The sequence below is a fragment of the Phyllostomus discolor genome, chromosome 3, assembly GCF_004126475.2.
Source record: "Phyllostomus discolor isolate MPI-MPIP mPhyDis1 chromosome 3, mPhyDis1.pri.v3, whole genome shotgun sequence".
NCBI lineage: Eukaryota > Metazoa > Chordata > Mammalia > Chiroptera > Phyllostomidae > Phyllostomus > Phyllostomus discolor.
The window spans coordinates 14,990,311-15,062,399 of NC_040905.2; positions in this window are offsets into that span (position 1 = coordinate 14,990,311).

Genomic DNA, 72,089 nt, shown 5'->3' on the forward strand with positions numbered 1-72,089 from the left:
TGTGTACTTATTAATCATAGAATGTTTTAATCCAAACTCTGTCTTTGTACCAGTTAAAATATGGAACTCAGGTTTCTGTGTCAAAATTAGTAGTTCAGCTATTTAGTATGATATTTAGCAGTATCTTCATAAACCTACTTATTCCCTTTGAGAAAAAAAAACTCAGATTAAAATTTATAAATATTTTTTTCAAATATCTCATAAGACTTTACTATCTTAGACTTCAGTGAAATAAAGTCTGGAATGCCACATTATGCAATGATTGGATTGTTAGGGAGTCAGCATTATGTTTGGGGTGCTGTTAGTTCATATTTCAAAACTATATCTCTTATAGTTTGTAATCCTAAAAAGCAGCAGACTGTCATCAATTCTTTCTAATCTTCAATTAAATATTTTACTAAGGCTGCAAAAGTTTCAGTCACACTCAACTTCAATAGGTTACCTACAGTAATACTTGACAATGGATTTATTTTTTCAACTCTAGCTTTAATAAAACTGCACTGTTTCCATGAAAGTATTTTGCATAAGATAAAAGATATATTTGAGCTTCTAAGAAACATTGGAGTTAAATATATTCTTCATAAGTCATCAAAATTTTATTGTAGTGCTCATCTACAGATACTCAGAAACAGTAGGGAAAATAACCTAATCATAGTTGCCATGGTGAGGTATCTAAAGTTGTAATGTAAGAGAAATTGGTGGCAATGGCAGCAAATCGAGAGAAAAGTGCGGCAAATCTTTTCAGCTATGTAAGAGTGAGGGGGGTGTATGTCCGGGATATGCAAATAGTGAAAATATCTGGGTTGAAAGATGAGCAGAGGAAGAAGGTAATTCGGTGATAACATCACTATGTATCTACAGAAGACTTGATGATGAAGCCACAGTGTTCAATAAAGTGTGCTAGTGTACTAAGAACCCAAACCAAAAGGGAGAGACAGTACCTAAAGAGACAAGCAAGTTACATTGAGATTGAAGCAGGTTAAAGGCAAATGCAGATGCTATAAACTGGAAGAGGATTCAAGGACAAGACTAGCAACTCACAATAAACGTTTTCATGTACACTATTGCTCAGATGTTGTAAGCGAAAAGGCAGAGGGAAGATGGGTTTTGGGCATTTCATCACTGTTAGTTTTAGTCTTAAACTGTGCTTTTAAAATAGCCTGGTAACAGCTCCTCAAGAAAGGTTGCATGTTCTAATAACTCTTGAAAACTATAGCATGACAGTAAATAAATGACTTGTATTTTGTTTTGGTCTTTTTTCTCCTCTCCTCTCTCTTTTCCCTTACTTCTCCTATCATATCCTGTCCTCTTTTTTCTCTCTTGCCCTCTCCTCCTCTTCCCTTCTCCTTCCTTCTTTTTCTTTTACATCTCTTCATGTCTCCTTTCTTTCTCCATTCAACCAGTACAGAACACCTGCATGTACATACTGCTTCAGGTACTAGTATTCCTGCTGGCATCATTCATACCCCTCCCTAACCTGCATTTACAATACATCTTGCATAATTTCTTCAGGTTGAATCTCCTAGGACAAAATTCTGGCCTCCTAAATTCATTTTCTAAAATGCATGGTAAAAATAGCTTTTTATTACCTGTTGAAATATTTCCAAGTTTTTGGGCTTGCAGGAACCTTAATAATTTACACTCAGTTGGTATTTCAGACTATCATTCCTAGTTTCTTGCATTTACTATATTTTAATGAAATAAATATTTTATTATTCTTCAACCTCACCTTATGCCAGTGCTCCTAAAATGTTTCCTCAACGTTGCACTACTGTCAGAATTGAGCAAGTACATGTTCTAATTGTCCTGAAGCAAATAAGAAACTTGCTTGAAGACTTATGTTGTTTACATTATGGTTCCATATATATGCATTTTGAACGTAAGAAATTATATTTATTGGTATCAAAGGGAGTCAAATATATCAATGGTTTTCATTGGTAGGAAGAGATGTGAAACTGCAAGGGATTTTGTTTTCTTAAATCTATCAACTTTTGAAAAATTAGACCATTAAGCAGAGTTGACTTTTGATGATCTATACAACGTACAGCTTGTTTATGTTTTTTATTTTTTGTCATAACATTTTGAGAATCATAATTCATTTAAATCTGTGAATATTCCTATGTTATTTTTCCCTGTTTCACAAGTTGATTCAAGATTACCACAGGTACACAAAGTTCAGAAGCCTGACAAACATTTGGTATCATGGAAATTAATCAGGCTAGTAATGGTAGGAATCTCAGGGTGAACCATCTTAATGGGAGGTACATTCTGCTCTTTCTACATAGCAGAATGATGAAATTTCTGACCATTTATCTTTCTTATTCTTTTATGAAAATATCTGTCAAATAATATTTAATTGCAAAAATATGACTATTGACTGTCTCTTTTTAACTACCAGTGCTATGACTTTATAGCTTTCACTCTATGTAATAAAGCCAAGTGTCTTAAATGATACTAATATCCATAATCTATGTTTTCTGTTAACTCTTGGTCTTTATTTTAATAACTTCAATAATGGTCTATATAGTAAAAATATTAAACATTTTCTTGATTCATAATATTCTATGTGAAGTAACATCTAATTAATTAAGTCGGATTTTTGAGCTGTATAGTCATATGCCATCTATAATTAATTCATCTTATGTTCTGATTACTCATTTCAGCATAACAAAGCAGCCCAACACTTCACAATTCAAATCAAAATTTCCTATTATCTGTCACAGTTCTGTGGTTTGACCAGGCTCAGATAAGCAGTTTCTGTTTAAGATATTCATGTAGTTTTAATCAGATATTGGCTTTGAACATCTAGATTCTAGACTCTCCACTGAACTTGAATATGCCCAAGATGGCAAAATTGGATGGCTAAGAGATGATGCTATTGACAGACCCGAGTTATGTTTGGCAAATGAAATGGCTAATAATGACACTTCCTTGTGGCTTGAGTCCCTCAACATATGATGCCTGAGTTCTGAAAGAGTATCCCCAAGTCAGCATTCCAGGAGGCCCAGGTAAAGGCATAGCCTCGAAAGTAAAGCATTATTTCTGCTGTATTCTTATGCTGATAACAATCTGTGGGCCCACCTAGCCTCAATGGTATGGTAATCCAGAATTTTCTTGTTTAAAGAATCACAGAATCATACTGCAGAGTAACATGCATAATAGAAGATTTTACTGAAGTCCTCCTTGCAAAATTCAGTCTGAAGCAGTCTTCCCTCTAATTGTAAAAACTCACATCTTTCCTACACCCAAGATACTTTCATTCCATACTTTAAAATATACTAGTATGTCATTAGTTGAAACCCAGGCATCAGCTAAAAAGTCCAGGTGTAAATTTTGATCCTCCTTAGGATCAAATCTACAAGTATACAACTCCTCTTATCTAAAAACCTTGGAGCTAGAGTGACAAACTATCTACTTTTCCTACATTCAACATGTAATGATGAGGCAGGCATATATTTTAAAATAGGATATCTGGGCTGTGCATTGAAGTCACTGGTCCACGACAGTCCTGAAACTCGGCCAGTTACATGCACCAGTTCCCTGATTAGGGACAAGTTCTTCTTCGCAGTGGTTTTCTATGGTAGTGGTTTTCCCTTCTGACCGTTGGTTCTGACTCCATTATTTTTTTCTTTTTAATTAGAAATGACCTATGTTATAGTTGAGTATATTTCCCAGTCTTCTTCTTATGTATAGAAGGTTGGAGTCTAGATGCCTCCTTTCACTTTGAGTCACCTTTGTCATTTTTATTACAAAATGATGGTGTTCCCCCCAATACCATTCTCTTAAGACAATGCAATGTTTATGTTTGTAGATAATATTGAGAATTACTCCATTGGACGAGAGACACACCCCCAAGTTACTTTGAGATTGGCCCTGTGTAATGTGGACTAAGAGACAAAGTGATATGGGGTAAATTTAGAATTCTGAAAAGACTTTTGGTTTATCAGAGGAAGTCTAAGACATGCTCTTATAAAGCTTAGATACCTTTTGTTTCACTCAAGATTAGCAAGCTATGGCTCATGGACCAAATTTAGCCTATGACTTATATTTTTTGTTTGTTTTTTATAAATACAATTTTATTGGAACACTGCCATATCCATTTATATAGGTATTGTCTATGGTTACTTTCTCTCTATAAAGTCAGAATGAGTTGCTGCATAGATTGTATGACCAACAGATTCTAAAATATTTGGTATTTGGTGTTTATTAAAATGTTTGCTGACCATAATTGAGATGGCTTACAAGGCACTGCTTAAATCTTGTAGATGTCTTAACAGAAGAGTTTGCAGTCACGTCTGTGATAAGAATATTATCCCAATATTATGTTTTTCAGGCAGCAGACTGGATTTTATTTTTGCCTTAATTATTTCACATTTTAAAATATTTTGTTGGATTAAAAGAAATATAGTGAAATATTCTCTAGTCTGAAAAATCATGGCTTCTTTATTTTTTTGGTTAAATTCAAATTAAGGTCAAATGTTTCAAACTTGACCTCATCTCTCTCTATAGTCCTTCCTATCATACACAGCTAAAATTCTGCTTGGAAACCTCCTTAGCCGATGTAAAAGATCTAAAGTAACTTTTCTATTTTCCATGTACCCACAGGCCATACTTCTCCTAAACTTCGGCTACACATGTCATTTTTATTCCAGTTCCTTACAAGAATTTTGTCAGCATCCATCCTGTTCCCACTAACAATCTTCTTAAGGACCTTCCGGACAGTGCCACAAGATTAGTCATGAAGCTGAAGCCCTACCTCATGAATTTATGAATCCATCTAGAATGAGTATCTGTTTTTAGAGTAAATTAAAAAAAATCTTTCTGCCTATACTTTTAAATCTCTTCTTGATATTATTTCAAAAATCCTTACTTATCAAAAATATTGATTTCACAGAGCTTTTTAAATGCATCTTGAAATACAGGTGACATTTTGCACCCTTTCTGTATTGTCATTTTTATTGTTTGTTCTAAAATTATTTCTTAGATACCCATACCAGCATTATATCAACTCTTTGAATTGATTTTTCAAATTTGATTTATAGAGGAGATTTTTCAACTCTTTCAGCTTTCAACTTTATTAATTCCCTTTTCCTATGCATAGTGGCTGACTTGTATGTTTTTTCCTGGTGTCCTAATTTAAATTCTGAATTCATTTATGATTTTATTTTTTTTTTCTAAAATATAACTGCTTTCATTTTATTCTACTACTTCATTCAGCTTCATAAGAGTGCATTTTAAGTGTTGCTCAATAATATTTTAAGTGAATTATGGCTTATTTTTTTAGAATAATAAATAGCAAGGTTTATGCCAGTGTATCTCTCCATGATAATGAAATACATGATGTATTTTGAGGCATTTTTAAAGTTTGTACTGTACTATCTGATTGGAGCTGCTTAAGGCAGATTTGCTGGGCACAGAGTGGAGAGCGGTTTGACCTTACTGTCGTTCCATCAGCGAGAGCCTGCAAGACCACGCTGTTTCTGTCAATTAGCATGATTTCAAGTTGTTGTAATTTTTCTGTCATTTAAAATTATTTGTAAAAAGTAAACAATGAAAATAGTAATTATTAAAATTTGAAGATTGCATGTTTCGATTACTCATTATGGGAGAACTCCACGCTGAGAATAAGACCGCATTTGTGAACTGAGAGTAATTTCAAAAGGAATTTCAATGAATTGTTTATTTGTATTTGTGATGAAAAGTTCGAAAAATACAAGCAATGCAATGTAAAATAATATTCTTTAAAAAGTTATTACATGTGTTAACCTTTTTACCCTATGAGAATTTGTACCTCTACCAATTTGTGCCTATGAGAGTTTGAAAGATACAAACTCTGCCCGAGTTATAAGTGTCAGTATGGTATATATTTCTGTGTGCATGGTATGATTTCACTGCTATCACAATTTTTAATAACACACATAATTTGTATTAATCTTGCTTCTTTAAGGATGAATGTTGTGCTGGTGGTCCCCTTGATTGGGCAGAGTTCTACTGAGCCATGCGCATGTACGATAAAGCTTTTCAAGAGCATAAAACTTTGTTTTTCAAAATTCCTGTCTTCTATTCTAATCTCTTGCCTGAATTCCACTCTCATGAATATGTATCGCCTATTTCATATGTGACTGCCACTGTTCTCACATTTGTGCATATAACATGGAGTGGGGAAAAATACACACCAAACAGATAAAGCCCGTCTGCGTTACTACGAAAGGAACCAGTCAGTAAATGCATGTAGCTCTTAACATTTTGCCAGGGGCAAGCTATGAAAAAAAAATAAAGTGAGTATGAAGTTATGCTTCCAGAAATGGTAGAAAATACCTTTATAACCTACTTTCCTCTTGAGATTAACTGGGAAAAATTTATTTTAAATAAACGTTAAAATAGTGAAAACTTATTTAAAAAAATATCTATTTGAAATACCTAGGAAGTAAGGATTGTGACAGGAAGATCCCAGAGAGTGGAAGCCTAGTCAATGATCCCAATATTCAGAATAGCCTTTCTCATCAAGGCATTTGATGATTCAAAGTCAGAGAACGGATGTCTAAACGAGTGCACAGAACTTTCACCAAAATCCAGGAGATGGCAGATAAAAGATGGTGTTCATTACCCATTAAAGAAATGGGCCCTCATAGTCACCCCTGGCTCTCAGCTGGGACCACAGAAACCTGAACAAAATGATAAAAGTTACTGAGGCATTGGCCAACCCTGACAGACACTGACGCCAATTTCACCTTTGTGCAACCTGTATATGGAGTAAGATGAACTGACTGCCCATAGCCATGTGCTTTATAGAAGAACAAGTATACCCTCTTCGGAGAAAATAATACCTTAGGATTCTTTTACCTGTGTTATCTGAAAACCAAGCAAACAAACTCATATACATGAAAAGACAAGAACTGACTGAAAAACATTTGCAGTAACAGAAGAATAGAGACAAATCCATAATATATCCAGAGATAGCAGGGCATTAAAATAAATATAATTAAATTGCCATGTAATTAAATTACACAGTTAGGAATTTCAGAAAATAATTTAATTGTATAAACAAATTTAGTGAAATATCCAGAAATGGAAGTGATGATAATTGAAAATAAAACCTGTTTGCATAAGGAAGTAGCCAATTAGAAGATAAGCTGATAGAAAATACATACCCTGAAGTGCAGGGAGACGAAATGAGTAAAATGCATATAAAAGCATGAGAGATATTTCGACCAAAGTGGAAAGTTTTAATGTCTGCACTCAGGGCACACAAGAAAGAGAGAATGAGAATGGGTTAAAAACTACATCTGAAGAAATAATGGCTGAGTTCTGAGAGCTCTACAACCCCCCAATAAAGAGACCCAGAAAAAAAGACAAAAAAATCTAGGTACATTTAGCAAATCAAAAAACCAAAAAGCATAGAAAATTATCAAAACAGCTAAAGAATACAGACATATCATCTGCAAAAAATTAAAACTAAGGTAAATAGCTAATTTGTTAAGAGAAAACATGCAAGTCAGAAAACAAGGAATGATATTATAAAATACTAAAAAAACCCTACTTTATTAAAATTCTACTCTTATAGGAAATATTTTTGGAATAAGTAAAAATAATCTAAGATTTTATGTCAGAGATGCAAGAAAAAATAAAAAATGATGAAATGACTAATAATTTACAACTTGTATAAAACAATGGAGTGACATTTTATGATATGTTAAAAATATAGAATGAATCATATGATAGCATAGAAGATAGCATAGAGGATTGTAAAAATGTGAGGAGACTGTAATTTGGATTTATAGTATACTAACACCCTTCTTTATCTGAAAAGTAATATATGTATGTATAATAAAGATTGAACAGCTAGAAATTTAATAGAGGAAACAATGAAATTGAAACAATGAATCCTGAAAATTTTTTTAAATGAGAAGGAAAAGAACAAAGAATATGTGTGAAATAAAGCAAATAACAAGATTCAGTTTAAATTTCAACTTAATATATCATAGAAGGAAAATACAGTTAAATAAATTTTTTCAGGAAACATAAAAAATTAAATAGTGTACTACTTATACTATTTATGTGAGAGATATAAGATAATTAAAGAGTGACAATAAAGAATGAGAGATAAAAATTACCATGGAAACACTAACAAAAAGTAAAATTGAGTTATATTAAATACCAGACAAATTAAACAAGTCAAGAAGCATTACATTAAATAAAAAGAGATATTTTAATATAATAACAATGGCAATTCATGAGGAATATGTGAGAATAACTGTGAAACTGATAGAACAGTTTCAAATGTATACAGCAGAAATATCTAAAACTAAAAAGAAAAATAAATTTGAAATCAGTGGGAGACTTTTAACTATTCTAAGTAATCAATAGAACAGCATAAAATATGTAAATATATTGAGAATTTGTAAAGCATAAAAAACAAAACTGTTTAATTGCCACATGTATAACACTTAAACTCAGCAATTGCAGGGCACACGTTCCTTTTTACGTGCCCGTGCCACAACGATAAAAATTATCCGTATGTTGGGCTGTCAAGGAAGACTCAATACATTTCTAAGCACTGGTAAAATATAGAGTATGTTCTATGACCACGGTAAAATTGAACTAAAAAATAATACAGGAAAATATGCACAAAATCCCCATGTACTTGGGAATTAACCAATACACTTTTAAAATCAGGAGGTAAAAAGAAAAATATCTTCACCATGAAAATAATAATTTTTTGAGCAAATGAAAAACAAAATACTACATATCAAAACTGGAAGAATTTCATTGAAACAGTGCTCAAGAGAAACAAGAGCTCAAAAACATTTATATATAAAGTGCTAAAAATTAAAGTTCTACATATATTTTTTAAAAGATTTATTTATTTATTTTTTTAGAGAGGGGAAGAGAGGGAGAAAGAGAGAGAGAAACATTAATGTGTGGTTGCCTCTCACGTGGCCTGCAACCCAGGCTGTACCCTGACTGGGAATCGAACCTGCGATGCTTTGATTCGCAGCCTGAGCTCAAGCCACTAAGCTACACCAGCCAGGGCTAAAGTTCTATGTATATGTTTTAATGAGCTAGAAAACAAACTGCAAAATGTACTTAAAAGGTGGGAGGAAATAATAAAGATAACAATTACTGTAATAATGAACAAATGTATAATAGAGAAAGGAAATATAAAAATTGTTTGAAAAAAGTAACGCAATTTTGAACTTGAAGGAAGACTGCTTAAAGAAAAGGAGAAACAAAAGAAAAACCAATGCCAGCCATGAACCCTCCATTACATTATAAAAGTCTTCCAGTATTTTCAAATATACCTTATTCTTGTGATACTAACTTTTCTAATCCCAATTAGCATTACCTTTTGACTATTATGGAAATTTTGAAACAGACTTACAAAGTCTTTGACACTCATCACATTAAGAGGTACAGACTTGTGCCCTTTTCCCTAGAAAATGACTGAATTTATGAATACTTTGACCTTTAGACCAGGGCAGAAGTAATGCCATGTTATTTCCAAGGTCAGGCCATAAAGGGTCTTGCAGCTTTCTTGGCTGGGAACAGTCATACTTGGAATCCTAAGGCACCATGTAAGAAGTCCAACTAACATGAGTCTGCTGTCACATAAGGAAGCGAAACCCAGATGAAAAGGTCATTTGTGCTTACTCTGTGCCCAGTCCTTAAGTACTAAATTTATGTCAGGTGTTGGTGAAGAATCTTCCAAATGACTTTGACTCTCAATTCAGGGAGTTATCCTCAGCTATAATTCCTGTCCTCTGTCCAAATTTATGAACCATAGAGTTTGTGAGCTTAAAAACAACTGTTCTTTTACCCTTCTAGGTTTACAGATAGAACACCGACCATCTGAGAGAGGCCACTTAAATGTGCCCCTGTCTTCATGGCTACCCTCCTTAAATTATTTCTCCAAATGGAAACCAGATTCAAACTTTAAAATGACAAATCTTATCATATTTCCACCTTGATTAAAATCTTCTGTTGACTCTTCAGTGCTCTTAACAAAACAGGGTCCAGCCTCCCTTGGGACTCTCCATGTGATGCCACCACTTGCCTAATTCAAATATTAAAATCCATTTAGGTCATCCCGTTACATGCTCTTCTTATACAATGTACATTTTGTCATTATAAGTCCTATAATTACGATTTTGCGTGTATCTGTGAGATTATGAAATTGACGATTTTCTTTCATTAAGCCTTAAAGTCCTTGAAGGCAGGGGTTATGTCTAGCTTTGATTATCATTGTATCCCAAGCTGAAAAAAGCAAGGTTTAAGACGCCTGAGAGAGGGGGACTATAGAAAAATATAGAGATGAAAATTTACAAGTGGGGAGTTCTAAATACACGTTTGTTTGCCTGACTACAGTACCACCCTTTTATGAGATAAAAAACCTTATACTGACATCTTGAGGGAATTTATGGGAGAAGATTGGGTTAGGGCCAGATAAATCAATCAGTGAGGAACCTATAATGGCAGGATCCATAAATGAAAAGAAAGGGAAAACACAATTTGCCAAAAATTGTGCGTGAGAGGTTTTAATATGAAATTCATTACATCTGAGAAGGGAAGCTTTGGCAGCTGCTTCAAATTAACAAAACTCCCAAACAAGAATCATTTCAGTACTGTCATTTATGTGCCTATCACAATTACAACCACATCTAAAGAAGCATGTGTAGCATAATAAAATAAACTTGCAAAATGTTTGAGGAAGTCATATCAATGGAAACACTATTTCTTTCTGTATCAATGGCTGTCTTGGTTTTGAAGGCTAGACTATGGGGTCTAGGAGACTGAAAGACATTTTAATATTAAGCTTGATTCACTTTTTATGATGATAGTATTGATTTTTATCAGGATACAGAAATTATGAATTTTATTTTTTAAAGATTTTATTTATTTTTAGAGAGGGGAAGGGAGGGGGAAAGTGAGGGAAACATCAACGTGTGGTTGCCTCTTGAGCACCACCTACTGGGGGCCTGATCCACAATGCAGGCATGTGCCCTGATTGGGAATTAAACCAGCAACCCTCTGGTTTGCAGTTCGGTGCCCAATCCACTGAGCCAAGTCTGCCAGGGCCTAGGAGATTATGAATTTTAAACACGAGGGAATTTGTTGTTAAAGAATGCCTCCTGATGACATTGAGAACTAATGCCAATATATGAATGTTTAAAGTTGGTACAAATGACAATGGAACTAATAACATAATTTAACATCACATAAATAAGACATTGTATGTATGTTAGATGTTTCTTGGATGGAATCTATTCTGAAACAATAATAAAATAAAAGATAAAGAAACTATGAAAGCAATATAAAGCACTCATATTATGAAGAAGACTATTCTTTTAATTAAAAAATGTTCACAGTGTGATAAAATGTCAGCCAGTGTCTCAAGAGATCAAAGTTCCTATAGCATTAGTCCAGCTTGTGATATTTACCAGTGCTTAGCCGTCTTGGCAAATACACATAGGTAGGGCCTGTGACCGTGATCATTTACACAGATGCAGGGTCTTCCCTTGGCATTTATTATGGATGTGGGCATTAAATCCCATTCTTAAATTATTCTTTTTTTTATTTTCTTCATTTATTGTTTATATTCAATGTACTGGGGTGACATTGATTAATAAGACCTGATAGGTTACAAGTGTACATTTTTTATGATACGTGATCTGTATATTGCATTATTGCAAAGTAAGACAGGTCCTGATGAAAGCACACTAAATTCATTGGAAAGAATATGTGACAGGTGTGACAGACATCACCTGCCAATCACACCTGACACACTTTATTGCCATTGAGGACGTCTCATGTCTTTGTTATCTTCTTGCCTATGATAATTTCCTTACGGCAATTATATCCCCTAACTTATTTGACTGGTTTGCCAGATAAATAAACGTGTGAATCTAATGGGCCAGCCAATTTCTTTTTCCACATTTGAACAAAATGTAAAAACTCTTCTGGGGAATGAACTGTTCTTGTGGGGATGGAAGGCTGGAAGGTAAGTTGAGACCATGTGGTTACTGAAGGAGAAGGAAAATGGGCCTTATTTCCATGGCTGTTGGGCGATATAAGAAGGTAAAAGAAACTAGGAGTGGTGCCCTGAATTTGAAAGCTATAGTGCCAGGGTGCTTTCTTTCATAAAAGGAAATAAGTATAATTTCTACTTTTTAAAATATATTTTTAAAGATTTTATTTATTTATTTTAGAGAGGGAAGGGAGGGAGATAGAGATAGAGATAGAGAGATAGAGATAGAGAGAGAGAGAGAGAGAGAGAGAGAGAGAAACATCAATGTGCAGTTGCTGGGAGTCATGGCCTGCAACCCAGGCATGTACCCTGACTGGGAATCAAACCTGCGACACTTTGGTTCACAGCCCGTGCTCAATCCACTGAGCTACACCAGCCAGGGCTTAATTTGTACTTTTATTATGTCTTCATCACAATGACATTAATATTACTGCTGGTATTACAATACTTCCAGTAATGGTAATAAAGGCAGCAGCAGTGGTAATAGTAACAATAATAGTAATTGAAGTGGTAACAGTACTAGTACTAACAGTTTTTACAGGATCACTGGTTTTCTTTCTTTTTTTTTTAATCCATGTATGGACTTTTATGTGAACAGAAGTCTTTATTTCTTTTTATATACCCAGGAGTGTAAATGCTGAGTTCTATGTTTACCTTTTATTTTTTTCAGATTTTATTTATTTATTTTTAGACAGAGGGGAAGGGAGAAAGAAAGCAAGAGAAACACAGGGGAGAGAGACATTGATGTGTGAGGATTGATTGCCTCTTGCACATCCCCAGCTGGGGAACTGGCAGGCAACCCAAGCATGTGCCCTGATTGGGAATCGAACCAGTGACCTTTTGGTTCGTAGGCTGGCACTTAATCCACTGAGCCACACCAGCCAGGGCAGGATCACTGGTTTTCTAGTAGCTGTGGTAGTGACATGGTGGAGGTGGTGGTTGGTATTATTATGACAGGATTCAGGTTTCTAGCTGGGGAAAGATACAAACACACAAAAGGCTTCATTGAAGAGAGCTGGTGAAGGATTATTTGTAGATCACAGACAGAGTAAATTGAACTAGGAAAAGATAATGAAGAGCCTAGTAACACTGGGAGCATTCCTGACCTTGGATCTGGGAAGGAGTTATGCAAACTCAGTGAGAGTTGTAGCCATAAGCAATGAGCTACCTACAGAACCTGTGACTAAAGGTAACTGATAATAACTGATATCAGGCATTTCATGGAGGCAGTTCCGGTGTTGGGGTAATAAATGCATCCAGCGCTCTCTCCTCCTGCCCCCGATGTTCTACCGTGACTCCTGTGGGCAGCGGCCAACACAAATCTAGAGACACGGGTGCTCTAAGGAGAGATCCCACAGACAGCAATCTGTCAGGGCATGAAAGAGGGCAGAGTGAATACTGCTCCAGGGGGTACAAATGAATTTGGAGGGGCAATAGTGAGTGACCAGCTTAATAATAAGAGCAACGACACACACAAGAATGGTTGTATTTATTTTGCATTTACTATGTACCAGACATTTCTCAAAGTCATTCACATGCATCATCAGATCCTTAATAAAAATTAATACTCCTGATTTATGAATAGTAGCAATTTAATAAAAGTGAGATGATCATACCCTCACTTTATGTACAGGGTGGATAGAGATTTATTCGCACAGGGATTTAAACAACAATATCACCCTCTGTAAGAATTCAAGATTAAAAATATGAAGTTCCTTATTAGAAAAAACACTATTTTATATGAGTTAAGGATGATGCAAAAAAGAGATGGAATTGACAAAATTTTTACTTTGATAAGAGGCTGCATAAAAAATGCAGGGTGGGAGGACAGCACTAAATTGAATGGAAAAACAAAGAAAAGCTTCTTAGAGACAACTTTCGTCACAGCAGGTCTTACTGACTCGAGAACTCTCCTACATAGGAGAAAAGAGCACATTCTCCGAATTGTTTCTCCATCTGCCACCAGTGGGATTTAAAACACTGCTAGTCTAAAAATAACACAGACTATCGGAGGAGTAAGGCATAACTAGCAATAGCAGATCACTGTACACATTTTTCGTGGAAAACTAGGGACATCGGTAGCACAGACTGCCTGTTTTTTCAGAGCTGTGTGCAGTAGTGACAGCGGGGGCCCTGGGAAAGCCACGGCCTTCTGCACTTTGCTATGACCCAGGGATTTATTTGTTCTCTGTTTTCCTTATCATACTTTCCCTTTGGTTGGAGACGCTAGGAAAATGAACTCCAGGGATGTGCAATGGTAACCCTAAGTGGTACTACTCTCCAGACATGATTTGGTAGGTGAGAAACCAGGAGCAAAAGTAGAACATTTAGCAGAATGAGCAGTGACCTCTAGGTCACCAGAGGGCAGGTGACCTAGACCCCAGACGGAAACCGGTAACTAGCTGTGGGATTCGAGAATTATCTTTTATTCTCACCATGCGATAAGAATTTTACCTCCAGGCAGCCCCCACCCTCCGAATGACTTGTATTCCACAAGTTCATTTTGTCAGTGTGCTTCCACAAGCACAATGCATTTTCCCATAGCGACTCTCTTCTCTCAAGGAAGCTCGCAGTGTCATACTGATGGGTATTTCTTCTTGGAGCCACCTGATTGCATTGTGTGTGGCTTTTAGGAGTTTCCTGATATTCTGTGTTATGGCTGCTGGTGGCAAGCAAGTATCAAGCCAGCGAGAATGTAATCAATGTTAGCAATATACACTAATTTACAAGCAACTGTGCACATACAGAGTGGTTTATCTTTTCCCCATTTGAGATCAAGGCAGACTCAGAATTGTCATTAGCAAGTCGATGACACACTTAGGGACATTACCAAGTGCTTTGAATCAGCATAACGTATAACCAAAATAATCTCCCTATAACTATGCAAGGGAATGTGAAAAAGAATAAAGATTATGCTCATTGAGGATAACAAGAGAGAAGCTTTTTACGAAAACGTAGTACATAAAAGTTGTCCTTTTTTTCCCCGAGAACTAAATGCAATGAGAGCTGTCTAAAGTACTTTTTTCACAGTGATGTCAATAACCAGGTGATTTAGTAGATTTTTATAGACTCTCAGGAAGTCAGAAAATATAAAGCCAGCTTAGTGTAAGCCATGGATCCTTTCTACTTCCTCTCCCATGAGGCTCTCCATCTGTGTACCAGCTTTGATTCGGAGTCACAAACAATGACTATGTGTTTATTCAAGAGATCAAATGTTACCTTTGGTGAGGACCCTGGGGAAACTCAGAACAGGGACATAAGCCCTGGGAGTATGTTGATTTTCAGTGTTGATCTGAATAATCCGTGACATATTTAGTTTCTTCAAGTGTTAGAAGACACGTGAAGGTGATGAGCTCACGGGGCTTTGTTCTCTCAGCACAAATCCCCTGTTTCCCTCGGCAGCAGTCTTTTTATATCAATACAGAAACTACTATAAATGGAAAAGCCTGAATTATACATCTTTTGCTACTAATCTGGTAAATGTTCCTAGAGTTTCTCTGGTTTCACCGTTTTAGATTTTTTAAAAACTCGATACATACTCCTTAGATAGCTGCTTATTTGTATATATTGTGCTTTGAGATAATTTTCCTCTGAGTTCTTAATAGAATGCATATATTTTAAAATAGGCTTTAGTTTTTAATAGAAGTTTCAGGTTTATAGAACAATTGATCAGAAAGTCCAGAGTTCCCATAATCCCCCTCTCATCCTCACATGAAGTTTCCTGCTGTTAACATTTTGAATTTTATGTGATACCTTTACTGCAATTGATGTAGCAACGTTGATACTTTTTTTAAAGTCTGTATTTCATGTGAGGGGTAACTCTTTGTATTTCTAAGTTTTGACAAATGCATAATGTATATATCCGTTTTTGCCCTATTATGGAGTCTAGTTTCACTGTAGTAAAAATGCTCTGTATTCCACCTGTTCATCTCCCTCCTTCCTCTCCCTCAAACCCCTGGCAACCACTGGTCTTTTTAACTCTCTCTATAATGTTGCCATTTTCCAGACTGTCATATAACTGAAATCACGCAGTAGGTAGCCTTTCAGACTGGCTCCCTTCACTTAGCCACGTGCATTAAATTTTCTCCATGTCGTTTTGTACTCAATAGATCATTTCTTAAAATTAAAAAAAAATATGTTCATTGATTTGAGAGAGAAAGAGAGAGAGAGAAAGAGAGAGAGAGAGAGAGACATCTATTGGTTGCTTCCCATACATGCCACCAATCAACAATGAATCTGCAACCTATGTATGTGCCCTGACCAGAAATCAAAACTTCAATCTCTTGGTGTACAGGGTGATGCTCTGACCAACCGAGCCTGGTCAGGGCTCATTTCTTTCTTTTTTTTTTTTACATTAAATGTATTGGGATGACATGGGTTAATAAGATCATATAAGTTTCAAGTGTACCTTTCTATGATATATGTATATATCTGTATATCTGTATATTGTATTGTGGGCCCACCAGCCACAGCCCAATCATCTTCCATCGTTTCTTTGTATTTCTAAATATGCTGAATTGTATGGATACACCATAGTTGGCTTAGCCATTCTTCTACATCTTGGTAGCTTCCAATTGGAGGCAATTATGAATAAATCTGCTATAAACAATCTGTGTGCAGGTTTTTCCATGGACATAAGTTTATATCCCATTGGGGTAAATATCTAGGACCACGGTCCCTGGGCTGTATGGTAAGCCTGTTTAGCTTTGTAAAAGCTGCCAAACTCTTCATAAGAGTCTGTGCCACTTTGCATTCCCACCAGGAATGCATAGAAGTTCCTGTTGTCTACATCCTGGCTGACATTGGTGTCCTCGAGGTTTTGGATTTTATCAAAAACGTGTTTCTCAAATTTTCCTCCCAGTCTGAAATTAGCCTTTTTATTCTCTAAATAGTATCATTTGTAGGACAAATTTTTTTTATTTTATTAAAGTACATTTTAATTGTTTTGTTTCATGAATCAGCACCACATACTTAACAGATCATAATCCAACATAAGAGACCTAGATTTTCCCCTATCTTATCTTGTAGACGTTTATAATTCTGTCTTTATATGAGGTGTGCAACTCATTCTGAGTTAAATTTTGTGACAGATGTAAGGTCTGAGTCCAGACTGATTTTATCTTGCATGTGGGTGTCCAGTTGTTGCGGCACCATTGGTTGAAAAGGTTATCATATCTTCATTGAATCGCCTTTACTCCTTTGCCAAAGGTCAGTTGAATAAATGTGTATAAATCTATTTCTGGGATTTGTCTTGTGGCAGTGGAAGATATCACAGGTAGACTCTTTCATAAATTATTTTATTCTAGTGAGGTTGCCAACGTTTAACACTTTATAAAAAACTAATGTTTGCTGAGTGTAGTCTTTGCCATTATTTGAGACAGTCAAATGGGATCCATATTAAAATCTCTACACTCATAGAGATATGTTTAAAGTAAAATTATTAGAGGTAGAAAAAAAGTGAAAAGTTATTGATATTTAGGTGAATACATCTGAGAACTAGAAATGTGGAGGACTTCACACGATCACATGTAAAATTATGCTGTCGAATGTCATAGAAACCCATTTTCTTTACTTATTAACCCATTCACTCCTCACAACACAGTGGCACCCTCAAAGTTGTCATGCTTTCCTGGCACAGGGCTCAGGAGATAATTCAATGCCATTCTAGGCTGCTGGGAAAGCTGTCTCTTGAAAATGGACATCACTCATTCTACAGGACTTTTGGGGTGACTTGTCATATCCCCAGTGACTCTGTTTAAAAAAGTCTATTATTTAAACTTGCATATATAATTTAAAAATACAACAATGTAAATTTAATATGGAGGAAGTAATAAGTAAACATTATGACTAACTGTACCCTCTTTATTTTTGTATCTTCAAAATTACGAGTGGTTGCTCCTTTTTTTTTTAATGGTGAAGATTTCTGTTATTTTTTAAAAGATTTTATTTTTATTTATTTTTAGAGAGGGAAGGGAGGGAGAAAGAGAGAGAGAGAAACATCAATGTGCAGTTGCTGGCGGCCATGGCCTGCAACCCAGGCATGTGCCCTGACTGGGAATCGAACCTGTGACACTTTGATTCACAGCCCGCGCTCAATCCACTGAGCTATGCCAGCCAGGGTGGGTGGTTGCTCCTTTTAATGGACCTGACAACAGTTCATGAGGACGCTGTCATATATCAAACTTGCCTTGCAGAGCTCTCATTTATTCTGTACCATTTGCTTACACTAAATTAATTCGTAGGAGTAACTGATGAGATAAAAAAAACTCAGAACATGTACTTAAACCCAAAATATTGAAATCTTAGCCTCTCTCAGCAAAAACCCAAGTACCTATTATCATGGGAAAGAGGTCCTGGTTTAATTCTAGAGAACTCACACATTAGAATACGCTGAGGATGTCAGTAATATTATTCCAGTAGATCTGTTGTTAGGGAATTGCCCTTTACATGTCTGGCTGCTTATCCATCGCATGCATTGCCAGGCTTTGACATGACTTCTCCATGTGCCTTTCTGGTGTTTTGTAATGTTCTGCTAATATCATACACTATTTTGTCTGCTCAGCTCTGTGTTTCAAGTTTTATTTGATCAGATTCTGGTAGAAATACTGGTGGGAAATCAAGTGTGCATTTCCCAAATAAAGTGCTTACATCTGTACCTGCATACTTCTTAGCCACTTCTTTTCGTATGGCATTGACATGATTCAGAAAAAAAAAGACAGTTGATAGTCTTTTCTTGTGTATTCGATTACACAGTTAGGCATAACAGTTTAGCACAATAAGTTGTAATCAAGACCGCTCAGAAAAGCAGTAGAGGTCTGATCTTGTCAAACGCAGTGTGCACTGAATATATAACCCTCATTCAAAAGAGCTATTCTAGGCAGTATTGAGCAAAAGACAACTATTATTTGTTGTCATTATTTTCTTTTCCAGGCTAGGTTGGTGGAAACAATTTGAACTGTCATAGAACTAATCTTTCAATAATCTGTGTTTGTAAGAGTATAAAGAGGGTGACTTCTGTGGGTGATACTATGAAATAAACTTGATACATACTTGAATGACAATAAAAAATGTAAAAAAAAATAACAAAAAACAAGCAGAAAATCTAGAAGCAATGTTTAAAATACAAATGTTTGTGTTTGGAGCAGGGAGAAGTATTAAAGGCAGCACGAAGAAAGGCAGGGTGGTCATTGAGAGGAAGGCGCCCAAGTCCTTTGCTTCTCAGGTGCCGCCGTGTAAACGACAGGCGGTCCAGCGTTTGACCTCCTAATGGCTGTGCTCTCAGAAGTGGAGCTTATCTCCTTTGAGCTTTGTATAGGATTTTAAGGTCACCCTTATCGGAGAACTCCATCTCCCAATGAAATAATCTGGTTACGATCACAGGTGGCTTTAATATTTTTGCATCAGATTGCCTGTGTTGGTTTCACCTGGGCTCCTTTTTCCTTCTTTTATTTTTTTTCTATTGCTATGCCTTAATGAAGATAGAAGATAGAAAATAAAGTTTTTACAGGGTAGCATATTTATGAAATTGTATGAGTAGTTTCTTGATCAAGAGGCAAATAACAATGTGTTCATAAATTTTTCTTTTCAAACTAAATTATTTTTGGTGATCACACATATTACCAAAAGTGTGGAGAAGCATGAATTCTTACATAATATTAAAAGTTGTGTAGAATATTTAAACTTTATTCAGGACAATTTATCAATATTTATCCAAATTGAAAATGTACAAATCCCTTGTGAAAACATTACATTTACTTGCAAAATATACTTATATTTATTTGATGAATATATGTATAAGGATACTCATTAATACTGCTCATCAGTAATACAAACAATAAGCACTTTTATACAACAAAATTATCAAGTGTGTATGGTTAAGTAAATTATGGTACATTATTATTCTGCTATTTTCAAAATAAACGAGCTAGATTGTAAGAGCTGTTAGGAATAATGTTTAAAATACATTATTCAGTGAAAAACAATTTAGTGTAAAAGTTTGGTAATTTTCATGTAATTATGTAGCTTCTATTTAAGGCTGTCTTAACAATTCTGGATCTGAGTTTTAATCATGTATTTCAACTTTCTCTTGTATCTTTCCAAAATTACAATTTAATGCACTAGACTTAATTTGTTTTATTTTCATAAATATGTAAGTGATTGATTGATAGATGATACATCAATTAATTGACAGGTAGATATACCTTGAAAGACATCAAAATAGCTGAGGATAACCTTGAGCAATGTATAATCTGTAAATTGTTCGATTCACCCCTGGATTATAGAGACAAGTTGTAGGAATTATAAAAATATAATTAGTTTTGATCTATATCAAACCCTAGTATACAGTATATGTCTTATTTCAACTGAGCACATTTAATGTCTGTTAATCAGTGGTAAAATCTTCTAAAGACTTTTTTCTTATTTACCTAGAAGGCTTTTCTTACTGTTAGGATTAATACTGTCAATGATTTTTTATAATAAATCAATGGTATTTTGAGGGAAGTAGATATACAAGGAAGGGTACTCACGTGGGTCCCAAACAAAGACGATACTTCTAGGTAATAGAATAATAATCACATTTAGCAATTTTATCTCAAATTATACTTATTAATAAAAGAGCTTTATCTGCCCCCTCTAAACAGGAAGATTCTCTATGGCAGAACATATGTCTCTTTTCTTTGCAGATGTGACTTTGATTTGAACACTACTGAATAGCCTCAATAAATATTTGGAGAAGAATAGCTTGGTGATTGAAAATAATATCCTGTGCGATTGAAGGGTAAATATCACTCAAAGTAATCAACTATTAATTTGCATTTTAGAAATTCTTCATCTATATGCCACAAGTCTGTTTATTCAAAGAGTTACATTGTGTTAATTGTGTTGCTTACATTGTTGAAAGATTCTCAATTTCCCTTCATCACAGGTGACATTCCCAATTTGACTTTTGGGAGTCAGCTCAGACCTGCTGAATTTAAATGTATTTCATTTTTATCACTTTCCTGGAAAACATCTGTCGCCCTGTGTCTAACAGTATGCAAGTCATTGCACAGCTGAGAGGAGCCTCCACGCGACTTCTGTCTTTATTCTAGACACACACCTGTCCGCCGTATTCTCATGGTGGCAAATGGCATTCTGCTCTCTCTGGCAGAGATGTGCATTCACTGTTTATGCGGAGACTTTCATGGATTCGGCCACATAGTGCCTCAGCTCCCTCCTAACAGAGAGACAGGACTGCATCTCTGGCAAGTAATAATGGAACGTGAACTGTGCTATTCTCTCTCAAAGTCAGCCTCTCAGCGGTAAGCAATTTTTTTGAGAGCAATTGGACTATTTTAGAAGCTGCATAAACTATGTCAGGTGACAAGGGGACCATTTGGTGCATTGAAGTAGTAATTTGCTAGTGGCCTAAAAGAATTAATGAAGCTTTCAAAGGCGCATGACGGACCTGAAAGGAGTACATACCGAAACACTGTTTTGACATAAATAAAAACATCAACTAAAAAAAAGACATATGGTTGTTCAGAGGATCAAAATTTTAAAAAAAATTCCATTGGGTTAGAAAAGACTTGGGGAAGGAATGGAAATGCAAAAAGAAAATTTATAAAACTAAGCAGTATTTACATATAAATTATATATTAATATAATATCATATAATACAATACAATATAAATAATACCATACATATTAAATTCTCATAAATTCATTAACATATGTGAAGAAATAAGAGCATGACATAAATCATTTAAATTTAATATAAGGTTTTAAATCAATTTACTTTAAATTTTAGAAATCATCACGGCAAACTTATTTTTAGTACTGTGTGCACATTGTAGCTATACGCAATGCAGCTAAATTATGACAGATAGAATTATATATGTGACAAGATTCTTTACCTAACTAAATAAATCCACTTGCCAGTAGTCAAGTTAATAATATTTAAAAGGTGTCAAAGCACATAAAAAGTGATACACAGCACAGAAACACTATTGCTAATACATAAAAGTTTATGCCTATTTAAGTCAAAGGAGAATTTTTCGACGTAGTATTTCTTGCAGTATAGACCTGCTCCTTCCCTCTTCTCCCAGATTTGTGCCTCAAAGTGTGATGTGCGTGGATAAACTGCACAGCCGCCTCCACCTTTGCAACCCGGCTGCAGACTGGAGACAGGGAGTGTAAGGGCGAGGTGTTGCACTGGTTTCTCCCTACCTGGGATGTTGGCTCTGAAAGTGTCCTCTATTCAGGGAACACTCTGCACGCATTATTTTGCATTTACAATCCTAATGTGCAGAACCGTGGCTTCAGTTCTTTTGCTCTCACTTTGTCACTTCTCCCACCTTCCATTTCGTTATTTTTACGGTTCCTACTTCTTGGCTGAGATTCCCTTTGTACTCATTAACTAACTATGGCGATACTTAGCCTTTCACTCAGTTTAGACACAGTAGTAGCTGCTTTAAAATGTCTGCTAATTCCACATATGAATTTTCTCATGGTCAGTCTTCTTTGAGTATATTTTCCCTTAGTATGATTCACATTAATTATTTTTTAAAATTTACATGCCTTTTTTAAAAAATATCTTATTTATTTATTTTTAGAGAGGGAAAGGAGAGAGAGAGAGAGAGAGAGAGAGAGAGAGGGAGAGAAACATCAATGTGCGGTTGCTGGGGGTTGTGGCCTGCAACCCAGGAATGTACCCTGGCTGGGAATCGAACCTGGGACACTTTGGTTCCCAGCCCACGCTCAATCCACTGAGCTACACCAGCCAGGGCAAAATTTACATACCTTTTAAATTTGGATTTTAGTTTCAATTTTGTAAACAATATTATGAGGAGAGTCTGGATGTTCTGTCGTTCCTCGGAAAAGTATTCATTGTTTCTCTTGTAGAAAGTTACCTTGGCCAAACTCAAACTACAAACTGTGCCCCTCAGGCAAGGGTGGGCGCTGAATGGTCTCTTCAGACATTTTGGTCGTAGGCAGGCTGCTTATCCTCTGCCCGGGCTTGTCTGCTTTGGGGTTTGGCTGGGACTTTTACTGGATTTATTATATACAAGGGTTCTTGGGTGTAGCAAAATGACCTTTATGAAATATCCTGTTTTAGTTTTCTGTTGCTGTTGTAACAGATTACCATACATTTCTGTGGCTTGAAAGGGTGCCAATTTATTATCTTACAGTTCTGTAGCTCAGAAGTCCAACAAGGGTGTCACTGGGTAAAATTAAGATGTAGCAACCTTTTCCATTTTCTAGAGGATTTTTCATTTTATTTATACATTTATTTTTAGCACTTATAATTCATACTGCTTTAAATTCTTTTTATAAGTTTTCGTGAATTTATTTAAACTGAAAATATTGTCATTCACCCATTTTGCTCATCCCATACCCCACTGATCTCTTGCTCCCTGTTTTTCTTAGTTGCACATATAAGAGAGATCATAGTATCTGTCTTTCTTTGTCTGACTTATTTCACTTAACATAATGTCCTTTAAGTCCATCCATATTGTCCCAAATGGCAATATTTCCTTTTTAAGGATGAATAATATTCCATGAGGCCTGTCTGGAGAAAGCCCAACCATTGTTAATACAAAGAGAACGGTTTGGCTAACATTGATGTCACCTGGCAGCCAAGGAGAGTTGATTGGAATGTACATGTGTGAACAATGGTGACTTCACTTTACTAGTCAGTGGGGTGGCAGACACCACTGAGTGGGCATGTGTACTGTGCGACCATTGCATTCAAAATGACTGAGCGAGACGAGCAATGAATCTGCATCAAATTTTGCGTTAAGCTTGAACATTCCTCCTTGGAAACTATTCACATGATTCAGAAGGCTTTGGGGATGATGCAATGAGTGCAGCACAAATAGAAGTGTGGCACAAATGTTTCAAAGAGGGTCAAGAATCTGTTGAGAGTGATCCATGTTCTGGAAGGCCTATGATAAGCAGAACACCTGAGAATATGGAAAGTGCATGCATTGCAATCAACAAAGATCTGTGTGAGGCCCAAGGTGCCTGCTCTGAAGGGGGCCAAGGCATCATTGTCCCCTGTACAACATTGTAGCTTGTAACTTCTTCAGTAAATGTCTATTTTCACACTATATGGATGGATACTTTCTGGACAGGCCCCGTAATCTCAAAACGGATATTTTTATATTTTTCATTTCCCTCTTTATCATCTTCATGCATTTTTTAAAAATCTTGATTTTACTTTAACACCAGCTTAATTGTATTTGTCTGCTTATTCCACCATTTTGGGGTTTCTTTCTATTCTACAAGTTATTTTCACTCTTTCTATGTCTCAGAATGATCGGTGACATTATTGTTCTTGTTGAACATCTGAACTTTTTAGACTTCGTTTCATAGATGGTTGGCTCTTTTTTTTCTGGTTGGCTGTTATTTCAGTTCTGTGTGAACATTTTGAAGGTTATTTTAATATTTTATTAAGATTTTCAAAAGTAACATTTACTCTCTGAGTAATGTATCTCCATTTCTTAGACGGGACCCTTCTTAGATTTCTACTAAGTGTTGCATTTGATTAATGAAGACTCCCTGATCCGTGGAGGCAGGAATAATTCCCACCCTTTTTACTTCCGGCAATCATTCAGCTGTCAGCCAGTCACCCCACTGCATGGCCTTGTGGAGTTAGTTCCTGTATATTGATATCTTAGTACTGAACAAAGATTCAAGGGATTGCAGGTTTTGAAGCTTTTCTCCCCACTGCCTTCCTCCCATGACCTGTGGCTTTAGCCATGAACCCTGAATGGTGTCTCCTCAATTTAGTAACACTGACACACTGTACTGGTCTTCTTTCCTGCCCCTGATGGAAGTGAGAATGTGCCCCAGGGCATGTAGCCTGGACAAGCTCAGGGTTCACCTCACTTTTCCTTTTCTCCGTATCACAGCTTCCTGTTTGTCAGTAACCTGTGCTTCCTGTTGTCCATCTGCAAATAGTCATTCAATATATTTTGTCCAATTTATGTAGATAGTTAAGACAAGGGGCCAAGTTCAGTCCCTTACACTATCATTGCCAAGATTGGAAGAAGGAAAGGTACACAATGCCTTTAGTCTACTAATAATGTAAGAATGTAGAAATTTTAGTCTTTATCAACTTTATGAATATAATAAATGGTCATGATAAATTTTTGGAAGTAAATAATGCTGCATGTTTTTAAGGCCAAAAATGCATTTTAAAATTAGGATATCTATGAATCTGCATATTTTTACTACTAGATAAATATAACGATACCAGTGTAAATATATGCTTGTTAAATTTATGCTTTATTTCTTTTGTTCTGAACATGCAAGTCAGCTCCAGGCTATTTAGAAAATCATTCAGTGAAATGTACCCAAAAGTTTGATTTCTTCTATCAGGTAGTAATAGAAAATTACATACATTAACTGAAACTTTTCTTATTGTGTAAACACAATCTAAATTATTTAAAGAATGCAGCAAAATGAAACAAAATGTATTTCCATAAAAGCTTCACTTGAGAATTCAACAATTACCATATTTCAGCTATCAAATAAAATATAGCATGTCATTCCCTTTAAAAATTCTTGTGCCTATAAAATAATTAACTGTGAGATTTAAAACAATATTGACCACATAAAAATTAATTTGCTCATTAACACACAAGTGTAATTACTTTTATCTTGTTCTAACAGAGCACGTTTTCAAATATTTAAGCTAAACTCTTGCCACTAAATGATAAAGATAGGTTAATTTTTCTTCATTATTACATAATTGTGATAATTAAAGACCTGTTACTGAAGCTTTCAGATATCTATCACTTTAGAGGGAAAATGTTAAAACCATACATGTAAACTATGTTTAGATTATACAAAATGAGACTATACAAAAACTGTCAAATGTTTAAAGTGAACTATTTGATATGAATTTAATATATAATTCTAATATTCATTTGATGATTAAGAAAGAATATTTTAGCACTTATTTCATTAAGTTCTCTAGTCATTTTGTTGTATTATAAATATAAGATACTACAAGGCCTTTCCCTTTATTTTCCTCTCACTGCTTCAGACTTTTATGGAGGGATTTATCATTTACCCGCACGCCTTATCTTTCCTTGACCCATGTCATCTCATGCCTTATACACTCTTCCACTTTCCTAAGAAATATACCTACTGCTCAATCGTGATTTGTCCTTATTGTAAAGATTTTCTATAGGAGGCATTTTATTGCAAACAATAACCTTCAACTCTCTTGTTTGAACAATAGATTTTTAAATTGAACATAAGAATTCATGGTCCATTAGTAGGCAGAAATTAGAGTTGATTGACTCATCATTTCCTTTTACTTACTACATTAGCTGTTTACTTTTTTCCCACATTGATGAAATATAGCTGCAGCATTTACAAATACAGACACACTTGTAATGCCTTTCTCTTTCAGTGATCTCTTTGGAGGAGATAGGAAACACCCAGAAACTCCTAACATTTGTGTCAAGAGAGTTTACAAGTCTATTGCTTATTCAATCTTTGTCATTATGGCTTGAATTATGGTTGTGTATCCAATCAATCAGATACTATGAAAACGTTCATGGGTGCCACTCTGCCCATCATTAAGTGAAGGGACACAGGAAATCAAAGTGCGCAGAGGCACAAAGGCTAGGAGGATAAAATCATGCATGGGAGAATACTGGAGAGAAAGCAAGACGGGGTGCGGGGAGGGGAATGCGGAGAGAGACATAAAGAGAGAAAGATTTGAAAAGTATTTTGGCTGAGTTTGTTAGGTTGGAGTTGCTCAAGAAACCAGAGGGATGCAGCGAGCTAAGGAGAGCAGGGTTTATTAGCAGGGAATAAGAGGGAAGTGGAGCCAACTGAGGGACGTTAAGAGGAAAGTGGGTCCGACAAGGGAGGTTGGGACTCACTTGGTTGTTCTTAGATTGGGATTTTTAAACGCAAAAACCTGCAGTTGGGGCATTAGAGTCTGATTGGCTAGAGCTGGTTGCTGGGTGAAAGCTGCATCCTGTTATGCCAGACTAGCTGACCCCAGGCCCTAATCTTCCTGGGTAGGGTCTGCAGGCAGCTTCCACGGTGCCATCTTCTCGTCTGGTGATTTTCATTCCTCCTAGGCCTGCCTACATCTAACAGAGTAGACTGGAGTACTTTTTGTAACTTGGAAGAAGAGAATATTATTGAGCAGGTATGGTGTAGGAAAGCAGAAAAATGGCAAATATTGTTAAAATTTTGACTGTGATTTATGTTTGGCTGTGATTTATATTTAGAATAAATATTTCTTTGGTGCCCTAGAGAGATTTTTAAAATTATATTAAAATTCTGTTGAGTTGTTATATTGTTCAGTCATGTCTCTATTAATAAAAAAATTAATAATTGATAAACAAGCAATCATACCTACAAAATATTTATACTTCAAATTAAAAGGCAGTTTTTAAATAGCTATTTTGATAAAATTTATACTTAAGCTTATGAATTAAAATGATATAGAAGAAAGCTTGAAGACACCTGAAGTTTTATTCTGGATATGTCACCAATGTCTGCAAGTTAAAGTAAAAAGAAAAATAAAGTTATCTTATGCCTAGAAGTAGAATTCCTGGGTTAGAGAGTGTAGGCATGTGTTTGACTTTATCAGAAAGCATCAAGGAGTGTTTCTAAATAATTAAACGAATTACACTTTCACCAGCCATGTGAGTTTCGGTTGTCCCACACTCTCACCAACACTTGGCATGTGGGGAGGTGTGGGGGTGGAGGGATTGAGTAAAGAGGAAAAAGAACAACATTGATTGCTGGGGAGAATAAGGAAAATAAATGGTAATGGAAAAATAATACAATAAAGATTAAATTAAAGGTAAAATTTTAGCTACCCTAAATCCCTATTATATTATCTTTTTGCATTTTTCATTGCATTTCACTGGTGTAAGGAAGTGAAAAAACATTTTATGTACTCATAGGTCATTTGAATATCATCATTCATGAGGGGCTTGTTCATGTATTTGTTCAGTTTTTAATTAGGTTACTTTTCTTTTCACTGAGTTTGCCTATGTGAAGACTGTGAAGATGATTTCCCAGTCTTGCTCCTTGAAGCTTTTTGCAGTTTGACATTTACACTTCATCATTTCGGGAATGATCAGTTGATTTTTACATATGTTAATATTTGCCAAATGTTACTGTAGACAAATATTTGCTCCTAAAATTTTGAAACATACACACAGACTTTCAGGACAGTATATAACATGATTAGGAAGAACACATATACAATTCTTTCTTGCTTGCAATTAATAATTTGATGTAGAATATTGAAATATATAATGCAACTTGAATGTGTTAACAGGTTTTGATCCTTAACTTTCACATAATCAACCCACTGACCTCACTAATATTTTTGTAATTGCATATGTGGGTGCAAGTGTAACATGATGTAGAATTAAAATCATTGCTCAGTGAATTTTATTTTTGTAGTAACCAATAACTAATTAAACATTCTTGATCTTTAACTTAGTTTTTATAATATTATGCTGTTATATAGAAACAAATTAATTACATGTAATAAGTCTTTTATATAGAAATGACCTGAAATGTTGTCACACTTGTCATAGCCCCTTCTTGGAGCCTCATGTTCTGTACCTGTGACTTGAGAATTCATAGCGCTGGTTTCTGAGCATCTGCAAATATGCAAGTTCGAGGACACCGCAGGCCCCTGAGCATCCCTCTGGGAGAAGTCAAGACCAATGAGGCCCTCGTCTGTCCCAAGGTCATATGTGCTCTGTACCATGAACCGCAGAATTCAGACAACTTGTAAAATGTTTGTATATAGTTTCCTCTTCACTATCAACATTTTAAAGAAGAAAATAAAACAATTTAGGCATAAGGAGAAGTGAAATTTTAAATGTGTCCTATGAAAACATAGTGAGTTGTAGTTTATACAGAAAAAAGCTAATAATGCTGGTACTAATTTTGCATAATTCATTCATAATGGATTACCAAGGAAAGAGTTAAGAAAAACCCTTAAATATACCTTGTCTTTTATGTCTATAACGCTGTCTTATTTTTAGCACCGAGTTTCTGATTTCCATGTAGTCAAATGCCTAATCTTTCCATTTCTGGCTTCATTCTGTAACTGCTGAGGATTATAAGAAATATTCTTTTATGTTTTTAATGTCAATATAGTTATACAGTAGACTTTATTTTTTGTGTACTGATAGATTAACTTAGAAAGCTGTAAATGTGTACTGAAATGTTCTTCAACTAAACATGAATTTAATAATTCCAAAGTAATAAATATGGAGAAGCCACAAAACCTATTTCTAACAGCATTCAAAATTTATTCACACCCTTGCAATGAGAGTGCTGATGAAGTATAAATATTTTCTTCATTTTTAAGACAACCTTGTTGATGAATTGCAGAACACCTTATATATTTTGCAGAAAGATTTTTTTCTAACAATGCTTGGAATGGATTTGATGAGTGTACAGGCTCTTGAGTAAAGAAGCCATCCCTGATTACATTAATGTGCGCAGTTTTGTTAAAAGACCACTACAGTCATGAGGATATAAACTGTACCAAACAGAGTAGCTTAATATCACATGGGGGAACAGAAAACAGCCCCACAAATGTTTATCCATATAACTAAAAACTCATAAAAATGTTAATAGTGAGCTGGAGCAATATTGTTTGTATACAGTCACATTGACAATTAAAAATATCAGTGCCGACTTCATCCTAGTGACTACCTTTTTTGGTAAGTACCCACATAGTGTGCATTTACTGTACCCTCTGCGTAGGGACCGACCGGTGTGTGGAGATATCTGACTGTGAGCAAGAAGGTAGCCTATCATTTCTGCACACTCAGTGAAAACAAGATGCCAAGAAAAGAACTCTTGCATATGTAGTTCCACTCAGAGTCAAAGGACTCAAGTCTATTTACTTTAAAAAAAAAATTATTTTTATTTATTTATTTTTAGAGAGAGGGGGAGGGAGAAAGAGAGGGAAGAGAAACATCAGTGTGTGGTTGCCTCTCATGGCCCACACTGGGGACCTGGCCTGCAACCCAGGCATGTGCCCTGACTGGGAATTGAACCGGTGACCTTTAGTTTCACAGCCTGCACTCAATCCATTGAGCTATACCAGCCAGGGTTCTATGTACATTTTTATAAGTGATGTAAATGATAAATTCCATATGAAGCTATCAACTGTGATTTAACTGAGTGCCGAAAACTTTTCTTGGGAGGGATTCCTGAATTATAAAGCTTAGTACCAAATACAATTTACTGGAGATTTGAGAATTGTTTCTGGTAGGGTGTTTCTTGGTCTAAAATATGCACACCTTTTCTCCGACACTCTCCCAGGTGACCTCTCACTGCCATCCATTACTGGTTGCTGTGTCCCTGTGCTCACCGCTTCAGCCCCCCTCACAGCACTGGCTGCAGAAATGGTAAGAACATTCAGTGACAATTGATTGACTGTGAGTGGGAAAGGCCAACAGGAGTCAATGGAGTGGGGGGAAACACATGATGTTTATTTATTTTTTCTGATCACTGGAATATATAATTTTTAACCACTTCCTATTCCAAGGGACAATCTTCTTTCCTGTGGTGGAAGAGGCCTTTGCCTAAGTTTTAAGGCGAAAGGGAAAGAAATAGGTCTTAGAACACACGAGACCTCTTCCAACTTCTAGCTAGTGTTATGCTCTAATAACTGAGGTGGTAGATTAGGTAGCTGTTTTCCTTTTGTGTAGTCCGGTGTTCTCAGCAGATGTTGTCTTTAATATTGAGTAAATAACAGATCCCTTTAGGGAACCAGATACATGGTTTATTAAATGAAATGAGTTGTGGGGTGTCAGGAAAAGCCCACGGTCAGAATATCCATGCTTCCACACTTTTTATTATGCCCCTGGTCATCAGGATGAATGACGCACCTCAAGGCTGTGTAGATAGATGCTAATTGCTTCAATGCTGCCATCGCAGATTAAAAAATTGTACAGATTAAGAAAATGCAAAGAGAATAAGTACAGCAGCTAGCAGAATTTGAGCTAGCCAAATTCATCCAGTTTGTCTCAGGCCTCTTTAGAACATTTTTTGACAATTGTTTAGATTTGGTTTAGGTCAGTCGACCGTTTTCGTACATGCTTTGCATTTGTTTTAAAAAGTTTACACCGGCATTTCATTTTACAATCAAATATCACTGAGAGCTTTAAATGCTGCAATAGTAATGTAACCACCTGTGATGTCTTAGTTGAGCAGGTAGTTTCCTGGAAAACAACCTCTGGACAGCAAGTGCTTCCAGGGAGGAGCTTGATGTTGGCAAGTGTGTTTAGTATGAGTGAGGGCTCTGATCTGACAGGCCCTGCTTTTGAGGAGCCAGGCCTGACGGTAAACTACATCCCCAAAGAGTGTAGGGCCTCAGCCAGTGTTAGGGAAGAAGAAGAACTCTGAAAGAGAAAAAAAAAAAGGTCACCAAGGGAAGTCCTGTGAATTGGAATCTGCATGGTCAGTATTTTTAGGGACTTTCTATGCAACGCCATCATATGGGAACTTCTACTACAAAACAGAATGAGTTCATGGCAGTGTCATTCAAGAAATACTCGGCTTTATTTGAAGTCAGACATATATGCCAGATAAAATAAAACATATTCCCAAAGCACAGAAAAGGAATGGCATGGTTAAATTCCAAAAGCAAAAGAGACAGCGTTTTAAAGAACTAGTCCTTTGTAAGAGGATGGGAAAGAGAAGTGTCAAAATAGGGGGATTAAGAGATTTGTAGGAGCGAGATCACAAGGAAACCTATAAACTAATTTAGTTTTTATTTTTTTCCTGAGGACACTGGGGAGGAATGTAATATACTGGTTACGTAATATGCTCAGAAGAATGATATTCAATTATTTTATAGGTCTGGCCCCCAATCCAAGGGAAGGAATTATACAGGGTAAATACACTAGCAGGCAGGAATTCGGGGGGCCTACTGCAGGAAGGGTTTGGGCAAATCCCTGAGGGGCAGAGAGCAGAGTCAGAAAGAAGGGAGTTAGGAAGCAGCCTGAGATGAACAATTAACAACAATTAAGGGGCTCCATAGGAAAAAGAATCTGCAAAACAGATCGTAGACTGAGAGCACAATGTAGACTGAGAGCACAATGTAACAACAGCAGACGTACGATTAGAACCTTTGGCCCTGAGTTCTTAAGGCCATTAATCACTGTCACCGCCAGGACTTCCTGCTGCATCTCCTACACGTTGCTTAGATGCTTAGAATACCCATGCCTTGTCACTGAATCACAGCCAATGCATGCTGTGCTTACAAAGTAATGATTTGGCTGGATATAAATGATAACTTTTAGAATCCAAAAGAGAGTTGTCATACCTAATAGTTAACTTCTGCCTCTTTAGACCATGAGAAGCTTGTTTTTTTAGCAATTTACATTAAAGGGGTTCCCCAAAGGAGGAGATGGTTGACTGCCTGCTAAAAGTACATGTAGGAATCTGAGCAATACTCAAAAACTGAAACATATAAGAAAGGTATTGATCCCTGCCGTCTGGGGATCATATATTCCCACGGGTAATATATACTGTTCTCTTACGTCGTGTGACCTCCTATTTTGTATGCTTGTGGGTATATTTAATCTCAGCTCTTACACCAAGGTCTGAGTGAGTGCCTTTCACTTTTTCATCTTTTTGTGTCTGTACCTAACACAATGTCGTAACAATATTAAGTATTTATATACTCGTTGGGCAAACAAATAGAAGGGGATGAAAGTTATTTTACCTGATAATAATTCTGCTAATATATTTTTTGTTTTAGAATTTTCCTTTATAAATTAACATGATATTTATTTTTAATTTTGGATAAAATAACACAGACATAAAAGTGAAGTATTTTTTTCTAGAATGTTGCCAATCACAGTATGTGGACTCTCTGAAGCGTAAGATGAATTTCGAGGGCATTTAGCAGGATGGGGTTCTGAGAAAAGACTGACCTGAAAATTGTCCATATAAGCCAGAGTCTGCTCGGTGCCTCCTCACCTGGGGAAAAAAGGGTCCATTTAAACTGACAGAAATGGATGCATTGACCCAAATTAGTAAAATAAGGCCAACTTTAAACCAGGTTAAAAAAAGGTATTTTTTAAAAATATAAAAAGGGCATTTTAGAAGTGACAAGGAAGAACAAAAAGAAGTTTAAGCAACAGGAACCCAAATACAGTTAGATGTATATCTAAGGGTTCACAAGAAGTCAGGAGCAAACGTTTTATTATATATTTCTAGAAAATACTAAATATCAGGCACAATGCAATGGAACTGTACAAGCAGACAGACGTTTTGTTAAAGATCTGTATCTCAAATTCACAGAAACTATTATATTTGTAACTAAATGACCAAAATGGGTGTACAAATCTAAGAAAAATAAAGTATATTTACTGTTTAAGGAATCCCCAAAAGTTAACTAAATTCACTCAAGCATAATGTTAAAATATATGTTATTATTACTGATAATGTGATAGTATTAATTTTGAAATTGTATAATATTCTATTTAAAATAATAATTTAACAGATAAAAATGGTTAATGTTACCCATCCTGCTTCATAGGTACTTGTCCTATATGTATTCAAATTAGTGAAGACTTCAAAAATATTAAATATAACTAGGTTATGACTCAAATAGCACATTGAACAGATTCTGAAATTTTTTGTCAATTTTTTTCTGGGTAAAATCTCTGAATCTTTTGAGATTATACATGTAAACTAATTTGACAGTTTACATTTTCCTATATCAATATGGAAATACATCTAAAATTATTAAATCTCATGTAACTTCTGCCTTGAAATTATGTATTTATTCTGTCTAGCACCACATTTATTTTATTTCTTCCTATTATTACTTCCATGATGTTGCAAAAGTACACATTAAAATGACTAGTTTGATTGGTTGTCTTATCTTTGATTACGCGCTGGTTAAAATCAGTTGTTCTCCATGTTTAGAATTGTGTGGGAACAAAAGAAAGGTCATAGTTTGTAATTTTTCCTTAAAGCATAATTTTTTTATTTCTGAACAGTAGTATTTAAAATAAAAGCCACAAATTATGATATACATATGTGTTTGAATCCCTGTGGGTAAAAGTGGATACTCTTTTTTCATTAAAAAAACAAATATGGTGATATTTACTAATTAAAAAAAAATGTCATTCTTGCCCTGGCTGGGTGGCTGGGTTGGTGGGAGCACCACCTGGTACAGATGGTTCAGGTTTGGGTTCAACTTTCCGTCAGGCACATACTAGGCTGTGCCCTGTGGGACCCCGTAGGGGTGTCAACTGATCAATGTTTCTCACAGCCATGTCTCTCTCCCTCTTCCCTCTTTCTCCAAAATCGATAAGCATATCCTCAGGGGGTTAAAACATTTTTTAGTTATTTATCAGTGAGTACACATATATACTTGAAGGAAAGATGTTTTTCAGCTTTATTCACTAAGTACAGGGTTGGGCAAAAATAGATATAGAGTTGTGAGTATGTGAAACACAGATTTTATTCTTGTACTATTATTAATTATTCTATTATTTTCCATATGAACCACTGTAAACCTACCTTTGTCTCACCCTGTATAGTTATCTATTACCCTGTGTTAGTGACAGTTACGTAAACTTTTAGTTAAGTTACAAATACTATAAATTTTCTTGAAGAATTGTGAAAAAAGTAATTTGTTGCTCATGATTCTGAGGGTTTGTAGCTGCCTCAGTAGTCGAACAAAGTCTTTGACTTCAAAGATTAGTCCTAACTTCAAGTCATGTCCTGCTTCAAGTGTGTTGCTTTAATAGATTTTATGATGTAATATCACCTATAGAACCGAGGGATTTGCATTTCATAATCGAACAAGTCCTCCATAATGTATTCACTAATGTATTCACATATAGTGAGTCCATATATAATGTCCATAGGGACACTAATTGTTTTTTCTTAAGCAACACCTCAGATTTAGTTAACTTTTAAAAACAGCTTGGACTATGCTTAGAAAATAATAGAAAAATTTTCATTTTGAGTCTATGAGTTATGCTATTTTGTCATGTACTACTATGTTATACTGCTGAGTATTGCCTTATAATCTAATTTCATCTATATATCTCTAAAGTGTTAAAAATGTTCACTGAATTTTAAGTAACTTAAAAAATCATTACATTTTATGTGTTCTGAATGTTTCTAAAAATAATCCTTTCTTTGTACATAACATTTCATAAATTCCAGTGATTACAAATGTAGTTATTTAAAACATTAATATGACACTTTATCTTTGATGTTTACTTTTCCATAATTATATAGATATATAATATAAAATACATATCATGAATTTTATCTACAAACACATTGGCATTCAGTTTTATATCACTTTACTCATACTTTCTCCACTATTTATTATAAAACATAGCACTTGTTAATTCTATAGTTAACTTTTATTGGTAATATCTTACAAAACACGCTCTCAAATAGATATTTCTAAGTTACAAGGTTATAATTTGATGAAAAAAATCCCCTTGGATAAGAACTGTTCTTACATTATTTATTCTGTTTACATTGAAATGGCTGTGTATTAATAAAATTTTATGAATAGTAAAAAAATAAACTATAAATTCAGTGTAAAAATGATCCTAACCATCATATAACTTAAGATGTAATCGTATAAAATGTAAATGTAGAAATTATGCTTTAAAAGACAAATGCATTAGAATTGAAATACATGTGAGCTCTGAAGACGGGAGTTCCAGTGCATTTATCTGGGATCATAATTTTAAATATCATTCTATATTTGTTATAGGCTATATAGTTTTTTAAGCCTTTGTTTACTTTAAAAGGAAATCAGAGTGTGGGCTGGGAACCAAAGTGTCGCAGGTTCGATTCCTAGCCAGGGTACATGCCTGGGTTGCAGGCCATGACCCCCAGCAACCGCACATCAATGTTTCTCTCTCTCTCTATCTCCCTCCCTTCCCTCTCTAAAAATAAATAAATAAAATCTTAAAAAAAAATCTACAGTGACCTTAAAAAAAAAAGGAAATCAAATATGTAGTGCAGATTCTTTGACAGAATATTCATAATTCCTCCATTCTGCCCCCGGTGGCATTAACTTTTACAAGTACTATAAACAATGAACATGGTTACTATTATTGCTTTGGGCCAGATGATATTTTATGTCAATTAAAAATAAGAAATATAAGAACATGTTTTACCTTATTTATTCCTTTTCCAACACTCATCCTTTCTTTATGTAATAAATACAGTGTAATCTTTCAGCATTCTACTGGGTAATTCCATTTAAGATGTCAACTGCTCCAGAATACTCATACCGTCAGGACTTTAAAATAGGGCAGTTGCTCAGAGCAGAGCAGTTAAGTCATCTGCACTCTGCACTTCATCATGCAATTATTTGAATCTCCTTAAAGAGTTATTGCATTCACCAAAGTGATTTTTTATGGCAAAAGTGTTACGCAATTTGCATATAGATATTGTTCAATTAATCCAGCATTTATCTGAAATGTTATGTCCAATCTGCTATCAGCAACTATAGTCTAATTATTCTGAAAGCAGACTTTGCTCACTTTCTCTCAAATTAATTCCTTATTTTGCTCAAGAAGCCTCTTTATTTTTGAAGTTTTTATTATATCATCCTCTACCTTTTCACTTAAACTTTCCTACAAAATATTTGGCATAAACAAGCCATTACCTTCCCATGTAAACACTCTATGATTAGAGAAGCCGTCATGGTCTCTAACCACTAAAGGTTCAGGACAACGCTTTACTAATTGCTTCACCATTTAATTTTATCATACAGGTTATATAGTTCATGTAGCACAAATCATCATTAAGTATGGTGTTTTCTCCTGCTCTGTTCACTGTCTTAAGGTGAAGGATAGAGTTTGACAAATTCTAAGCTCTCCATTGATTTTTCAAAATTATCATTAGCCCTTTCAATATTTCAACACTTTTTCCTTTGAAGTTCCTTTAAACTACTTTTATAACAATAATTAAAATTGTATGATATTTAACACATAGAAAAAAAGAACAAACTAACAGTAACCAGAGGGGAGGGGGAAGAGGGATAACAGGAGGAAAGAAGGGGAAGGGTCATCAAGGAGCATATATAAAAGACCCACGGACAAAGCCAATGGGGGGGAGAATTGAATGTGGAGGGTGGGGGTGGGTAGAGTGGGGGAGAGTAATGGGGGCAACTGTAATTGACCAATAATAAAACATTTAAAAAACATAAAGGAAGTAAAAAATACTGTATATTATCTAGCCAGCTCTTCCCATTATATTCAGTTATTAACATGCCTGGTTACAATTTCCCACTCTATTCTGCAAATATTTCTGAGACTTCAAAGAGGATGCTACTGTTTTGCATTCCCTGACCTTGCAGGTCCCTGTATACCTCAATTAGCTTTGGTCTCTTTGGACTTTGAAATATCGATCATTATACCTACCCTTATACCTTGCCTTTGTTTAAAAACACTCACTTCCATGATCTTTGACCTTTAAATTATAACTGCAATCCCCTAGTATATAATTCCCTCTCTCAACTTTTCTTTCTTTACCCTTCCCAATTCTCATATGTTCTTAGCATCTATCTGATCTTAATTGCCTTTTTGAGGGTATTCACTTTTGAGAAAGGCTTGTTTCAGTCTTATCTTGGGTGAGTGGGTACTAAAGGGAACACATTTAAAGTCTCTTTCATAGATTCGAAGTTTGCCTTTTGTTGCCTTTCAGAAATCTGTTTATTAACCTCAATATTATGACCAACATTCCAAAACTATTTACTTCTAATTTTTGTACTCTCATAAATCCCACAAAATACATCTGCCTTCCTAACCCTCTATAATTTTTTTTTTGAATTTTGCTTTACAAAAAATGATGAGCTCATCTGGCAAAGTACTCTCCAACTATACTTTCCACCCCTTACCAATACCTAGAACTTCAAGCACTTGCCTCTCCCATTAGCTTTTTCCTTGGGAAAGTAGTGGTTAAGCTGTCTACCACAAAAACCATAGTCTTAATTCCCTGTTATTATTACCAATCAAATTGTCATTTTTCAATTATGATTTATTTCTTGCTTTTTTATTAGATTACCCATGTTTTCTCCTTCAAACAGAATACTCTTTTCTATGCCTAATTATGCAAATCACACTATCAAAATTCCTCGCTAATGCCATTTCTTTCATGAACACTTCTGTGATCCTTACAATGGGAAAATGCCTCTTTATTCTCTGAACACAGCTTCTTTTTTTTAGGTCATTATATTTTACATTTAAAAATTCATGTAATGCTTATAGATATAATTAGATTTCAAAGCCCAACTCGATGCCTATCATGCATTTTGTTAGCTGTTGCAGTCATTTCTCTTTGGCATGCTAAATATTCTTGTGAATAAAGTGTGAATGAATGTTACTGCAGAATATTGTTTCTAGGTTTCACACATAGAAAAATCTCAAATATTTGCAGCTACATAGATAAGGTAATAGTTTGCAAATGCCACATGCAGTAAACATGGCTTCAAATTCCGAATGTGCAATGAAACTAATCAAGTAAAATTAAAAGTTTGAATGTTAATCAGTCTGAGATTAATCATTCATCTTGCAATTCTTAATAGCTGCTCTTTTCATGAATAACAGGAACCATCTGATGATTGTTTTTCAACTGTAAAAAAATACATGACTATAATTCTTTTTTTTTTTTCAATGAGAATTTTTTAGGTTTAGTTCTACGGATTTACACAATAGACCAAAATTATTTTGGGTCAAAAATTGGCTTGATCACAATGTTTTTGTATGTAGAGCGAAGGCCCCTAATGCTGTGGCACTCTCTTTGTTCTACCATTAACCGAAATGGGAGCCAGTGAAGGTGTCTACTACCTGTGAGATTTAGAGATAACAGGTGTTCAGTCCGTCCACGGAAATTTAGAGGTAAAGGCTGTCCACAGAATTCTAAGATGCTTCCTCCCCATTGACTCATGTCTGTATACAATCCTTTCCCTTTGAGTGCCGCGTCTGTACTTAGGATGGAATTTTATGTCTTTGATTACATTAGCTAGGAAAAGGTAAGGGGATTTTACAGATACAATTAAGGTAAACCGTTCTATGCCTGGACCCGAGCATGCTTCTTCTTGGCTTTTAATGTATGAGGTAGGGGAGTTAATCTAATGAAGACTTGGGGTATTTTTGAGATTTGCATTTGATATGGTTACTCTAGGTTCGTCCACAATCTTCAAGTTCCTTAGTGATACTGTATTTAACTTGGGGTGGGTTAATTGCCAAGGTTGCTGTATTTTAAATTTAATTCCTACTCTTCCCTCTTAGCTTTGAGCTTTCCCTTATATTGTACCAGTGATAAGTCATCATATTAGACATTCGGTGTGACCCTCATCTAGAGTGGTGGTCTGTTGAGACCCCGTGCCCTCCCCTGAATAGGTCACAGTCCAGCACGTAATTCTGCTCTGTCCCCAGAGGCAGAAAGTTTGTTTCCTGTTCCTTTTCTTCGGGTAAAGTTGGTTTTCGTCAGTGCCCTAAGGATGACATTGTCATTACCCTCCCCCCAAGGGTTTGAGGCTTTCAATTTGCCTATGTTTTAATAAACTGTTAGCATAAATTTTGTGAGCAATTGATAAGGGTAACAAACCGGCCACTCATTAAATGATCAAATGGCTCCCAGTGAGTGATAAGGATCACTGGAATTTTTCTGTCCTAATGTGATTCATTTGTGATTTCAGTGTTTATGCTAATGAGAATACTTTACATGTGCTTCTGTGTTTTTTATCTTATGCAAAATCCTTAGAAATGTCATTTCTTAAAATGCCTTCCTCCCTAATAGAGTTTATCTTTATTCTAAATCCAGATATGCCTTGGACATCAGCTATGAGCTGTCCACAATTCCCTGGTTTTGATAAATCTTCTTTATAGAGTTACCGGCTTTTATACAAGCAACACGAGGGCATGTTTAAAGGAAAGAACTGATACAATTTTCTTTCAAAATCTTTCGATCCCTATCTCAATCTTGAATGCATTCTCCTGAGATTTTTGTTCTTTGAATTCTAGGAGCACTGCAGCCACTGCCAAGAGTCAAATCCGGTATCACTGCTGGAGGGTTTGTGCTGGGGGTGCAGTCTGCCACCTGTTGGGGATTAAAGGAATACCGCCCGAGAACTTGAACATTAAAGGATTGAAAATAAAGGCACGCTGTTAATTGATTTTTCCCTTTGCCACCAAGAAATAAAAGTAAAGAAAGGACCTCCATTCTCATTCTGCACTAGTTCATCTCAGAAATGTTTTTTTTTTAAACCATCGAGTTGGCTGAGAAACATATTGTTGCCATAGTTCACCAGCTGTTGGTATTAAGATGGGCACTGGGCATTGTTCAGGATGCGACAGTATCTGGGTTCAAGAGTACGGCTGCGGTAACAGCTTCCATAATACTGAGTAAGCTCCGTACACTCCTGTTCCGCAGTGGTAGCGGCAAGCAGTTACTTGCGACAGCCGCCTGGGCCCTATGCTCAGGGAAGGCAAGGAAACATTGGACAGACCTATCACACAGCAGGTAGCTCACAATATACCTTCCATTCATGTCAGCCTGAAAAAATGACTCATTTAAAAGGAGTTTACATTTTCTCTCTCTTTATTTCCACTTAAATAATAGGGTAATTCCATGTGTAACTGTCCTGTATTGCATGCTTCACAGACTTGGAAAGGTAGGGGAGCAAGGGGGAATTTTTTTTTGGGGGGGGGCAAAGTTGAGACACAAATAACAATGTTTACATTTCCCTCATTTAAAATAATTTACTTTTTTGAATTGTTTCCACATAGTAAAAATGAGCTATTCTTTTATATTATCCTTTACATATTTATAAAGAGTTCAAGAAGAACATTTCGAGAGAATAGTTTGGTCTTACATGCCTATAAATTGAATCCAAATGTGCCTTGATTCTTATTTATCTAGGGAATAAATTGGTTCAACAAAGTTATGCAGATTGCCTTATTTATATTATCATGTTTCCCAATACCTTATTAGTTTTTTATGTCCAAGGTTATTGCCACCTTTATGGTTCAGTAAGTGACTGCAGCCTTATCGGGAATTTCAATAAGAACATCAAGGGAACACAGACTCACTTGAAACTATAGTTTCGTTCATCTCAGAGTAATAGCCAATCCATCATAGAGGCTTGTCCTACCTGACCTAATACATGTCTTGTCTTGGGAATTCCAGATTGGCCCAGTAGTTTGTCTGAGTCACTTGCCATTCTCGGCAAAATGATGAGGACCATTAGAGTTATCATCAAATCAGGATTTTTTCCATGACATAAAATTAATCTTTGCTTAATTTTATAACCTTTTCTGTATTGCAATTTCAGAAATGAAAACTGAGACACAGACTATAAACATCTACCAAGAACGGAAAATGAGTAAAATAAAGATTAAATAACTTAGTTGAATCCAAACTGTATTTTAGTTATAGGTTATCATTATATACTGAATTTAATAAAATTATTTTCAAGTGGACTTGTGTGTATAGCCAGCTTCAGTAGAAAATTTGAATAATTATCAAGGTTAAATAAATAGACAAGTACTTTGAAGTAAGAAAGAGTTTAAGTATAAATTACTTGGGGTGATCACACCCTCTGAACACACAGATTTTTTTTTTGCATGAATGATTAGGCAGAATGCTATTAAAACTACACAGTGCTAACTGAAGTGAACTTTTGTTTTTCTTTCTGGTAACTGTTTTTAGTCAGATGATTTACTAATGAAAAAATAAAAAAGATAAAAATAATAATGAATGCTTCAGTGACCAAATATTTGTGGTAGTTCCACTTACTATAACGTGGTTAAAATGATGAGAATATCACTTTATTTTGTGCCATGCCAATTGGGTCTAATTTCCTTTAGACAAAACAGTTACTATGAGAGAAGAACGCCCTGCTAGTTTCTGCTTCAGGACAACTGGGAGAGACTTCGAAGCTACAGAAAGAAACTCCACTAGATGGTTATTTGTTGGCAGACAGGCAATTCAATTGATTTACTCAATGTAGTGAACAAATTGAGTTCAGTGAAAGCATGAGGGACTCTGTTTCTTCTACCAGAAGCAAAGTCTAAGACTGAAACATTTAATGTCAGGGACAGGAGAGCATCATTCTAGCGGAGCAGACACAGTTGGATGTGTCTGAGTTCGGGGACTGTGGTGGAGAAACTCAGATGCACCAACCGAAATTCTGGATAACTTTATTAAAATGCAATTCTATTTGCTAAAACACTGTGTAAACAAATTTGAATTTTGTTGTCTTGCCCGTGCAGAAGACACTACTCTGATGAATGAAAACATGTTTTAACCAAACACATTTGAGGCACATTTAATAAATTCACAAACACTATAAGATTAAAGAGTTAAAAGTAAATATATATAGTATATATATACATACTATATATATGTACATGTATGTATGTTTTCTTTTTTGAAGTGATGCTTCTCAGTGGTCAGGAGATTTGTGATATTTTGGAACATTTTATAAATGGCTAGAAATCATCAGTTCTAAAACTGCGGTCAAGATGGTATTTAAACTATATGAACTTTTATAAATTCATTGAAATATATTTTAACCAAACCTCCAAAGTTGTGCATTGATTCTTTAATTTCCATAACTTTAGAATATAATTTGACTAGAAATGTCCTTGTTGATATAAACTTACAAGAGATATGCTTAATATTTCATTTTGATATATTAACAGCCCTCAGTGTGTACAGAATATAGTTTATATCCTTGAGATTTCTTTTGAAAATTTAGGTTCCCTTAGTCAAAAGATGTTAAAAATTACTACGGAAATAAGATCTAGCCGAATGTTATATGTTCTCACTTCATTATTCTCAAGGGTCACGTTCACGACCGAGCACTGAATTTATGTTAAAATATTGTTCTGAGAAGAGTGTTGACATAAGATAATATGATTTACGCTTCCCATCCATCACGCTGACAGATTTTAGACAGATGTCATTGTTTGTCAAACAGGGTATGAAACAAGGCAAAACCCCATAATATCATAAAAACTATTTGCCTTTATCACCATCTCATCCATCTTTCATTCCTAAGAAAATTTTAGTGCTAGAAATAGTGATTGAGTCAATATGAAATTTCAAAATATGTTTTTGTTAAAAAAATTTTCCCCTGAAGACACAACACTTTTCATTCAGCTGGTGTTTTAATTTCAGTCAACTGAATGTATAAAATGCATTACATTTGAGCAGAATGAATATAGTTTGATGAAATTTGCTTTAAATAAATTAAACAAAATAAATATCAAGGAAATATTGTCAATCACATAACTTGTTTTTCTTGACAAGTCTTAAAAAATACTGGTGATGAAATAGTAACCCTTTGAATGTGCCAAAATATTCTATAATATGCTCAGACTGCACTTTTTTGTATGAGTTGAATGTATAGTTTTGTGATATGTACAGGTGTGCATTAATGAATCATTAAATATCCAGTGTCGGACCACTGCAGCAGGTGGAAGAATGTTTGAAACCACCTTCTCTGAATAACAAACACACTCATATGTGAAAGATAACATAATAAAGGTCGTCCATGGGACACTTATTAGAAATCATTTTCTTTGTTTCGACGTGTATGACTTTCCCCTTATGTTTGTTTGCTTTTCCACACTGTTTGTTACCTCCACGTGTGTAGAGCACATACGCACCTTTGTCAATCTCCTGCTGAAGGTTTCAGACTTAGTATTTAAAATGGGTAAGTTGCATTGTGCTAACTGGGTGTTGAGAAATTGAAATGATAAAGCTCATGGGGGCAGAATATTTTTCTACTTTCTAGGAGGGCTAGCAGTCTTGGAAAACTTTATCATTTACAACTTTCATGTAATGCTCACTATAAAGAGTGCTTTATTGGTCTCTGTGAATCCTATGAAATGTTTTAAGACTTGGACCCAACATTGCATTACATTTGTTGAAAAAATATGTGAAAAGTTTAATCATGTGAAGCTTTTAAATAATAATTCAAGCTACTGCATTATTAGATGGTTAATATATAAAACAGTATTAAGTGTTACTTCCCAGTGTAATCCATAAAGGTGCCATCAGTTTTATGTAAGGCAATTAGCAAAATGCAGATTTCTTAGAAACAATGAAATAACCCCAAATGGCTGTCTGAAAATCACTGATTCAAAGTGGAAGAAAAGAAAAATAATAACCTTTAAAATAAGTTAATATTGAGTTTTCTGTGAATAGAAAGATAAAATGATTGGGTTCTAAGGTTTAATTCTAGAAGTTTTCAGTTACATACCAAAGGATAACCTCAGGAATCTTCATTGTAAACTAACATTCCAAGTTATTTGCTGCAAAAGGACCTGGAGCACTTCTTTGAGAAGTATTGAAATAAAATATAGAAAAGAATGTTCCATAGGAAATGATATGAAAATGGCTATCAGAAGGGACAGCAGGCTATGTTTGGCCTGCTGGCCAGCAGGCAGAGATGTGACTAAATGCTTTAATGAATGGGAACTTATAGTATGAATAAGTTAAAAGTACTGGAAAAATAGAAAGTTACCAAAAGATCAGACAGCAAATGATCATGGATACAGAATGTGGATCAGGATAGAGTGGACATCAGCCAAAGTGGTGAGGTTGTCTTCCAGTTTTGCAAAAGATAAGCTGTTCCTGACTCCACAAGTTTGTGATTATGGGCCCACCGAAATGATCTCTTCTACAGATAATTCCCTGGAAACCAACTCTTGGCTTACACATTGCTCCTGCTACCTCAACATGTTGCTCCTCAGTGTTTGCTTTCTTTTTTAGTAACATTGTGTTTATTAAGAAAATATATAACACATACTGAAAGCTTATTTTAGAACAAACACATCTACCAACATGGTCTCATTTACTCACTGCAGCAACCTTTGGACATCAGTGTTGCCATTATTCACATTTTGGAATTAGAAAACTGAAGCTTAATAAAGTTGACTAATGCACCACAAATTGCAGCAGCAGCATTGGTAAAGTTATGCTGTTGATTTCCCAACACAATGCATTATTTCTTTGTCCGACACGAAGGGTAGAATCTGTCTGGGCACTCCTCAGAACAGAGTTGGGTGTTAAAGACATTTTTTCCACTGGGCTATTTTTGTTGGCCAGCGATGACCTACGGATGGTTTTCTCCAGTCCATTTAGTTGTTACCTGGAGAGTAAGTTCACATGTTCGAGACTTGGCCTTTCATCTGTAAAGTTAACCTTCATGAAGCTGTTGATGTAACACATACTCAGAAGAAACTATCTGAGACTTTGATTAGAACTTTAGTAATGTAGACATTAGAGAAGACGACCTGTTACAAATAACACAACCAGACAGATAATTATTGTGTGCATTTTAGTTGATTTCTTCTAACATTTTCAAATTTATTTAGTACATTTTATATTACATGGTTGGAATTTTACTGGGCATACAATATTGTAGTAGAATTTCAGTAAAGATCCAAGAGTGATCTTAAGTATAATCTTCCCAATACTTCTCTAAGAATATAGACATACTGTATAAAATATTTTAAATAAGACAGCTCTACCGAGAACCAGAGGATAAGATTTGTTATGTTTATAGGAATCCAATTTTGACTAGATTTGCTTCATATCTATCCATTGTTCTTATATCTTCTGTCTATTCTGTGAGTATTTTTATCAGGTCCAGCTAGCACTTACTTATATTTTCAGATTATTCATTTTATGTTTGTTATTTTAAATATTAATTCATCGTTTCATTTATTATAGTTTGTTTTGTTTCCCAATTACTCCCTAAAGTCCATGAACTCATTTATTTTTTTCATCATCTTTGTTTTATAATCTTCCTGATCTATTTTGAATCTTCTGATCACTATTTTCAGGTGTTTCTCTTAAGTGTTCACCTTGCCTGTAATTTATTTTATTTTATTTTATTTTTAAAAAGATTTTATTTATTTATTTTTAGAGAGGGAAGGGAGAGAGAAAGAGAGAGAGAGAGAGAGAGAGAGAGAGAGAGAGAGAGAGAGAGAGAGAGAGAGAGAAATATCAGTGTGCGGTTGCTGGGAGCCGTGGCCTGCAACCCAGGTATGTGCCCTGACTGGGAATCGAACCTGCTATGCCTTGTTCGCAGCTTGTGCTCAATCCACTGAGCTACACCAGCCAGGGCTGTAATCTATTTTAGAACATAAAAATCTGCAAGTCTTCTGTATTTCTTCATTTGATTTTCAAATTATACTCTTTAATTCCTTTTCAGTAGACATATTTTTAAATTTTTAGTCATTTTTTCTCAATGGACATACAGTTGAATTTTTTTATCATTTCTTTGAAAGTGGATTTTCAAATTACCTTCTAAATAATTGTGGTGTGTAAGTGTTTCTGTCTCTCTCTATCTTTTTTTTATCAGCTTCATTTATAGAGTTCTTCCTGTGTTAGTACTTTTGATAACAGTGGTCTGTATCTCTTTAACTGTGATCCCTGAATCAGATCCCTGAATCATTTCTTTGTTACCTAGAAACTTGTTAGAAATGCCCATTCCTGGGCTGCACACTTTAACTATTTAATCAGAAACATTGTGTTTGGGATGTAGAAATCTGTGTTTCAATAAGTAGTACAGTGATATTAATGCACAGTAAAAATTGAGAACCATCAACAATGAACACTAAAATTGCATTGCAAATCTACTCTCTTCTGTAATTCTGCTGTGTTCTTAAAGTGTTCAACATCTTTCCTGTTCTTTAACTCTTTTTATGCACCCGGTCAACACTCCTATATTATATCCCATTCAAAATTGATAGCTTTGTCTTTCGAGTCCACAAAACTTACTTTGGAGAAAACATATAGCTTGTTCCAGGTTTAAGGAGGAATGTGGCCACCTCTGAATAGCAACATTATCCAGGCTTAGATTCTCCTACAGAGTTTGTGTTAGGGGATTATAGCATTTATCTGGTTTTACATATGATGAGGGTTTTTTTCCCCCTTCTATTTCTTATTTCCCTTTAACTCCTAAAAGTCCTTAGAGAGAAAACACAATGAAAACAAAAGAAAACTAAAACCTAAACTTTAAATTCTTCTATTCACATCCAAAGGTGCAAAGGAAGAAAAACACCAAGGAATTTTTTTCTAAATGTAAGACATTCATAAATTTTTGTATGAACAAAACATTTGCAATATCAACTTGTTGATAATATTTATTTGAGTGAAGAATAATGATTTAAAAATATATTTAAAATTAAAACGTGACTGTAATATGTAGGTGTATGTTTTGTGAACTAGGTAATACTAACAGGACTTCTGTGATGAAATCATAAATAAAGTCACAGATGAGCTTTGTTCACCAAAATAAAGTCATAATGGGTCACTTTTTTTGTGTTCACAGAAACAAGAATTGTTAAAAAGGTGTCATTCCAGGACTAAAATTTTCTTAACTAAGACAAGAAGTGAGTTTAATATCTAGCAGTATCATTAATTCAGACTGTTGAAGACTGTACCACTGGGTATTATTTTCAATATTTGTGTAATTAGCAAATAGATACAAAAGTGGCAAAAGGAGGTTGACAGTTGTTTGTGTGGAAAAATACAAATTAGTAAATAAAATACAAGAATAAATTCTGTGCTTTGTGTATTCACAACTGTAAGCCTACTTTTGCCCACTCCTGTACATATAACAACCAGTTAATAGTGTCTAAACAATTAATCAGGGGACTAATTTTCATGGTAATGCAGTAATTTGTAGGTTAAAATGCTCTGCATTAGTTTGAATCGGATAAAATAAAAATAAAACTTTCACAATACTATAAAGACTCGTTACTAAATAATCATCATCATAAACTTCTTAGCAGTTTATCCTTTCAAAGCTAGCTTTTTTTGTAACAGAAATGTTCATAGTCCTTTAGCCATTGATTAATTTCAATAATTAGTAGCAACTTTGATAGTTAATCCTCAAAGCATCCATTTCATATTTAATACTCTAACTCTTTTAAGCAGAAAATTAACAAATTCCATAATCCAGGGGAAGAATGATTCATAATTGGTTAACAAAATATCTTTCTAGTGAAAAAATATCCATACTTTTCTCTAAACCAAAATGTTTTATTGGCCATTCTTTATTACTAGGTAAAGAATTTTATATTGGTCTCTACATTCATAATCTCTCTCTCTCTCTCTCTCTCTGTGTTGATCTCTCCCTCTCTCTCCTTCCCTCCTTCCTTTCCTCTTGTATTTACTTTCATTAATATCATTTGACAAGTTAGTTTTCATACATGACACTGCTCAAATCACAGGAAAAAATGTAACTATATTTGCATAGAAAAAGTTCAGTTCTGCCAAAACACCTTCTTCCCCAAAAATCTTTTATAGACCCTCATAATAATAAGCTGCCTCATTGATGGTGGTATGTGCTATCCTTGTGCTAAGTACTTAACGATCCCACTTAATCTTACAACTTCTTTTAAAGAGTGCATTACTTTACCAATTTTACGGTGAAGAAATTCATAGTGATTGTGTCACATAACTCAATGTCTTAGAAATAAGAAACATATTAAGAATTTGTGAGTTTCTATGTAAAAAGACTGCACAAAAATAAAGAGATAATTTTCAGAGAGAAAGTTGTGTGTGTTTCTCTAAAAACATGGAGAAACACCCCAAGCCAGCCACTGTCCCCACTCTTGCCGAGAATTTTTGCCCGGCGTGGTTTGCTTTAATGCATCTTCAAGCCCATGAAAGAAGACGGATTCTTCCTTAAAGCTCTCTGACTTCCACAATGTGCCTGATCGGGGATCTAAACTGTGAGACTGTCTTTGATACAAATGTATTACACTGTAGTAGAAACTCTGCATTAAATTAAGAATGTCCTACACTATGCTAGTGATTTTGAATTTTTCCGAATACAACTTTTTTACACAATAGAATATAGTCTCCATTTAAAATGTGAAACTTTTATTCATTTAAAATGTCTAGGGCTATGGTTGATTGAAATGAAACTTAATTGAATCTCAGCTAAAATAAGGCTTTTTTCTCTTTTTTACTTTACTAGTTGAAAGTTAAATTCAGCAGTAAAAAAAGCCAGAGTAACAATAGCTCCATTTAAACCAGACAAATAATTATCTCTGCTCTGTGATCTGGACAAATAATTATCTCTGCTCCGTGAAGATCATCAAATCTGAGTATTTCGTGACATCATTATTGCTATTTTGCATTCCACTTAGGTCCCTTCATTGAGTTACACTGTATTTTTAGCTCCTCTTGTAGCTATGTGGGTTTGCATCGCTTCACTATTTAAATCGCTGTGGAACTATTAACCAAGGAAGTGGAAGCACAGAAGGCAAGAATATCGAATAGAAGAGGAAAAGGTCAATGCAGTACAATGTAGGCACAGGAGTGTGGATGCATAGGCTATTTGGAAAAGATATAGGATATGTTGGAGATATGCTGTATTCTGATAATATTGCCTGGCATTGTTATGGAAAGTTTTGAATAGCTTAGCTCTAAATGGGGGACAAAGATCTTTCTCATCTTCAGTAGATGGTTCAGGAAGTACAACAAGCTAATCTTTTGACTGGTTCTCTATATTAACTTCCTCCATGCTCCACTTGTCAGCTGGATACAGCATATTTGTCACTGCATCGACTTATGATTAGACAGGGCCTCTGCTATTAACCTTTCGTATTCGGAGACTAAGATGACAAATGATAGATAGATAGATAGATAGATAGATAGACAGACAGACATATAGGTGATAGAATAAATGTCTAATTGCTGGTTCATTTTTTGATATTAACATATTTAAAAGATAAAACTTTCACAGCAAGCAAAATAAGGCATCTCTATGTTTAAAAGGTAGTTTTAATGCAAATATAAAAATAATTATCTTTGTTGATGTAATTAGATGCTTTTTGGTACACATCAGAGCCTCATGAGCCCCTCGGAATAAGGCTTTTGTCAACTCCCCTGGATGTACAAACATGCATATTTCATTTTAGGAGCTGATTGAAGCTGCTCCTCAGAGTCGGAAACCTGAAAGACGACTTCCACATGAAAACCAAACTGAAGTTTCAGGGACCGCAGTTGTTGCTAACATTTTATATCATCATCAATTTTGCAGAAACGATGTGACCAAAATCTCCCAGAAATCCACTGAGAATGACTCTTGGTTTTCAGTAAGTGTGAGTATACATGAGTGTAATAAAGGGAGACTTTCCAGCATTTCTCTGGTGTTTCTAACTTATGCCGGCATTTTCTTTCATTTATTTCAGATCTCCTAAAGGGGATTTAGTATATAAGTGAGCTTGTGTGACTCTACAAGGTTCCACCTTTAGTAGGTAATGGGCTAGAAACTCTACGAAATTATACATTGTCACAATGATTATACTGTAGAGTTTGTTTACTTCAGAAGGCAGTACATTATCAGTGCATGTGTAAATGGGATATTAAATGTAAATAAAGGGACCTAGTAAGAAAAGTGTTTAATATTAAAAGAATCTGGCATTTCTCAGTGAGAAAGAGTCATAACTATGGATCTGGTGAGGAAGACAGTGCTGTTTGGAAGGCGTGGCTGAAGCTAGACAGATGTCTTGCTCTATTCAGACTGCTTTGGCAGAAATACTGGAGAATGGGTGGTCTAACAACATACATGTCTTTCTCACAGTTCTGGAGACTGGGAAGTCAGAGATCAAGGTGCAGACAGTATCTGTGTCTGGTGAGAACCCACCTTCTGGTTCGTAAATGGTCCTCTTCACACTGCGTCCTCACATGGTAGAAGGGCGAGGGAGCTCTCTGGGGTCTCTTTTACAGGGTCACCGATCCCATTCATGAGGGCTTCACCTTTCTCAGCTAATCACCACCCAAAGGTCCCATCTCTAAATATGACCATAATGGAAGCTAAGACTTCAGAATATGAAGTTTGGGAAGATGTAGACATTCAGTCCATACCATTGGCTGAAGGCCGAGCTTAGTTTATAAAGCTTTGGCATAGTTGAAGAATGATTGCAGCATTATCAAAACCAGAGTGTTGTGAACAATAACATGTCAGGCAACTTGAAAAAGCCTTAAAGATAATTATGAATATTTATTGAACGTCTACTATGTGTTAAACAATCTGCCAGTGCTATTTATTTTAATACTATTTGCAATCTTAAGGAATAGGTATTATTTTCTTCATTTTTTAGGTGAAAACATGAAGCTTAGGGAGTTCTATTAACCAGTTCAGTTCAGCAAGCACATTGCTGGGGAGTGGAATCGGTACGGTCCTGCCCTTTGTGGGGACTGACTTTTTTTCACTCACTCTGAGGCCTCTTTAAATAGTACATACATTGCATCTAGCAAAGGGGACTTGGAAGGAAGAATGCACATTGAGAGAAAATCAAAATGAATACTGGGACTCATGAATTTATTAAATGTTTATCTGGTATACAATGGCCAAGAATATGGTGCCTGGTTGTAAGGAGCTTGCAGTCTTATCAGGAGAAATAGACATATACATGGTGCTCTCATGACCAGTTCACATCTTCATCTGTTTTAAAAAATCATGCTAACGACCACTTATTAAATTTGGTTTTACTGGAGACACACTGTTTTATTAAACATGAGGTCTATGGAATGAAACATATTGGTGATCGTTATTGACAGTAAAAACAGTGCCCTCTTTAATATTGTTTACTGGACGGACCTGCTTAATCATAAGCTCATTGTTTCCCACAAGAAAGAAGCAAAGAATTAAAATGGAAGGATGAGACATTTGCAAAAAAATGGGTAGCTCTTTGCATCCAATCTGCTCTTCAGAGGAAGAGGCATTATTTCCTACTATTGATATAATGGGTATTGTTTGAAATTTGCTTGAAATCTTAATGCTCTTTTGACTTTCAGGCAAATATTACATTTTCTTCCCCTCTGTTTGGAAATTGAAACATTTATGTTATTACATTATTTAATTAGGGTGTATTACTTGCCTGATTGAATAAGAAAAGAATAGTCTTACTCAACTGAAAACCAATGTACCAAACTTATAATTCTTCTAATTTAAAATAATTATACTACACAAAGTGTGAAGCCATTTGTTATATTTGATTTATCACATCAATTTTCCTTTAAGTAGTTTCAGATATATTACGCCTTGCTAGAATCATTTTTTGTAGCATGTGACAAGATTTAAGGAAAATAATAATGCATGCACATTATTTACTCTGAGAAAATATCCTAAATCATTTAAATAGAGGGAATTCTGATATGCTTGTATATGGAAAATAAAATAAGAGATAAAGGGAAAATTGGAGAAGGAAGAACTATGAGTCCACTAGGAGTATAACGCATGGAGAAATGGGTCAATGTCTTAATTTCTATCTTTCCAGTTAATTCTATATACCTTACAAATGCTAGTGCCGAAAAATCACACTCAGAATGACTAATTTGGTTTTAACAACTCTATTCTTAGAATGGACATAGTTTCAGCTCAGGAGAAAATTACTGAGTTGGAGAACTACAAAGCTTTTCTTATCTCAGGGAATACGCATTGTCTAATTGTGAAGGGAACATGTGAATAGAACAACCAAAATGTTTCTCTGGTAAGAACTTAGATTTAAAAGGCATTTATCTAGATTCATTAAACATTTTATTTTTTATTTTTCGAGTTTTTTAAAATTTTTTATAACATTTTTTAAAAATTTTAATTGTTCAAGTACAGTTTTCTGTCTTTTACTCCCATTCCAGCTCACCCTCCCACCCCTTCCCACCTCCCTCCCATTTCTACCCCCCTAGTTTTTGTCCATGTGTCCTTTATACTTGTTCCTGTAAAACCTTCCCCTTTTATCCTGAAATTCCCTCCCCTCTCCACTCTGGTCACTGACAGCCTGTTCTTTATTTCAGTGTCTTTGGTTATATTTTGCTTGTTTCTTTCTTTTGTTGTTTAGGTTCCTGTTAAAGGTGAGATCATAAGGTATTTGTCTGTTACCGCCTGGCTTATTTCACTCAGCATAATGCTTTCCAGCTCCATCCATGCTGTTGCAAAGGGTATGAGCTCCTTCTTTCTTTCTGCTGCATAGAATTCCATTGTGTAAATGTACCATAGTTTTTTAATCCATTCATTTATTGATGGGCACCTATGTTGCTTCCAGCCCTTGGCTATTGTAAATTGTCCTGCTATGAACATTAGGGTGCATAGGTTCTTTTGGATTGGTGTTTCAGGTTTCTTAGGATATAATTCCAGCAGTGGAATTGCTGGGTGAAAAGGCATATCTATTTTTAGTTTTCTGAGAAAATCCCATACTGTTTTCCATAGTGGTTGTACCAGTCTGCAATCCCACCAACAGTGCACTAGGGTCCCCTTTTCTCCGCAACCTCTCCAACACTTGTTTGTTGCTTTGTTTATGATGATGGTCATTCTGACTGGAGTGAAGTGGTATCTCATTTTGGTTTTAATTTGCATCTCTCTGATAGCTAGTGATATTGAGCTGGACAGCTACATGCAAAAAAAAATGAAACTTGAACACCAACTTACACCATGCACAAAAATAAATTGAAGGTGCATAAAAGATTTAAATATAAGCCATGACACTATTAAAGTCCTAGAGGAGAACATAGGCAGGGAAATCTCAGATATTTCACACAGCAACATTTTTACTGATATGTCCCCTAGAGCAAGGGGCATAAAGGAAAGAAGAAACAAATGGGATCTCATCAAAATAAAAAGCTTCTGTATGGCTAAAGAAAACAGTATTAAAATAAAAAGAGAACCAACTGTATGGGAAAACATATTTGCCAATGAGACCTCAGGCAAGGGTTTAATCTCCAAAATATACAAAGAACTTACACAACTCCACTCTAAGAAGACAAGCAACCCAGTTAAAAAATGGGCAAAGGGCTTGAACAGACACTTCTCCAAGGAGGACATACAGGGGATAAGGATCCAGAGACACATGAAAAGATGCTCAATATCATTAAACATTTTAATAAATATCTTAATTTGTGACATGAACTGAGTAACATAAGTGACACAACTGTACAACAGGTCCTTGGATAGCATCATTTTGTTATAATGCAGATGAAATGCCCTAAAAATATAACTCTTCTTTATATCAGTTAGCCTATCGTAAAATTGGCTTCATTATATGCTATTTCACCACATTGCTAAAAACCTATTGATTACATTAAGCAAGGCTTACTGTGTTAACAAATACTAGCTAATCCTAAATACTTTGTATCATTAAAGTTAGAGGAAAGAGGATAGAGCCGAATTTTCCTGGCCCTTGTGTGAGGGATTTCACTGTCATCCCTGGAAAGTCAGCACTGCATAGCGCACTGCCTAGGGGCGTGTTGTCTACAGTGCAGCCAACTGCTTTAGTTCTAATAATTATCCGCTGTGCTCTCCTAGACAAACTCTTGGTTTCTGTCATGTGAAATGGCATAATAATGGTATATGCCTTTTTGAGTTTGGGGGAGGACATTTATGAGTTTGAACAGCATCACTGACACTGTAAGCACCCAAGAAGCAATAGCTATCAGCCATTTTGCTTATATTATAATACTAAAAATGGAAATCTGAGGCATCTAACTCTATAGGCAAAGAGCAAAATAAACTGCATTTTCAAAACCTACTGTAAGACAGTAAAGTTTGAATACTGACACCTTTTCTGACATTATGTGCTTTAAGTAAAGTGTGCTGGCTTTATTTACTGTTCAGAGATTCCGGACACAGGTGCTCATACAGGTCTAGCTTTGCTTGGTGTAGAGTAGAGACAGTAATGCTTCCCTGCCCTCACACTGAAAAGTCTCCAAGAAATCTTATATACATACAAAATCAGGTCATTCCAATCAGAGGTACCATATATATTATGATATAAAATGGTTTGGCAGCAAGGCAGGTGCGTTCTGCTAAGTTCAGAGAAGATGTATGCCCATAACTAAGACTTTTCTTGTCTTGTCTAGAGTCAAGATAAAATGAAACTGCCCTGGCTGGTGTAGCTCAGTGGACTGAGCGCGGGCTGGGAACCAAAGTGTCCCAAGTTCGATTCCCAGCCAGGGTACATTCCTGGGTTGCAGGCCATAACCCCCAGCAACCACACATTAATGTTTCTCTCTCTCTCTCTCTATCTCCCTCCCTTCCCTCTCTAAAAAATATATAAATAAAATATTAAAAAAAAAAGATAAAATGAAACTGGAAATGGCAACTCATCTCAGGAAAAATATACAAGAGAAGGAAATGTAAATATTAGGAGCATTTTATATTTGATTTAAATTGAAAATGTATTAGTGGAACAATTCTATTTTTATTATAAAAATAGGGATGGTTCAAGAATTGGAATAACTACAGTATATAAACAGACAAATACATTTTAGAAAAAAATAAGTAGCAGATGTATTAAGACCCTGACCAGTCTAGGAAGAGATTGTCATCCACAGGCCCATTCATGTGGGTCATTCGTCATATTTTTTCAAATAGTAAAATTTCTTTTTTAAGTTAGAAATTGTTGTGAAAGAACAATGAAAGATTTCCTTCAACTGTGTAATTGATTGAAATGCAAAGTATGTTTTGAATAGTCTTCAGTAGAGAACTATATAATTGTATTATTCTCAGTTTTAAAAACTTCAGTCTGATGGTTTTTGATTATATGAAATAATCAGTATGATCTTCTCCATCTGACATATAATTCAACACTCATTAAATTTTGCTTTGGAATTCACTCAGAGACACATATGCAGTGAATAAATACTATGAAGCGTTTTCTTTTAAAAATAGAGAGTTAGTAAGTCAAAAGATTTTTTATATAATCTTACATTCTTCTGTTTCCTTCATTTGATTATACAAAATAATCATTTTATCCAGGGTTTAAAAAGCTCTGTAGGATGACTAGTGTTGCTACCCTTCTTTAAACACTTGTTTTATCTAACACAGGATGGAAAGAACCATAAAAAACACACACACGGTAAAATGAATTAGCACTGTATCTTATCCCCGAAGAGATTACAAGAAATAGTCTAATGTATTTTGTTCTATTACTTTGTTTCTTATTTGTATTAATAGTAAATGCCTTATTAATTTATACATATGATGAGCTACTGTTTTTTCTCCAAATATTTGCAATTGAATCAATGTTATTTATTGAATCATGGTTCCTTTCTTAAATAATTTGAATTATTATGCTTTTGACATATAACTCAGTTGTTATTTATGTAGGAGTCTGCTTCTGGTTGTTTCATAAAAGTCCATTCTCAAACCTATATTTCACTCTGTGGGGTGAGTTTTCCTTGGTAGATACTCATGAATTCAATTCTTTACTCGTCATTCTTTTGTGCCATGTTTTTAAATTTTTTTTAAATTTTATTTATTTATGTTTGGAGAGGGAAGGGAGGGAGATAGAGAGAAAGAGAAACATCAATGTGCGGTTGCTGGGGGCCATGGCCTGCAACCCAGGAATGTACCCTGGCTGGGAATCAAACCTGCAACACTTTGGTTTGCAAGCCCGCACTCAATCCACTGAGCTACACCAGCCAGGGCTTAAATTTTTTTTATTGTTGTTCAGTTACAGTTTTCCCTATTTTTCTCCATTGCTCTCCTCTGCTCTGCCCACACCCCATCTCCCACATTCAATCCTCTCGCCTGTTGTCCTTGTGCACAGGTCCTTTACATATATGTTCCTTGACCTGACCCTTTCCCTTCTTCCCCCATAACCCTCCCTCCCCAGGTTACTGTCTGGTTACTGTTCTCTATTTCCATGTCTCTGATTTAATTTTGTTTGCTTGTTTGTTTGGTTAATTAGGTTCCATTTATAGGTGAGATCATATGGTATTTGTCTTTCACTGTCTGGCTTTTTTCATTTAACATAATGCTCTCCAGAGTCATCCATGCTGCCCGGAAGGGTAGGAGCTCCTTCTTTCTTTCTGCTATGTAATATTCCATTGTGTAAATGTACCACGGTTTATTGATCCACTCGTTTACTGATGGGCATTTAGGCTGTTTCCAACACTTGGCTATTGTAAATGATATTGTCAAGAACATTGGGGTGCATAGATTCTTTTGAATTGGCGTTACAGGATTCTTAGGGTGCAATCCCAGCAGTGGAATCATCAGGTCAAAATGCAGTTCCATTTTTAGTTTTTTAAGGAAACCCCATACTGTTTTCCACAGTGACTGCCTGAGTCTGCATTCCAGAGGGGAGTCGGGGGGGGGTGATAAAAGGAGAAAGAAGAGAAGAATTTTCAAGGAACATGTATAAAAGACTCATGGACAAAGCCAAATGGGGGTAGGATTAAGGGTGGGAGGTGGGGTGGGTGGGGCAGGGGAAAGTGCTGGCGGGAAAATGGAGACAACTGTATTTGAAAAACAATGAAAAAAAAAAAACCCAGCCAGGATATTAATGTTACTTACTATCTTTGGATGAATGTTAGAACTTTGAATCTCTAGGGTTAAGAGCATAAATGAACAAAAGCAGAATCATCTCACTCTTTCAAATAGTAATTGTTCATTATTAGGTTATGTTATTGCATTAGCTTCTTGAAAATCTCCGGGAAGTGATTATATGTTTCTTATATATCAGAAATGATTGTCTGTTTCACTTGATAATTTGTGCATAAAATAATCAGTAGAAATACACAAATTGGGTAATACATCAATGTATATTAACATCTCTAGACATGTGCTGTCTGGATTTCTTGGAGAAATACAGTCACTGTTTGCAAAGAGTGCCCAACTGGACTACCCTAACAGAATCATTCAGAAAAGTTGGATTTCTGTTGCCAGATGAAGTGGGTCCCTTTTTTCAGAGTATTCAGAAATCTCCTTTGTCACATATGGGAACAGAAACCAAACAGTATATGTACTTTAACTTCATTCTTCAGTCTTTGGATATACAGAAGGCATGTGCTGCATACAAGCTTTAATTGTGTATTATAACCATCTGCAAATTTTCAGCAAGCCTGGTTCTGGCTTCCCATTCATTGCCTTTAAGATGCACATTGGTTTTGCTTGTGTTACCTTGGAAATCTCCTTGTATCTTATAATCCATAACATCTTGTATTAAAAAAATACTATATATCTTGAACTTTTCCTCCTTTGTTTTTATATTATTGCTAACTCCAATACTGTAATTTTATCTCACTTGATATTTCCTAAAGAAGACCACCTGTGACAAAACAGATTTTATGTCCTAGGTAGCAGACCTGATATTAAAATACTTTTTAGTTTAGTTAGGACACTTCATCCCTTTGGTCCTGCAGAGTTCTTAAATGGGAGAAAAATGATCTGGTCATTCCAGAGGCCACAGAGTAGCTGTTATCATCTCTCCACTTCGGTGTAACGGTTCCTGTTCTCTGCTACAGGGTAGCCTGGTGACTCCCTGGTGAGTATACGGCCAGGTATGGTGAACTGTACTGAGAGGACTTTCCTCGATGGCGAGAGGTTCTGTCTTACAGTTTCCAGTCACAGACATTCAGATTTCGAGCATCTTATAATGCTAATTTCATTTTTCTTTCAGAATGTCTCCTCGGATATCTAATTTTTGGAAGAAAATTTAATGCTACTTTTTAGTATAAATAGAAATTACATTAAATTAAAATATATCAACTTCTAGATATTCAAATATGGGAGATCTTCCATGTAGGGAGAGGATATGGCAGGTCATCAGGCAGGTTATGTCCTCTCTCCTTATGTCAATTATTTACTCAGGTTTATTGCTTTTAATGAGGGTTTTTTATTTATTTTTTTTGGTCTAACTTGGCATTTGTTGTAAACAACAGCAGTCAATTGCTAGGTGCTATGAGTGTCTGGTAAGAATGTATTTATTTTCTACTAGGTGTACGGGGCCACAGGCTCCATGAATCTGTGGTATTAATTGGGAAAATGAGAGTAATGTGATTACAATGTAACCCCAGTTGTTATTGATCTATATCCTCTACAAACCTTTGGTCCCTGGTCAGGTGATTTTTTTTTACAACTTTCTATATATGGAGCACAATTCCATTATGTATTTATAGAAGAAAGATTACTCCAGAGAAGTGGATTGTTGCACACCATCATGGTGGACAGGAGGCACCACATAGCTCTTTGCTTTCATCTGCCCCATCTTACGTCTTTGGTAGTAGCTGTTATTCCAGTTTGCTCCAATGTTGGCCATACTTTGGGTCCCAAAGACAAGATTATTATAATTGTAGCAGTTGTAGAGATTTCCACTATGATATTTGATAAGGTTATTCTTGACCAATCAAAGATGACTCATTGCTCTGATTCTCTTTGGAATAGTCCACTTAATACATGTGCACGACTGATGGTTGTGAGACACCTAGATCTCCATCCACTTGTAGGAGGCCCAGACTTCCTTTGTGCTACTAAGACATCTCCAGACCAAACTTAGACCCTGCCATGTCACAGTCATTATCCCATGATATACCTTCAGTGAGCCTTGGCCATGTTTTAGCTTAAATGGTATTGTTTTTTTGCCCATTATCTCTAATAGAATGAAAATTATGTTCAGGTGATCTAGACTAGAGAGCTTATTACCTGAATTGAAAGTGGCCTTCAAGAAAAAATTTCTTATGACTGCTACACCAAGAATTAATGTTTCACTCAGGTTTTTCATTGTAAAGTTTCCCCCAAATGCTTCAGGGTTAGAAACCTATTGGTTAACTGTGATTTTACTTCTTCTAGATACCTACAAATTGTTCTGGACTCCAAACATAAATTGATTCAAGAGGAGGTGCTACACAAGAGCAGGGAATGTTGCCTATCCAACAAAGTGTCTACTTTTGCAAGAACATGAATAGTTTCTAAGAGAATAATTTCCATGTCCGTTATAATAAGCAGCTGGCCTTAGCCAAAGGTATTAGATTTTCCATTTCCATGGGCCATTCTGGGCCCATTTCAGGGCAGTCTCTTGTGATAAGTGAATCTTCTGATCAATGTCATAGCATGTCTATGAATAAATTATTTTGTTAAAGCCTATTGAAGAAATCTGGAAACTAGAGTTTGTCAAAAAGGCAGCACTCTCAGCACTATAATTGTAACAGGGGACAGCTAAGAGGGATACCCCAAATAGGGACTTGAAATGGAGTCCAAAACTCAAGGTGTTCAAGAAATATTAGGATGTCCTCACCCCTTCCCCTACACGTGTGGGTTGGGGGAAGGGACAAATGGAGCAGGGCCATTGAGAGCTGTTTTGCATAGCAACAGCTTTGCAGCTAACCTCTGGTGTGGTCATTTAACACATTTATAACCTTTAACTGGTTACATAGATATGTTAAATAGCTGTGGCCATGCTCTGAGCTAGGGGAATGGAAGTAACTTCCCCCCAAGATGTAACTGGGAGGCAGGTCCCCGAGTTACAGTGCCTGCGTGGGAGCTTGGAGAAAATTGGCTCCATGACATGGGGCCACACCTGCCCAGACTCATGATGGCAGCCCAGTAAAGCTGGAAGGATAGGAGAGTGCTGGCAGGTGTAACTGATTGTAGGAGGAGTCGGAAATGGGGCTGCAAAGGAGGACTGGCACGAGGATTTAAAGCCAGATGTGGTAGCCATTGGGGGGAGAACCATGCGGCTGGGGCAGTGCAGAGAGACACGGCAGCCATCAGGGAGAGAACCACTCAGTCTTTAGCAGAGTAGGGATTCCTGCAGCCCTGTGAGAGAGAAACACCATGTGGCTTTAGCAGAGAATCGCCACTTGGCTTTGGCAGAGTGGCGACCCCCCTCCTCGCGGCCCTTGTGCAGAGAGGACCACACAGCTGGGGCAGTGGAGAGAGAGCCTTGTGGCTTTGCCAGAGTGGGGACCCCCACAGCTTTAGAAGGGGGAACCACCACCCGGCTTTAGCAGAGATCCCGGTGACACAGCTGATGGTGCCCGGAGCCAGGGGAGGCCTACCAGCCGAGTTGGGTTACTGGGAAGAACTGGGGGCTGCCTGAGCCACGAACTTCTATTTCTTTTCCTGAGATACGGTACCCCAGACTGGGCAAAGGGGGAAGGAAGGACTGTGTGTGTTTATAGGTGTTTTAAGGGATTTTGGGATTTTGATGAAGACATTAGGTCACTACTTTAAATTTGTATAGCATTAAATAAATGTTTTCTTTCCCTTTCATGAATCTCTGGCATTGAGAAACACCTTTCCTCTGGCAGCGGACATAACAAACCTGGGATGTTTCTTTCAGATAATAGTATGTCGTCCCAGTCCCCCCTTGTTGTTCTGTAACATAACCTATAGATAGATGATAGATGGATGGATAGATAGATAGATAGATATAGATCTTCTACTCATTCTCCATTTTGAAATATTAAAAAATGTATGATAATATTACAGTAGGATGCCATTGGAATTGGTTCTTTGTTCTCCCTGAGAATATAGCCAATATCCAAGAGGATACATAATCAATTTCCTTGGGAATCTCACTGTAATATTGGCAGACTTTTATATAATATCCTGTATTTCCTGTGGACAGTTTTATGTATATTGATATCATGATAAAGAATATTTCATCAAAATATTATTTATTGTTCATAATCATATTAAAATGTACTCCTCCATCTCAAGCAGTGAGATACTCACAGAGATAGTTCAAAGAACGCTTCTACCGATGATCTCAGTCACTTACGTAATGGACTAACTATGCTGCCCCTGTTAACTGCGCATTCACACTCAATAACTTAGTAAAGGTCACACATGGATCCAAAACACAGTTGGGCAGCTGGTGAGAGTACAAGACGCTACTGTGTCTGCATTCACAGGTCAAAGAGAAGTGGCCAGATGAGATGCCCTGAGGCATGGAGTGCCTTCTGTTGTCCTTGCTGACGCTAGGATCTAACTCAGTCAAGAAACTAATTTACCAGATGCAGGACCTCGGGATAGATTGCGGATCTAATTATGGCCACAATCAAAGATAATGCTAATGTTTTTTCAAGTGGGACCAGCTCCAGCACTCAATTCTACTGAAAGGTGAATTGTGTTTGCCCACCCATTTTGAAAGGTAAATTCCTAGGTTTTTCAACATTATTTTTAGTGTTTAATAGTATCTTTCTATCACTTCAGCCTCCATTTCAGCTCTGTGGAAGTAGCAACTAATATAATCTAAAAGAGTGCAAAAAATGTTGCTAATAGGTGGGGTATGAGGATAGGGCCCCATGGAGCAACCACAAAAATGTCAAGGGCAATAATGCTTGATGTTAAGGAATATTTGGTGGTTCACATTTTTTTGGCAATTTACATGGCAGGTGAAGTGTTTAAATTGGTTTGATTTTGGCTACTTGACTCTGATTCTGGTGAGTACACTGAAGCAAATAAACTTTCATTACTTTATGAATGAATAGATGTTGATAAATATTATGTTGTTGTTTTAGGAATATAGTTATATTCTTTTGTAGCAATCTTAGTCCTCTGGTTGGTTGTAAAACAATAAATAGTAGTCATTATCCCTGCCATATAATATATACAATATATGCTATATATAATATGTAAATGACATATATATTTATATATAAATTACTCCACCCATGAGTGATATGTAGGAATAGAGAGCATTATCATCTCCACATTTGTGTATGGGGAAATAGACACTCACCCTTATCCAAAACATAATATGTCCAAAACTCGATGACATTTTAAGACTGATTGCTACAACGTCCTGCAGCTTTTTGAACAGCAACCAAAGGCATGAGTGCTAAACTGAGAGGTCAACATAGAAAAACCTATAGAGCCGATCTATTGAAAATAAAATAACTTGCATTTGAAGATTTTCAAAATTAAGTGGACATGTGCATACATTGGCAGCATCCTTTCAAAACCTTGGGAATGTGAGGAATGAACGAGCTTACACATTTTTAGTTTCACAGTAAATCCTCTGTTAGCTAATCCTGCATCAGTAAGGACCTGAATTATGGAAGGCTGCAAAATGTTGCAATGAAAAACATCTTTTTTCTCTTGTATTTTTAAATATAAATTGTCAGAATGTCCTTTTAGAACAAAGCAGGAAACAATCTATGATCTGGATTTTGGGATAGTAGTCCAAATACACTGACAATAAAAGAAAAGAATACTTCTAATTTTCAATGAATGATACCAGTGGCTGACCTCCAGAAAATAGATTTTCTGCGATAGATTAATAACTGTCTGTGATCCCCTTGGTGGTTTAGATAATATCATTTCACTTCCAAGTTTTTATTCTGTAACTTTTGTTTTTATGTGTATTTTAATTGTACTGACTAAGATAATTCAGAGATAGGAAACATCAAAATTTTAATAAACACAGACTTCCCTCTTGGACAGGGTGGGTGTATGTGATGGATACTGGCCAGCAGTATCCATCGCTGCACTGCAGATGCTTGTGGAAACATGAGAAAAACATACACAGGGATAACCGAGTCCTGTGGAGAAATAGGTACAAAACAGCCACTCTCTGTGGTGGAGAGCACCCCGTTTTCCCACCAGAGCAGGCTTTTATTAAGAATACTGATACAGTTTGTGAATTATAGTCTGACAAGGAAGATAAACAAGTAGTTAGCCTTGAAAGGGTCTGGCAGATCTCCCGCTGGGATTCTGGGCTGAGATTTTGGGGTTTTATCATTTAAAAAGACTACAGGATCTAAAAGGCTAGTTTGGTTCCCTGCCCAGTACCTTCATATTCTAATTAAGGAGCATCCTCCAGCAAGCAGATCTCACAGGATCTTGCATATTCTATTTCCCAGGCCTGATTACCCCGGGGGTCCTCTGACTCTGGTCTGGACTGCACCGCCCCTGTTGGTTCCGCAGGCCTGAGTTAGGTGGAGGAGACAAAGGCAGCCAGGAGACTTGGTTTTCTCACAGCTGGAACAAGGACTCAGGCTTTGACAAAGCCGAGGGAGCAGGGGTCGATGTCAATCACCCCTTCATTTCCACAGCCCCCCAAGTCCTTCCCTGAGGCCTCCATGTGATCATGCCTGTCTTAGATGATACGCCCTGTGGGAAATCTTACCTGTCATTGGCTAACTGATCAAACATAAGAGGCCAGGCTCAGAACAAACAGCATTCATGCCAGGGAAATAAGTTTTGTCTCCTTAGTGTCTCCTGGTCCGGAGGTCTCTCCCTCAGCTGAAGTCATGGGGGATTACAGTTTCCTGAGACCAGACAGGGTGGACCTCAACAGGTGTACCAAGGACAGAGACTTCTGTGTAAAAGAGAATGTTTCATTTTTTGAGAGGGAATATTTGACCTTATATTGTTATATTCTAACTGTTTTTTTTAAGATTTTATTTATTTTTTTTTTAGAGAGGGAAGGGAGGGAGAAAGAGAGAGAGAGAGAAACATTAATGTGTGGTTGCTGGGGGCCATGGCCTGCAACCCAGGCATGTGCCCTGACTGGGAATTGAACCTTCAATGCTTTGGTTCATAGCCCCCGTTCAATCCACTGAGCCACGCCAGCCAGGGCATATTCTAATTGTTAATAAAACATCTTATTATACTTTTAAAAGATTATTTACCTAAATTGTATACTTCATTGCATCATGAAGGAGATAGCCTGCCCTCATACTTAAGACAGGACAAGGTGAACATACAGAAAATAAATTCATTCAAGCTTAAATTTGTTAATTAAACCTCAAAATTTGTACATTTCTGTGAATGTCATGAGGTAAATTATTTTATCATTCTGAAATACAACCCCACATTGATAAAAACAAATCAAGCATTCTAAATCTCTAACCAGCCTTATAATTTCATACTACTATACACCATATATAAAATTTAGATTTAAAAAACAGTCTTGCTATGATTTAAAAAAAAATGTTTTCACTGTTGGTTTGAGGGCAACGTCTTGGATTTGTCTTACTTATGAAAATGTCATTAAGGCTCCATGAACAAGGTTTTGTTATTTGTTCACCAAAACAAATATTGCTTCAGACCTGCGAGTTGCTTTGTCAAAACACTGTCATTTCTCCGTCATCTATCAAGAGAACTGCTCAATGTCAGTTCGCTGAGATTTAAAACATATTTCACATTCTTGGGGTATTTAATTTATATGATCTTATTGATAAGCTTTTTCCTCAGCTATACCAACATTTCCGTTTGGATACTATACACTCATTAAATAGGGGGCCAGGAAATATTCAAACAAACACATTTTAAAGCATTCTGTTTAACCTACGATATTTAAGAGGAGATAGAAAGAAAAACAAAACTCATAAAACTAAGAAGGTCAAACCATCTTCAACTAGGTTTAAATATGTTTTGTATTGCATAATTTTGAAGGTTATATTTGCTCAAAATTTATAATCCATTATTATTTCAGCTAAGTAGAAGGTATTTTCATTGTGGAAGTTCTGATTTCAGTAAAAGCAGAATAACTTTCATCACACTAATCTTACCTCAAGTAACCATTATAAACTCCTGACAAGTTACTATGAACAATAGATTGAAAGCTTTATGGAGGCTTTTATTAGAATGAACAGGAGATTACAAGCAGGCAGAATGGAATTAGACCCTTGAAAGAAGGTTTTCACACTGGGTGAGATTTACGTTTATAAAACTCTTGCTCTGAGAAGAGTTCCTCACTGTTTTTATAATACAAGATGGCTAGAAATCAAGCAGAAATTTGCATTTTTTTGGCATAAACAGTCAGAGATGGTGTTTAAGGGCACTGATATAAAAATACAAGTGAGGAGAGATAATTCAGAAATGAGGGAATCACAAAGGAGCAACCTCCACAATCTCATGTAAACTCTCAAAACTGTGGATGACCTAAGACTTGTAAACAAGGGAGCAATTCTTCAAAGAATCAAGGGGGCAAAGAACCACCACCAAACTGACAGAACTGACCAGAAACTTCAGGTTCTGCTCATGTCAGTGGATTGTGGAATTCATGTTCCTCCAAGTTAGAAAAACATGTCAAACTTTTACTTTTAACATATGCTGGGCCATAAAACACTCTCAATACATGTAAAAGGATTGAAGTAAGGAATGCATTTTCTGTGTAAAATACAATTAAAATAGAAATAAATAAGCTTTGTCAAAATAACCAAATATTTGAAAATTAAGGAAAAGCACAGGTATAAAAAGAAAACACAAAGATAAAACAAAAAATATTTTAACACATGAAAATAAACAATCTTTGCAGTTCTAAAGCAGTCCATAAACAGCATGTCTTTAAATACAAATATTGAGAAAAAAGTGTTTAAAAACCAATATTCTGACATTATACCTAAAGAAGTTAGAAATTAAAAAACAAGTAAACAAAGACTATATTTTTAAAAGACACTAAAGCAAAAGAGGAAAAAGAAATGTATAAATAATAAACTAAAATGGCTATCTTTAAAATGATTTGAGAAATAACAAATCTTTACTTATGTTAACAAATAAAATGGGTAACACAAGTGATCAAAAGCAGGAATTGTAGACGAGATGCCATTATGGAGTCTTCGGATATTGGCATCGTAGTAAAGAATATTATGTGTAGCTTAATGAAAATAAATTCAACAACTTAGAAAATACATTGATTTTTTGGAAGGTACCAAACGATGAAACAATTAGAATTTTGAACGGCCATATCATGATGAAAGAAATTGAATGTATTATCAAAAACATTCTTACAAAAATATTTCAGGCAAAATTTATTTCACTAGCTGATTCTATCTAACATTTAGTGGAAATAATGCCAACCCAGCATAAACATTTTCAGAAAATAGAAAATAAAAAAATTCAAATTGTTTATGAGGCTAATGTATATTTGAGACTTTAGGGTAGCAAAGAAAAAACAAAACAATATAAATTAGACGTTATTCAAAAAAGACATTATACATTAAGACAGGCAACATTAGAAATATGAAAACATAATCCATGAGCTGAAAGGAAATACCACAACACATATATCTGACCAGGATTTCAATCCAGAATCAATAACAAATTCATATAACTTAATTATAAGAATGCAGAAAAAAATGGGCAAAATATTTGAATGGATAATTTACAAAAACAGCTCTAAATGGACCACGAGAACCTGAAATGATGCTTAATAGCAAGTTGATAAAAGTATCAAGTAAAACAATCATTCTGGAACAGAGTGTGGGAGTTTTTTTTTATAAACTTCCACACACTTGCCATTTGATTCAGCAATTTTCATATCTATTTACCCAACAGAGAGAAAATCATGTCTGCACAAAGGATTCCAGGTGAATTTAATAGTGGCTGTATCTATAATAGCTAACAATAGGGAAAAACAAAACATATGCCATCAATACATAAATGGATAAATATTGTGGTATACCATTTAGCAATAAAAAGGAATCAACTACTGTTATATGCAAACTATGAACTGATTTCATATCATATTGACAAAAGAATAAGGCATAGAAACAATACAGCCTGTGATTCAATTTCTATGAATTTTTATGACAGTTAAAACTAGTTATGGCAGTAGCAATCATAGTAGTAAATAACTCTGTTGGGGTGTGGCTGGTTGACAACAAAAAGTCAGAGATAACTTTTTGGGATAAAGAACATGTAATATTTCTTATTTATTTGTTTATTTATTTACTTTATTTTAATCGTTGTTTAAGTACAGTTTTCTGTCCTCTATTCCCATCCCAGCCCATCCCCGCAGTGCTCCCCACCTCCCTCCCATTTCCACCCCCCCTAGTTTTTGCCCATGTGTTCTTTATACTTGGTCCTGTAAACCCTTCCCCTTTCCCCTGGAATTCTCTCCCCTCTCCCCTCTGGTCACTGTCAGCTTGTTCTTTATTTCAGTGTTTTTGGTTATATTTTGCTTGTTTCTTTGTTTTGTTGTTTAGGTTCCTGTTAAAGGTGAGATCATATGGTATTTGTCTTTCACTGCCTGGCTTATTTCACTCAGTATAACGCTTTCCAGTTGCATCCATGCTGTTGCAAAGGGTAGGAGCTCCTTCTTTCTTTCTGCTGCATAGAATTCCATTGTGTAAATGTACCACAGTTTTTTGATCCACTCATTTACTGCTGGTCACCTAGGTTGCTTCCAACACTTGGCTATTATAAATTGTGCTGCTATGAACTTGGGGTGTATAGGTTCTTTTGGATTGGTGTTTCAGGGTTCTTAGGATATAATCTTAGCTGTGGGATTGCTGGGTCAGAAGGCAGATCCATTTTTAGTTTTCTGAGAAAATTCCATACTGTTTTTCCATAGTGGCTGTACCAGTCTGCAGTCCCACCAACAGTGCACTAGGGTCCCCTTTTCTCCACAACCTCTCCAACACTTGTTGTTCATTGCTTTGTTTATGATGGCCATTCTGACCGGTGTGAGGTAGTATCTCACTGTGGATTTAATTTACATCTCTCTGATACCTAGCGATATTGAACATCTTTTCATGTGTCTCTGGATCCTCTGTATGTCCTCCTTGGAGAAGTGTCTGTTCAAGTTCTTTGCCCATTTTTTAATTGGGTTGCTTGTCTTCTTAGAGTGGAGTCTTGTAAGTTCTTTATATATTTTGGAGATTAAACCCTCATCTGAGGTATCATTGGCAAATAATATTTCTTAATTGGTATGATGTCCCAAAACCCATCAAACTATACTGTATTAAGAATGTGCATTTTAATTTATGTGGAATTTTACATGAACACTTAAAAGATGAAGTTCAACAGAAAAGGAGAGAAAAACAAGGGAGGGGAATTATAGATGAACATAAAGAGATAAAGTTAATTTATAACTTTAATGCTTATACTGAGAAAGAGGAGCTAGTTACAGACTAATATTACTGTAAAGGTCTGTAGCATTAATCATACTTTCTCATGCAAACACTTCACAGGCATGAAGGCCAGTGTTTATACTGAGAAACAATATTTGTGTACATAGTTTTGTGCTCTCAAAGTAAAAAAGGCTATTGGTATTAAGAGATGATCTTTAGTTTATCTGTGTTTCGAAATTTCCTCATATTTGCAATGTGAGAGTAAATCTTTTAGGGTTTACATGCTCATGTTGTAGCACTTTGAAATTTTTGGAGATATTAAGTGGTTAGTGCATTTTTTAACAGTTTGCCCAAATTTTTAATGTGGAGTGTCCAGAAAACTATTACATTTTGTCTAGTACCTGCACTGTCAAAGGAAAAGTAACCAATTTGTCATAAAATTTAGCCATCTGTTCTTTAAAATAGAATCACTCCCCACAAAATCCAGTCTGTGTTTCTGTGGTCCTCTGTGAAAGTGTTCTGAAAGCAATCTAACAGTAGGGTTACATAAATATGCAAAAAGGTATGTTTGATTGGAGGTTAACATTGAACTTGGGGGGGGTACAGATAGTCAGTAAGTATCAGAGTGTATTTTTTAAAAATTTTCCAGAGTTTTATGGGCAGAACTGTGTCTTAGAGTGGTTGAAAATACTGTGAGAAATTAAGACCAAAAACAACTTTTGAGACCAAATCCTGTAATACATCTTATCCATCTCTTCCTGTCATAGAGCTGAATGCAAGAACCAGAGTGTTTATTTTTGGTCACCAAAGTGGAAGTCACAAACAGTGACAGCCCACACTCTGGCAGGTTCTCCCAACTGCAGAAAGGAGCTCTCAGTCAATAATTACTGAATCACTGAACTGTGTGCCAGGACCATCAGAGGCAACCAACTGTTAGGTCCAAGGAAAATAGATATTGAAAATAAGGTTGACATATTTATTCAGAGATTTAAATTAGGGTGTCACTTCTACAAAGGAAAGAATTGTAATTAAGTGGAGGATTTATTGAAGATCTTGGAAATGAAAAATATAATTACTAAAATTAAAAAAATTAATAGGTAGGTTAAGTAGTGGAATGCATATAGCTGAACAAAAATTAATGATGTGGAAAATTAGAGGGAGGAACTTCCCCAGCATGTTAGGATAGAATGGAAAGTGAAAAGGAAAAGGGAAGAGAAGTGAAGAATAGATACAGAGGTGCCAATCTCTCTCTGACAGAGTTTCAGAGCAGAGAATAAAGATAAAAATAGTAATGCAATTATTGAAGTCATGAAAGCTGCTCGTTTCCCAGTATGAAAAGAAGATAGAATCCTCAGATATCAAAACTTCACTGAGCAGCAATCAGGTTAATAAACAAACAATAAAAGAAAGAAAACAATTGCACATTGCAAAACATTGTGATAATTTTTTTAAGGCTAGGAGGATATCCTAAAAGCTAACAGAGTGCAGACATTAATTGCCTACAGAGCCATAAGAATTAGATTGACTTCAGAATTAGTTTCAGCAGTATTTGGATTAAAAAATGCACAGGTTATAAAAAAATAGGAAATAAAAAGGCATTTGTTTTTGTAAATTTCATCCTCAGATTAATTGTTTTGTATCTCATAACTTGAATAAGTAAGATGCTAAATAAATATTTAACAAATTTATCTCTACCTAACTATCTGTGACTGTGGAAAAATGTACTCTGCGGGAGATGAGGAGATGAATACAGAAGCAAGAAAATAAATACAAAAGCAGTGTTAAGCAAATAAATTAATGAAGTCAGTTTCGTATGTACAAACAGCATTTAAAAGAACACACGTTTTTACACTAATCTAGAAACAAAATGCAGAAAGTATGAGTTAAGGGGTAGAAGGAGGTAAAACTGTGATGAAGGGTTCGCTTTGTGAGACAATGGTCATACGGAGCGTGTTAGCATGACCACGCTTGGGGGGAAGAGAAACAACAAATGGCAAAGGCTTGAACAAGGAAGCCGTGAAAGTCTTTTTCTCACGTGAAAGTCTGTAGTTAGACAAGTCGGCACTGCTGGGATGGCTCTGAGCTACTGCTTTCCTCTGAGGCTGATTTCCTCATCCCCTGCCCCTCACTCCATCCCCCGGCATTCACAGTTCACCTCATGGCTTGAGGTATTGGTTCCAGATCGAAAATCGATATAGGCCATCCAGCAAAAATTCTGAAAGGACACAAAGGGGTGGGAACTCCCAGTCTCTTTGGCAAGGCTAGGGAAGAGGCTGAGCAGCATAGACTTGCACCGTATAGTCTTTGGATGGCTCTTTACCTGCCTAAAGAATTGAAAGGGCTTGTTACTATGGAAGAGAAGAATAGTTATTGCAGAATCAGTAGCTCTCTCTTGCCAAACATGATGAGGAAAAAGTAGAATGAAAAAAAAATCCTTGATTAATCCAATGGGAGAATGGAAGACAGGGTCCTAAAACAAGGAGAAAGCATAAATAAGAAGGACGGACTATGAAAATAGTGCCCATGGACGTGTCTAAGTTTTTAACTTACTTATTTTTCTTGCAGCACTTAGCATTCTTTATTTTCCCTTATTTATGAATGCCAGATTATTATTTTCAATTCTCCCCACTAAACTGTGATCAGTTTGAGATCAGTATAAATATTTTATTCTTCTTGCCCTCATTTCCTTATCATAGCAGACAACACTGCACATTTGTTTAATGATCATCGGACAAAGTAACTGTCCAAGAATTTGGGTGTAAGAGTGACAGAGCCCACTGATTGCGGGCAAGTCTATGGAGAAGTGGCTGTGCCATTTAAGATTGTTTAGCATCCAAGGTGTTTTTTCTTAGAAGGACAAACACAGAAGATTTTGTAGTCCAGTATTGTCCAGGGTACACAAGTTCTCTGATCTAGATTTTAAAATAGACACTGGCCAGTAGATAGAAAGAAAAGCTGTCACATTTTGGGTATATTTTTTGTAATATACCCAAACCTTGGGAGTCTATGATTTTTCTTATTAAACATTTCTGATATACTTTGATTTTTTGAAGGGAAATTGTAGAGGGAAAATGTGAAATAAGTTTTGAATAAATACAATGTATAGTGAATGAAATAAAAATAATGAATGATTAAATGGCTCCAAATAATTTTACACCTCTATAATGCATGTAAGTGTGTGAACGTATGTACTTGTATGTGAATGTGCATGTGCATGCTTCCATACACACATAATCCCTGCTCTGAAGAAAAAAATACCTTCTAGATTTTTGTGAAGATATAAAGGCTTATCCATTTTTATCCTTGGCAGTGTAACAATAACAAAGGAAAAGCAAAGACTTAAGAGTTTGTGAGTTTTTCGCAAGTTATTTAAAGAGTGAACATATCTGTTAAATGGGTGCATTTTATTGTAAATTATTTCTTGGTAAAGTTTTAAAAAGTGAAATAAACATTTTACTGTGCCACCAAAGAGCCTTTCTTGGACTGCACAATAAATTCA